Genomic DNA, 70049 nt, shown 5'->3' with positions numbered 1-70049 from the left:
GAGCGTCCTACCTGTCAATGGGGCAACGAGTCCTTCAGTGTGCTGTTAAGCCGAGCAGCCAGATCCGGCGCGAGGGAGGTCACACTTCTCCGACGTCCCAGGAACAATGGGCTGTTTTTTCCTGGATCACTGTTGCATCCTCAGCACTGCACTCCCATTGGTCCGCAGCGACCCACCATTCAGCGAGACAGGAAGCTGTGACAATCAGGACGGACATTTTCAGCCAATCAGGGGCCCCTGGAGCGAGGTGACTCATTTTCAAAATCACTTTCTTTGATGAAATCAGTGTTCTCATCTTTTGGCAGAAAAATGTAATTTCTCACACACACACACACACACACACACACACACACACACACACACACACACACACACACACACACACACACACACACACACACACACACACACACACACACACACACACACACACACACACACACACACACCGGTCTGAACAATGAACTGAGGACTGTTTATGTTATCATGAGTCAGTAGCCCAAATGGAAATTTACTTGGCCTACGTGGCCCACAATGACACACAGTATTCGGTCATCCTCAAAAATGCCACAACATAGAATTTGAGTCACCTAAAAACCTTGTATCTCCAGAGTGCCACCTACAACACAGTACTGTAACACCAATTTGGTGTTAACTTGACAATGACAATGTAGTTTGGACGTCATACCAGGGGTTTATGCAAGCACTTCTCTCGGTGATGATTACCACTCAACTGAACTGAAAACATAAAAATGACCAACACTGGGGTTACAAGGTTTTTAGAGCAGCATAGCACCACCACACAGAGAAGCCATTGGTGGAGGAGTGTCTCAAGATTTCGACAGAGTTTGAATCATTCGCAACCTTAGAAAAAGATGCATGTCTACCACACACGTCCACTCATTACAGAAGAAAGGACAGACAAACACGAGCACCCACACAAACTAAACAGGACCGAGCATAATCAGACTACTGACCACATAAACATCACCATGTGTGCACAGTTTCCCTCCACTCTGATTCACTGCTACAACTCTCCTCCTACACTCTTCGATCAGATCCTTGGACACATGCTACAGTATGTATGCTATGCATGCTGCTCTGACTCATACAGCCCCTATAATGCTGACTCAGACTGATCGTGTCATGTCACCCCTGCTTATGGTGCCTCTACCACCCCCTCTGCCCCTCTTTTCATCCCCCTTAAGCTCTGCCTTTCTCTCTGTTAACCTCTCTCTTCCACTCTATCCCATTACACTGCCCATTGCAATATCGCTGAACACCATCGTCATCCTTTAAAATACAGCGTTTGCCTTTATCCACTCACAGAAACTGGCATTTAGAGTTGCTTTTACACGAATGAAAAAAACACAGATTCATACAAACAAACAAACAAACAAACAAACAAACAAACAAGGGGAGATACACAACAACAGTCACACTAACAATATGAAGCAGAAAATATTAACCAATTAAAAGTGAACACAACGCTACACTCACCCCGTGCAAGCATCAGGATACAAAGCAGCAAGTGACTTTGTCTCCAATCTGTATGCTGCTGAGTGCGTCCGGCTGAGTCTCTGCCTTTGCTTCTGTCTACTTTTTCCTGGCGGGCCCCTGAGCTGTGAGCATGTGCATTTGTGTGTGTGTGTCTGTCTGTCTGTCTATCTGTCATTCCACTCCTCTATCACGTCATGCCGCTCTGCTGCTGCCGCAGTACGCCTGCAGCCATTTCCCCGCCCCTCTCTTCATTTTTTCCTCCTCTCATCACAATCCCTATCTCTCGCTTTCTCTCAGTAATGGACCTGTTGGCTGGCTCCCTCCCTCTCTGAGGTGAAATATAAGCCAAGCAAAAGCAGAGACAGGCTGGTCCATTAGCTGGATGAGTGTGGTTTGTGCGTGTGCGTGTCGGGCGGGAGGGGGGCGTACTCACACATGGCCTGGTCTGTATATTGTGAGTAATACATGGTAATTAAGCAGATGTAGCCACAAATGTGAAAAGCCCGAACCCATCATCCGGCTTTCAAAGTCTAATTGGCGGTCAAGGAAAGCAGGATGAAAAAAGGCAGGAAAAAAAACAGACTATGCTTAAGATAGATCCGCTGAGGACACATGAAAATCTGCACAAACGCACACGATCACACACATACAGTCTATATTCGTGTCTGTGCTCCTCACGCATGTCTGCATGAACAAGGATCCTGAAGGAGGAACAGCCCATCCATCGCTCCTCTAATTTCTCCCACACCTCTAATGAAAGAGGAAGAGACAGACTGAGGAAGAGAAATAAGGGAGATGCAAAAGGGGAGACAGGCTGGATGGAGGAATCAACATGTACACAGTAAACACTCGCGTCGCTCCCCAGCTGACAAATAGCGAGTAATGACATACGCAGTACATCCCAGACCTGACCTTGAACTCAGCTTTTTCTGTGTGTCTGTCTGCCTCCCCATCCTCATAAACCACACACTGTAAAAAAAACTCATCACATGCAGCCAGACCTCGCAAACATCTGATTTAGTGCACAAACACTGGAAAAAATATGGTTTAAGTGTGAGACACACTGCTGAGACCTTCAGCGCTGCTCTGTGTAATGACAGGGTGCCTCACAGATGGAGGTGTGAAACTGACTTGAAAGCTCCAAAGATGTTTCTGATCTGCTATTTTGACTACTGGATAACAGATTTTCCTGTCAATGTGCTTGTTTTGTGTTTAAGACAAAAGAAGCTTTTCCTCTGCGATTTGTTCTTGCGTCTTTTTCAGACCCTCTTCACTCCCTAGACACTTTCTGCCCTTCTCAGTCTCTCAGTCTCTCTCTCCATTTCTCCATCTATCCTCTCGTCTCATATTTCTGCTGTGCTGGCTTACAGTTTGACACACTGACATGAGGGACAGTGCTGAATATTTAATGAAGATTGTGATACACAAAAGGATCAGACCCATAAAATAAGTCTGTAATGGCCCCTTTTCACAGCATACATTTGGCAGTTATTTCAGAAAATGTCAACTTGTTCTCCTCTTCTCTCCTCTTGTGTTCAATCAATCATTGGACTGAACGGTCCGTACGGCTTTTCGCAGTCTTGATCTTGAAGTAAAGTACAGCCTAAGGGCTCTCTGCTTGATCACATATTGATCATGCATTGATTGGCTGTGCTAACACTGGACTTGGTCGGCAAGAGGCACATAAATAATTGAAAATGTGTCCCTCTCAAGCTGCAGTATGCAAATAAATACTGTACATCAACTGATCAACCATCCACATGATGAAGTGATAAATGCTATTAGGATACAGGCATGGCCTAACAAGCACAGCACCTCCCCCACACATACAGAACACATGTCCACTGTACACATACCCCCCCCTTTTTCCAACACACATGCACAGACCGCACAGTATGCCCTTCCTGCTGTAAACCACAGTCACTTCAAAGCTCACCTCCAAATACTCACATGAATGTCAAGGCAGCTCTTCTGTTTTTTCACTTCAACTCCCAACAGCAGATTAAAATGTGTGAAACTCAGACACAGCAAACACTCCAAAATCTGCCACAAGCACAAAACACACTCACATGATCTGTTGCTTTGTCTCACTGGCTCATGAAACGGGAAGTGACTTGTTACAGAGGGATTATGGGTAGGAGTGTGCAAGCGTCTGTGAAGAGTGTGTGTGTGTGTGTCATGGGGCGGGGGGTTAATGTCATAGCTAATCTTCTGATGTCCCTAAGGCCCTTTTCCCTATGAGACAGACCCTGACAGATGCTGCTGCAACAATGGGACACTTGTGTCACTGTCACCCAGAGGGGCATCTGGAGGGATGGAAGGGGGCTCACATATTGGCTGGAACGTGGGGCCTCAGATGTGTAGTTAAAAAAAAAACATACTAATCAACAACAAACAGAAAAACATGACACGCTCATGCAGCTTAGACGACGTTACCAGTCAAAGTTCGCACTAACATCCTGAGTTTGTTTCTATGCATGATGGTACCATGTGACTGCACTGTTAACACTAGATGGCATCAGAGTGTTAAATGTATGTGTGCTATGTACGATTAAAAAAGATATAACATTTGAAAGATTGCATATCACGAGGCCAGAAGTGTCAATGGTGCTGAAAGGAACCAGATGTGCTAAAAAAAATGACGCCATTAAAATTGATATGCGTTAACGCGATATTTTTGACAGCACTACTTTTAAGCATTTCAAATACACGAATATACAAACTCTTAAAGTATTTCTTAAAAATCAAGAGTCTTGGCTGATCACTTGGAATACATAGAGCACTGAACACAGGCACACAATATCACCACCCAGTCACTAAATGATATATATCTCCTGTTTTCAGCCATGCTAGCGGCACAGCTTGAGGGATGGCGATGTTGGTCCACAGTGAAATACACCTGCAACTACTGGATAGACTGCCACGACATTCTGTACATTCATGATCATCAAAGAATCGATCAAAGATCTTCACTTTTACTGTCGCACCACCACATGTTTGGCTACTATTAACTATTGGATGGATTGCCGTTTAAACTGGTACATATCCGGTATGTAAAGACCCCCGACTTCTAGCGCCATCATCAGGTCAAAATCTCAATTTGTCCAATACTTTGGCTTAGGAGACACTCATGTCTCTCATGAGTCATTTCCCTCCATTAATAGGTCATTCTCACTAAGGATGTCATGTTTTTATCAACCAATCACACCTTTTCAAAGTATTTGTAATAACTATTATTTTATTATTTTTGGTTCAGCACAACCTTAAACTGGCTATTTAACATATTAAAATAATTTTCATTTAGAACTAACCAATTGGACTGCATTTATGTAGCACTTTTCTGGTCTGCTGACCACTCAAAGCTCTTTACAAAACATGCCACATTCACCCCTTCACACACCCACTGATCGGTAGCAATTTGGGGTTCACTATGTTGCCCAAGGACACTTTAACATGCAGGCTGGAGGACGCAGGGGTTGAACTAGTTGCAGCCAGTCTGTACACAGGCAGAATCTGTTGACTGTCACCTTTAAAATATACCCTTTGAAAAAATGTAGCTGCCCTAGGCTAACACACACTCTTTCAGCATTTACAATACCTATACTGACAAGTTAAACCAGCTTGGGCGACTGGAAGCTGAAATTCCCACCCCCAACCCAATAACAGCACTGACAGCAACCGCAAGAAACAGAGCAGACTGTCACAGATCTTCACAGGTAAGCACAGCTGCAAGCTCTTTCTGACAATTACTCTTTCTTTTTCCATGTTGTTACTCTCCAGGTCCTGCATGAATCTTTCTCTCTACAGTAAAGTGTTAAGCTAAAGTCATGGTGAAAGTTGTCTTTTTTTCTTTTTTTTAAACTTTACTGTATTTGAATGATTGACTACAAAATGACAGCATAACAGGATGTTTAATGAAGATAACACCTCTTTCATCAGTCCCTGTTCATTTGTTTCTATGCATTATTGACTATGTTTAGCAAGTCTAAATCCTTTTTCTTTAAGTTTACCCTGTAGAAACTGTATTGTCCTACTCCTGGTGCTTGCAGGTTTCTTCTCATTAATCCATCACCTACATTATACAGTTTAACAATAGATTTTACTCAGAAAAAAAAAGAAGTTTACCAATTGAAAGGAACGTTTTTTTTTAAAGTTTAGAATTTTAAGAGAAACAGCATATCTAAATAATCAACCCAATGTTCAACTCAAATCTAATTCATCCATTATCCAAAGTCAAAAGCAGCACCTTGCAGACTGAGAAACACGTTTGCAAGCTAATGGTCAGATCCAGGCATGAGTCTCTGCTCCCTCCTGCCTGAGGGCCACTCACAAGAAAAGCTGCAATCCAGCATACCACTAAAATCGCAGCCCTGCACACAGACATGTTTCGAGTGAAGACTTGTTCGAACACTGGACTCTTACTTACAAACAGCAGATCTGTTTACAGCTTTTCCCATTTGCCCTATACCTCATTATAAGTCATTGTCTCTCAGATCGTCAGAACGGACCCTCCATTACGCTCAAGTCACTTCCTACAGAAATGGAAGAAAAAGAAGAAATTTCAACAAGTACCACAGGCGGTACATGTTTCTTTAATCTAATCTTTTCATTCATGGACAACTTACATTTCAGATAGATCTTACTTCATCTTCATGTTCTGCTCTTTGTGCTGTCTCAGAATGGAGAACAGTGTCAGATCCAAAACAAGCTTGTTGGCTTTTTTCACGAGAGCTTCTCCACAGCAGCAGACATTCAAGGAGTCTATTCCTCAGTGTGGACATCAGACAAGACAAAGAGGAGCAAGATCGAGCTTTAGTCGCATTCTACAAGAGAGACAACGTTCAGTGGACGTCACCGCTTCAATGCAAACTTCGAGGTAGTCACTGGCAAATAAAACTATGATTGAAAGTCACCAAACTGTTCAATTAAGTGATTTATGTAAAAAAACAAAATGTTTCTTCACAGGTGATGTTGCAACAGGAAGCGGGGTCAACCGTCACATGATGTCAACAGTAATTTTCAAGCTTATAAGTGGATTCCACATAAACTTAGGTTAGGCACAACAACATCAGCACAGAACAAAGTTGATTCAGGCTATTTACAGACGTCATGTATCTACAGACCTTCAAGCTACACTATAAAAAAATAAGGAAAAATTACAAGCTAAGCACACAACCCAAAGGTAAATGCCAAGTTATAATAATGATTAATAACAACAATCACTAACACTGCTTATCAGATATGAGGTAAGGTGAGCTGCGAGTGCTCTTATCAATTATTCTATATAACTCATACTAACTAATTCATTTGCATTCTCTGATTTATTTTCTTTTCAGTCATTAGTCTTGTGCTCTTCTCTTCTCTCTTCAACCTAATACCACTGAAGGAAGTACAGCCATCATTAAAATCTTCGAGGGTGAGCCCGATCACCTCATCCCATCAGTGTCAGATGAGCTGCTCGACAATAACATGTTCACGGTCGCAGGCCGGATGATTGGCCACACCTTCCTCCATTGTGGCCCGAGCCTCCCAGGACTTAGCCCAGCCATTATTCACGCTCTCTTTGGAGGTTCGTTGGAGACTACTCCTGTGACAATACAAGACTGCCCTGACCTCGACATCCGTGACACTATGAAAATGGTGAACATGAAAAATACAGAGGCAAATATTTTCTTAGAAAAGGATCAATCTATCATTCAATACAATGGACTCAGCATCATAAACCTGCAAGCAATGGCATTTATTCGATGCATGTGGCACCAGTAAAACATGCTTTTCATTCTGTTTTATTCTAGCTTGATGGAGATGTGGAATTAAAAGAAACGGACTCCATCTATCAGCTCTGCCTGTCATGGGACCAGCCAGCACCAAATGCCACCAACAGGAAATGGCTGTCTGAAAAGCTTCTCTTGCATGCAGTAATGTCAAAGTGTTTCTGTTTACTCTACTTCAGCTCCTCAACTCACGTTAATTTTCTCCACACTAGTACTGTACTGCCCCGTCATTAGATAACATACAATTTCATCATGTCCTTATAGACCTCCTGAAAATCAAACTGAATTACATGATGGCTACGTACATTATGATAATTCTGACTGAAAACTTCACAAGACAATGGGGCTGGTCCTCTTTGGAATCAGTTTCGAGCTCAAACATGAATGGCTAGCAAAAAGAAAACAAGCGTACCTATGTGTGTTTGCTGAACAGGTACGCTGGAGCTGCAGGCGCTGTGGAGGGGTGGGTGGAGACAGAGACGGGGACTGCTTAGATGCGTGCATACGACATGATGGCAAAAGTGTCAAGTGACATATAAACAAATGGGAAAAAAAAAAACTCTGCATGTGTTATTCTGATGAACTGAGATTAGATATTAAAGTTCAACCAATGCCTGAAGAGGAACTTTAAAAAGACAGCCAACAATGTAATGCAAAGGCCATGTTGTCACAGAGATACAGAGCTGAGATCTATCTGTCAGCAATTAAGGGATAAGTCTGTTTCCTTGGCAACTCAAGGAAGAAAAGTTAACAACATAAAAAAACTGCTACAACCCAAAGGGCACTGGTTGTTTTCCAGTTTCCACCCTCTGTTGGCACAACCATCAGACGCCCCTCTGCACTGACATCTGCAGCAGAATCCAACAATAAAACTTTCTCATTCAAAACCTGACTTCATCTGAAGCCAGAGTGTCTTTGAGTTTTTAAACTTTCCAAGCAGCATCACTCAGTAATGTCTCAGATTTTCCAAGAGCTATTTTTTTGGCATTGTAAGATAATGGACACATGAGGACATCTAATGATTGCTGGCGAGGTCCAAACATCTGGCTATGCTAATAACTTTTCCCTGCATCAAATTCATTAATTTCCACTTTAAAGCAACAGAGAGAAGAGATCTGATTAATCACTCTGTGTGTTGTGTTGTGCCTCCTGTGTTGCAGGTTATTGAGCGAACACGGTGTCAAATCGATCACTTCCGAAAAGGCTTACAAGAGACTGGGCTATGGCCACTTCTCGTTCATAGAAGAGATGTAATCCCCATCCTGTTTCCCAGAGTATCAGAAGCACAAGTCACACCTCAGGTACGGCAGTAAAGGCACATCTGACACTAGTCCACTGTTTCTCAATTCCGGTCTTGGGCCTCCCTGCCCTGCATGTTTTAGATGTTTCCCTCGTCCACCACACCTGATTCAAATGATCGGCTCGTCATCAAGCTCTGCAGTGGCCTGATAGCGAGCCACTCATTTGAATCAGGTGTGTTGCAGCAGGAAACATCTAAAACATGCGGGGCAGTGGGGTCCGAGGACTGGAATTGAGAAACACTGCACTAGTCCAATGCTGCAAATAACTGGCTCTAATTCACACTTGTGAGAAAGGACAAATGTACAAAAGAACAAAATAATGTTACCAATGGAATTCACTTTGATGAAACGTACAGTATTATTGGCCTATTCATTTTTTCTTCGCACAAACTTTACATAAGAGTTTACTGTTACTTTTTTAAATTGCACCAATGCCCAACATGATGAGGATCACAGATTATTTTTAACACAGCAGGAGTTACATGTGATTTCAGATGATTTTGGATTGCATCATATGGCCGTCGTCTATAACGGTCATCTTTGAGAGCTATAGAGACGAAGAAAAAGACGAGTCTGACAGCACAGATGTATGCCGAGTATCTGGTTACCTGAAAAGATTTATTGAAACTGGTAAGTAAGAGTATTGTCACTGTTTTTGTTTTTCTGAGCAGATTCTGTGTTGTCTGATCGGCTATTTTTTTAACGCAGCCTCTCCTGCTGAGCTAAAGAGTCTCATTAAGTTCTGGATAGGATGGGAGGTGCCAGCCACAGAGATGACGGTGGAAATAGTGGAGGCCATATTTCCAACAGCTTCAACCTGTTTTGAGAAGTTGAGGCTGCCGAGGCATTACACAGCATACAGCGCGTTTCATCAAGATTTATGTGCATGCATATCGATCAGCTGCAGTGGTTTTGGCTGCGTCTGAAGTGGACTGATGTTTTTACTTTAGATTCAACCTGTGGAACATGTGTGACTGTTAAAAGGTGTAAATAAAAGCTTTTCGACATATTTTTGTTTCTATATCACGTCGAACATTTCTTATTGAAATTCTTGATTTTCACTTGGTGAATTTGCAAAGGCTTTCCGGTCGGTGGAGCATGTGGTCACCAGGGCTGTAGCTAAGAATACACATCTTATTAACAAGGAGTGATAACCGCAATGATTAGACTGTACTTTCTATTGACGATTCACTTATCTACAACACAGAATATGCAGGCTGTTATTATAATCCTTTCTGCTATTATTATTATATCAATTTGTACAAACTAATTTGAATAGAGCTGAAACAGTATTTAAATGGTTAACTGACCATCCACAGATATCGTCTTTCTTATTCATGCAGTCTTCTTCCATTTCAAATTCTGGCAGCTTCACTATCTTTAAAGCTACATCACCACAGACGGTTCAGGCTCAGATTCAGGTGTGTTATGCTGGTAGCTTGAAGCAGATGTGAGTAGCAGGCTGCCATTTTTTTTTCCATTTTCAATCATTTAATCTTCAGCCCCTACCAACGCTGACTCAAGTGACATCACTTAAGGCAATTTATCAGATTTTATGCAGCTCTCTCTGGAGCCAAACAAAGCTTTCTAAAAACCTGTGAATGAACTCTGGTGTCATTTTTAGTCTTCTATGATAGATGACAGAATATTTGGGGTTTTTGACTATTTCCGTGGTAGATGTGTAGGTACATGTATGTGCACATACAAGTCATTATAAGGGGTCGCTATTGTATTGTATTGTATTGCTATTTGTAATTCTGATTCTGATAAAGGAATTCTGATATGCAGGGATTCTAGCTTTTGTACTGGTGACCAGTACCGACAATGACCACATGATGGCAGCAGAAGTCAATCATTGTATCCAGTCCTGCTTTCTCTGTTGGCATTAGCAAGCAGCTCCTCACCCCATTTCTATTAGAGCTTTCTCATCCATTAAGCAGATGAGCGACCTTTACCAGCTAGTCCCTAAAGGTCATTTAAGCTTGTGGTGATAAAGTGCAAAGACTGGAATCACTTTGAGATTGCATCCCGTTTACTGTGTAACAGGGAAAACAGCTGAGTACATTTGACTCTTCAGACTGATTATCTGTTAAAGGTTAAGCTTCAGACAGATAAAAATAAGACAGTGTGACAAATTTACTTGCTCATAAGATAAAACCACCCATAGTCAAACATCAGGAAGAATCTCAAAGGTCATTCGTGATACTTTGTGATGCAGTCACTTGGAAGGTTATGAGTGTGTACACTAGCTTTCATCCCAAAATTATTCTCCCAATATTTCTGTTAACTGTCCTGTTCTCATGTTTTGACAAGCAGGTAAGTTATCCCTCAACAGGAAATTTCAGGAATGGTATGATGCTTTACAGACAAATACACTAAAACTTCCAGTTTCGCAGGGCTGCATATGCATGTTGATTGTCATGTAAACCGGTCTTATTGTCCATATGAGGCTTCTATGACTTCATGTAAAATATAGTCTGCAACCAAAGAGAGACAGTTCAAGTAGAAAAGAGGAGGAAGTGTGTGGAATACCACAGGCATGTTTATATATGAGCCTACTTTTATTATTTTACCATTTAACAGCAGTTGAAATGTGGATGCTGTTGCACCACTCTCTAACTAACTCATACTTTTATTTTTCTGTGCTCACAAAGTGGACTTTGTACGTTTTCACTGTATTTCTGGCTCTAATTCTTAGTGGCTATGGGTACAAAATACTTGAACTGTAACATGGCAATACACAGCTTTTCAATCCAAGTTCCCTCCCCACTCAGTGCACTCTCTCTCTCTCACTAAACCAGGCAGTCACTCTGAAAAGTTTGCACACTGAAGCAGCAACAAAGGAAGCTCCTCCCTTTCAGCATATCTGAAACAGTGGGAGAGCACAGCAGCACATGCCAATAACTCTGTCTGGGTCTTCCTGTATCACTGGACTAACCAGGATTAGATCTTCCTCTTGGATTAGTAAAAGAAACTATTTTTTCCATTAAGACTATTAGTGCAACTCCTCCACAACTTTGGACTGCTGGTTTCCTGAACACACCCCAGTGCTGCACGCCACTCTGATCAGGGAGTCAAACTTCAATCTGTCCATCATCGCGGACTGACTGCACCTACTAACTGCAGGTATGTAATGTCGATATACTGCAGACTGCCTATGCTTCCTGCTTTCTGTTTGCGTCTCATTGTGTTTAACTTCCTACTCTTTCTGCCCATTCATGTCACAATGTAACTTCATTTTCTATTGAGCTCTGGTGCAAGTCAGGCCAGAGGAGACTCCATTGTTTGAACAGCTATCATGCATTAGAGTTTGCAGAGTGGTATCAAAGCATGCAGTTAAACATTAACACCATAATGGAACATTAATGTACAAGAAAATCTAATTCAGTAGGCAAAGATGTTTATGCTCTCTGGTGCGGGCAACAAGTGTAGAAGCTGAGACAGAGTAGTAGACAACTCCGACTGATGTCAATCTCAGCCGACATCACAAGGATGTCACATGGAGTCACATCCACTTCACGACCGGACTTCCAACTTTGTACTTTTGTTTACAGTCCTGAAGTCCTTACCTCACACTCAATCTGCTTGTTTGAGCATTCCTGCATAATTGCATGTCTCTTCATGTCTAAACCACAGACTGTACAAAAAGGAGTGAACGTAGCCTGCGAGTCTCTAAAATGAAGCCAATGCGGAAATGCCTTAAATCTGCATCCTTTATAATTACCAGCAGGGGACAACTCCACAGGTTGCAAAGAGATGACCGATCGTACAGAAGTCTGTGAGAAAATGAACATACGTTTCAATTAATTTATCACCTGAGGAAACATTTTCCTATTGAGTTTAAGGGCTCAATCACCTGTTTCAAGTCTTCTCAATATGATGTTCATTTTGTAAATTATGGTCCCATTAAGAGTAACAGAGACAGTAAAGCAGGGTATACTTTAAGGCATAGCAGAACAGAGGTGAAATAATGTGCACCCATGGCACTGTGCACATTTAAATAACAATTAACATGTTTTTGGGTGTTGTCCTTGTTTTTGTTCACTTAGCCTTCGCTATACCAGTATAGCTGGATGCACATAGTGTCTTCAGGTTCTCAGTCAGATCCACCCCTCGCTCCTCCCTCTTGTCCACATATGGTCACTTCTGAATCCAAAAAACTAAGAACTAAAATGCCAAACTTGAGGCTTCAAATCGGTTGTTCATAAACCAGTGGGAGACATCACCGTGGACAGGTCCACTTCTTTTACACTCTGTGGTCTAAACTTACAGAGCCACCTCGTGTGAATACTCCTTGCTATTTACATTCCTCACTGTGGCCACACTGACGACTGTCAAATCTGTCGGTCTTGTCACGACCTGTCTGTCCTGTCAGACTCAGAGCAGGCCTGCACATGCGTGTCTGTACAAATCGAAATAAATATTCATTACCTTAACCAAAATGCTTCATCATATTCCTCACCTTCTGCTTCACATACATGGTCCAGGAGCTGGGAGTTGGAGTCATCTTCACCTCATGACACTGAGCTCATGTATAAGCTTCTGTCCTCTTTTTCTGCTCCTCACTGTTTGTCTTAGCTCCAGAATTGCTGTAAAATGACATTAAAGAGTAAGAAAGTTATTTGAGACTTGTGATTTACCACTTCAAGTCATATTTTCCACGCTGGGCTGCTAGAAAGTTGAAAATAATATTTATTATATTTTTCTACCAATGCCTGGTACAAAAATATTCATTTCTGCTTTTACTGGCACTCTTGTGGTTTCCAGGACTGCAGAATATACACACTGCGCACCTTTACATGAAAATAACCCTGAAAATGCCTCTTGGTGTCTCTGTGGCGGCTAATATGAATTCTTTCCAGCTGAACATTAATAATCAAGGCCTTTCACTTTCCTCACATGCTATACTTCTCCTGCTGTTTCCTTGAGCTTCAGCTCAGTCTTCTGTGGTTGTGCTGGTCTTTCATGTTACATTTTTGTCATGTTTTGACGGTTGACATCTGTTGGAGTGCTTAGAAATAAAGCCATAGACTCAACGATTCAGTAAAAACAACCAACTGATGTTAGTTTAACTGGCTTTACACTAAATAGCTTGCCTGGGTAGTATAACTTTTTATGTAATAGACAATGTGCAATATACATGAATACATCAGCTCTTATTGTATAATATAAATGATTCATATAAAACTCTAACATATACAGTATGTAAACTGAATGTACATCTCCAAGTATGATATTTTCCATCCATTCTAGTTAGATCCTGGAAAACATTTAGAGAAAACTGCAGAACTTTTCCTTCACAGTCAATTATTCCCACATTTCTTTTAAGATTTCACTGTCTGGCCTTTGAATAACCCCCAGAAATTTCAGTCAATGCCTATAATGACGGAAAGTCAAATGGCAGCAGGAGCCAGACACAAACCGCCCCACCCATTACTTCACTGTGAGCTAATGCGGGATTTAATATTACTCAGTGAGCTCATATTCACATTAAGCAAGATTCTGGTGGCTGCAGTAAAGAAGTTATGTTTAATTTTGTGGTGTTGTATTTAAAGAAAGTGAGAGAGACTTCTGGTAAGGCCAGGCTTCTGTGAGTGACTCACATGATAAAACATTTCATTTCCTATTTTGATTTCCTTAAAAAACAAAGTGTGTGCGAGGGTGATAAGAAACGGCTAAACAGCTCCATCCTCTGATCATGAGAAAAAGCAGCTGACCCAGGTGGCATTTAGGCTGCTTCTTCAACATATTTCCTGCAGAGTAGAACAAACCTACAACTCAGATTAAGACACACAGTCTGCAGAAGTGATGCAGACAGACAGGGAGGGAGTAGATGGTGTGAGTCAGGGGCAGTGAGGTGGGAGGGTTTACACAGTCAGGAATGTGGATGTGGATACGCCAGAATTAACTGGGAGGGTCAAGCTGTGAAACACACTGGGTAGAAACAGGCAAGGTGCCAGAGTCTTTCACATCCCACCAACTTAAACTCCTCAGAAAGTTACTTTTTCACATTACTTCCATGCTAGTTGTCTCAGGTTTTCCAGAAAACTTTCATCTGGAGCAGATTAACAAAAAAGAGAAAGCACTCTTGTATTTTCTGGCTTGCTGGTCCTTTACAGAAGCCACACAGAACTGGCAGGAGTGAAATTGCACTCTCTGGGCCTGGCCTGGAATGACAAAGCCAAAATTACAGGCAGCTAAATATAAATCTTTAAAACACATTTCTTACAACACAAACGCTTGTAAATGTGTTTGCATGACGGTTGTGTGAAGGAATTTATTAGTTCTTTGATCCATTTGTTTTTCCAAATTACAGGCCTTTAAAGCAGGTCAGGAAAATAACGTTTAACGTGCATTCCCTTCTCGTCATGGCCTCTGTCTCTCCTAGATTTTTCCTATTTTCTGTATTCTAATTCATCGTTAGTTATTTCTCTCTGAAACATAGACACTCACTCTCTCTGGGTCTTTGTTAACATGCTGTATCTTTGCTTCTGGAGAATTGAGTTGTGGGGAACAAAAATAAAAAGCTGAAAGTTCTTTATATATCACAGTCACCACAGTCTGTGTGTATCTGTGTTCATGCTGAATGCATGCTATAGGATGCCATTAGGAGGAGGAAACAAGTGTGGCCGCTGTCTGAAGACGGTTTACTTTGCAGAAGAGGTACTTTGTGATGGGCGGAGCTTCCACAAGTCCTGTTTCCTGTGCAGTGAGTAAACTCTTTGCTGCTTCCTTTCATTGTCAGTGTGGAAAACACGGAACTTCTGACCAATGTCACTTGTCCCTCAACAACAACTTCCTGTTTCATGGTGAAACATCAAAATTCATTGCACCACCACGGCAACGCTGTTCAATGACAACAAGCGTCACATCATCAGGGTCTTAAGGCCTCTCAGACCAGAATTCAGGTGGATCTGGTCAACCTGTTAGTGGGAACACACCAATGTATCAAACATGTAATTTCGTGTTGCTGGTAGGTGATCTGGTACATTTTCTAGGAGGACTTGGTTACAGTCCGACATCTGCAAATGGCAAAAACTGCACAAATATTGGCACAATCAATCAAAAATAGCTAAATTCCTGTTTACGTTTAGGGTGTGGCTCGAAGAGGCTTTTTTTGTACGGCTGGACATAATACATGTGCCTACCAAATCTGATATATCTAGGTGAAACGTACCACAAGGGCTACTTTGTGGAAACTTTGTAGAGCATCCACATCCATGTGCAAGACCCAGAACATATCAACATTTTTTTTACATTTGTGCAGTGTTTCGTACATTTTCAAGCACCTTTAGCACTGACTGGTGCAAGGACACCATTGTTGCATTTCAAATGCTATAATGTTTATAAGCATGAAAACTTATATCTTTTTGTTGATTTGCTACGGATCCATAGCATCACATCACATGTTCTATATTTGGCAGTTACCCTTGGACATGACAAAAGTACACCAGCAATACAACATAATCTACCTACACGTACATCAGTGTGAGGGTAGACATTTTTTCTGTACATCCTGAAATCATAAACAAGCATCATAGCTGTTAAAAATAAATAGCAAAGAAATTCATTGAAAAAATAAATGAACAAAGTCTTTCTCTTCCTCAACTTGAAAAATATGGTTCATGGAGTTCTGAGTTATTTGTGTTCCTGTGTTGTAATCAAACATTCCTGTAATGGAATTTAGATGAGAACATTTTTCTTCAATAGAACTGTTCCATAAAAGGAAACAGTCAGGAGCCTATCTAAACACATGAACGTGTTCAAAAACATGTGCAGATATGCAAAACAATAATATATATTGTATGTGTGTGTGTTTGTGTGTGAATGTGTCTGTGCAGTGGTGTGTAGGAAGAACTTGGACAGCACAACAGTTGCTGTTCATACGGATGAAATTTACTGCAAGGCGTGCTACAGCAAGAAGTATGGACCAAAAGGCTACGGTTATGGGCAGGGGGCAGGGACCCTGAGCATGGACAAGGGAGAGTCCCTGGGTATTACACATGAAGAGTGAGTAGCACACAAACACACACATTCGGGTCTCTTTTCAAAGCCCTATATCCACATTTTCTGATTCTCTCCATCAGACCTGCTCCTCATCGTCCCACCAGCAACCCACACCCATCCAAGCTGGCTCAGAGGTTTGGAGGGTCAGACACATGCCCTCGCTGTGGCAAGGCTGTCTATGCTGCTGAGAAAGTGATTGGAGCTGGAAGTGTAAGAAAAAACACACGCATGCACACATGCACATGCTTGCAAAAGCACACCCCTTTTCAAATGGATCTCCTGTTTATTTACAGGCATGGCATAAGAATGGATGCTTCACCTGTGCCACATGTAAGAAGAGCCTTGAGTCAACCACACTAGCAGACAAGGATGGAGAAATCTACTGCAAGGGTAAACCACTGTCCTCACTTCCCATAGAAGACTGAGTTCAAACTCAGTCGTTATACAGTCACACAGAAACCTTCACAAGCCTTCTTCAACACATATTAATCTGTTCATACCAGACTGCTGTCACGGGGTAATGTCTGGTTATAACAATCAAGAAGACAGGTCTGCGACTATTATTCCATACAAACCCCCTAAACCATATAAATATACCACCCCTAATATAATCACAGTTTCTTAAGCAAACAGTTCATTGCTTTAATTTATGATCAGGAGGCTTCAGTGTTGTGGCCAAAAAGATATCAATTATAAGGTACTAGTTATCCTGTAGTAGTTTTAGTGTACAGCAGTCTTGTGTCAGGAGGTAGAGTGGGTTGACTGCTGATCGCAGGTTTGGCAGTTTGATCCCCACCTGTCCTTAGGCAGGACAATGAGTTCCAGGTTACTGGCCAACCACTGGGGATGCACAACTCAAAACATTCCTAATTGCCCATACCAAGCCTGGACAAATGGGAAGGGTTGTGTCAGAAAATCAGATATTCACGCTGGGTTGGGCTGGACCCAGTTTGCCAGCTACATGAAAACAGATGATCCAATGTGTCAAAGGGAAGCTGAAAGGAGAAGTAGTCTTGTGTCAGACCTGTTTTAACGTGGGTCCAGAGTGGTGAAGCCAGGCAGGACGACCCGCATTAATCCATACAGGCTGCATTTGTCTAAAAGAGATATGATAACGGTGATGCATCATACAGAAGTAACACAATGTACACACAAGACAGCAAGAGCAAATTGCACATCATTAATTGGGGGAAAATGATCAGATATAAAATCCAAATTTCCAGTTTTAAATACTGTATTTTGTTAGTGGCCTTTAAGTGGATGACTGAGTTGTAATAGACACAAGAATGCAGCAGAGGGCTCCCTAACACACAGAAAGACATCAAGAAACACAACACAATTGTCAGGAACAAATCAAGTTTGTTATGATTGTTCAACTCTATCCTTTAGAGTTTTTGTATATACTGAATAGCCAACATGCTGATTGTTTTTCTTAACGCTCCACAGACCAGAATGACCTAACATTGCTAAGGTATTCACAGAGCATGCAGCTCTGCTACTATCTGACAATAACAGCAGTTCTGTTAAATGTTTAGCATTTTATCAGGGGCCTTTGACCATCTTGCAGAAGTGCCATAGGCAGTAACAAAATCTTAACACAAGTGGACAGCTGGACACCTTGGACAAATATATGATAGACAAGGGTGTGAATGGCAACGTGTCTTGGCTGTCCACTTGTGATCGGATCACCCCAGACGCATGTTAATGGCAGGTGTGAACAGGGTCTGGGACACTTCAGGGAGCCCTCATTAGTGGTATTATTTACACCTGTCCTTTCCTGCTTTAACAAATCACAATTTCTGCTGTGGAAAGGGTCTATTACCTTCCCAGAATGATAAAAAGTCTCCAAATCCCAATATTTCTACAGACTCTTCTCCTTTGCTGGAAGTACACTAAGCTAACCATACATCAAGAAGAGGCCGTGACATCCACACAATACCTTCACAGACTGTGAAAATACTGGATTTAAATGTTAGTTTTGCCACAGGCAAGTATGTTAACTTTAAAGTAGACAATGGACATCTGAGTAATGTCAGAAATACCCTTAAAGGTGCAACCTGTAACAGCTCACATAGTGATGTCCTGTGGTGACAAAGGGGAAAGTGTACCAGCACACATTACAAACAATGACTGCTGCTAGCAATGTGAATGACAGACCCAGTTTTTGCCTGTCTGTTTTATCATTATACTTGAGTAAAGACATTTTTGACATGTCAATGCATGAAAAGCACAGGTGTAATAAATAACATAAATACTGGCTACACTCCATTTAGCCTAAAGGTAAGCTAGTTCCAGGGTTAGCACTGCATATACTGGAGAGGCTTCCTGGGGGACTTAATGGACCCATAGTTAATGTTCGTAGTAACACTACCACCTGTGCTTTTCCTGCTCCAAGTCAAAATGTCTGCTGTGAAAGGGTCTTTCTTTAATTCAAGAATCCTCAAAGGTCCTTCTGTCAAAGTTTTGTCATTGTGGAAAAATGAATATGCGTTAGCTAACACGTTTCCCATATTGTATCTTTCAAGGAAGTAAAGATAGCCAACTTAGCTAACATTAGCCTGTGTCACAGAGTTCACAACATTCATATAAATTTATATATCTTTTTAAAATTAGCATCCTGCAGCAAGCTATATCTTATAATACATTCATGGTTATACAGATGTCTTCTGCCTAACGTTGCCCTGAAAGACAAAAAGTTTGCAAAGGGAGTAGACAAACTTTCAAGTGCAAAGTTATGTTAGCGTGATGTTTAAGTCACGTATTAGAAGAGGCCACCAGAGGAGAGCAGCACCATGTGTGAAAATAATGGGTTTCAAATGTTGTTTTACCCTGGGTAGACATTTTAGCATTCTGGTCAGAAACTAGATACTTTTAAGACTCTGGTCATAACTTTATAACCTGCTGCTACATAACGGGTATTAAAAAATGTCTGCTAACGTCCCATACGGGGCTAACGTTGATACTTTTAGCTAGCATAGCTTTGACTCGAATGCTAAGACATGTGAAGCTCAAAATGTGGTTATCTGCGGGATATCATGGTGGTACCTTAACGTGTTTTTTTTTTTTTTTTTGACAATACCTTTCTTTCCAACAGGTTGTTACGGCAAACACTTTGGTCCCAAGGGATTTGGGTATGGACTTGGTGCCGGGGCGCTGGCGCACACTCAGTAAAGACCACTGATCTCGTCATCAACAGGTTTCCAGAATGCTGCACTACTGTGTTCATCCTGCAGGGGGCAGACTGCTGCCAGTAAACGTGCAGACACACATAAACTGCACAGTGGATATATTAACACCACCAATTACATATAGGTCAAAAGTGATTACTAGTGCTGTTATTAAATCTTGATACATAACCCACACTTAGTACTGAAACATTACCTATCTGTTTAATGCTGCATTGCTCATTTGCACTTTGCTGAATTTTATCACCCTCCCCTTGAGGCTGTTGACTGAAGTCTCAGAAATAGTCTATACAATAGAGTAAATGCTGCTTGTTTGTATGTTGTGCTTTCCAACAGCATGATAATAAATGAAATGGAAAGATAATGATTTCAGTGCCAGTTTTTCTTGTTTGCTGCAAAAATTATATACCGTAAGAACCTGCGAGTGAAACTGTGTGTGTGTCTGTGTGTAAGGAATAGGGAAGTGAAACAGTTCGGAGGGTGACGTTCTGTGTTTAAGTATCAAGAAATGACACATGTTCATTGTATCCATTCCTCTCATAACATTACAGTGACACATCCCAGTGCTGAGATGATAAGTCCAGTAGCCTAGCTTCACTACGCCCACAAAACTCATCTGTCACATTAGACCCATGTTCCCATCAAGGATGAGAAGAATGACAAAAAAATATTTTTTTTTTAACTGCCATAATTAAGCTTCCCCTCCTGAGTGTAATTACAGTACAGTGACATGAATCCTCAGAGGAAGCAGCAGAGCTTTGAAGTTTGTTATGAAAATCTAACCAGTTCCTCCGCTTAATTTTACTGTAGGCCTGATCATTACATTCAGTTGGCTTTCACTGGTTCCAGACACACCTACTATTATTTCAGGATGCTTGTAGTAAATATTGTGTAAATACAGTATAACGTCTATAATGTATAAAATAAATATATCAGAAGTGGGATTGCTCCAGCACTACCATGCAACTAGAATAAAATTGAAATTATTTCTTTAAAAAAAAAAGTAATTGATTGATTAGGTATCACTTTGTATCTGCTCAATAAAAACATTTCTTTTTTGCACTTTGTCTCACACACTTACACATTACATTTCACGTCTTTATCCACCCTTTGCCTCACACTCACATTCCAGCTCTCACAGAGAGACAAGAAACAGCAGTTTGTTATAAACACTTTTTGGAACTTCAAAGTGCGGCTAAACTTAATTTAACTCAGTAATATTTAACACTGACAAGTACGCTGCAGGTTTTTCTAAATAACTGCACTGTGACCTAAGTGGGAGGTGGCTAAACCCACCTACCTGTATTTCTGTTAACAGAGACTACAGTGGGTGACTACTGTAAAATCCAACTGTCTACTTACACTCACTGACTCAGATACTTCTCTCTCTCTCTCTCTCTCTCTCTCTCTCTCTCTCTCTCTCTCTCTCTCTCTCTCTCTCTCTCTCTCTCTCTCTCACTCACACACACACACACACACACACACACACACACACACACACACACACACACACACACACACACACACTGGCAGGGAATCTCATAAACAACGCGGATCTCCTCCTGCCGTCAAGAGGAGGCGGGGTGCCGGAGGAGGAGAAGGTTCACAGAGCAGTCGGGCATGTTCAAACATATCCAGGCAGACCAGCCTACCAACATCCACGACGTGCTGTCATTACGCACGGACTGGATTTATACACAGACTGTATGAGAGTTTTGCATTAGCTATTTATTACTAGTGTCATAGCTCAAACCGATATGTTTTCCTGAGGGACACTTGACACCGTTATAGTAGTCTAACATAATGCTTATTTAATGGATATATACTAAGACGCACAACTGCTGGAGACTTTCAAAGCTTCGGCTCTGTCTGAAGACTTGGGCTCAGCGTGGCCATGTCTCTGCCGGCCAAAGTGATGAGAGATGGGCTGCTGGAGAAGCGCAGCAGTGGGCTCCTCCAGCTGTGGAAGAAGAAGCGCTGCGTGCTTACAGAGGAAGGGCTGCGCTTGCACAACTGCAAAGGCGGCGGCGGGGATGCTCCGAGCCCGGCGTGGAGCTCCAAAGCCAAGGAGCTCCGCTTTGAGCGCATGGCCACGGTGGACTGCGTGGAGTACAAGCGAGGGCTGGTGTACTTCACCGTGGTCATGGCTACGGGGAAGGAGATTGACTTTCGGTGTCCGCAGGACGGCACGGCGTGGAACGCGGAGATCGCTTTGGCACTGGTGCGCTTTAAGAACCTGCAGGCCGTGCAGACGGGGCGGAAGAGGCACCTGTCCAGTTCACACCTGGGCAGCACTGGGGAGGATGAGGAGCTCTGACATAGAAAAGGTAAGCCTTCCCCAGTTGGAGGTGAAATAGACCGGGGCCAGTACATCTGAGAGGGTTCTTGGGTTTATTATCTAAGCTTAAATGTTAACTTATTTTGGGTTCGTGGACAGTGTGGCACCGCATTCGCGTGTCAGCCTCTACTAATGCCAACGTTGTGTCACAGTCAAAACATCACATTAACACCTCAAGGGTAAAGATATACATGCCATAAATTGCCGTCTTTTCCCCCTCACAGCCAGAGCTTCTCAATCATTTGCCATCAAAGCTCCAAAAAGTCCAACCAGAGCAGCCGCTGACTCAACTGTTAATCTCCCCCTCTGTGGTTGATGGAGTGCTAATTCTAACAAACTGGTGCTTTGATTGGATGGAATGAAAACATCCAGACTCATGGGGATGAGGTGGCACATGGCTGGGAAGCACTTAAGCCTCAAGCTGAGCTCGTGCTAAAGGTTATTTACAAGTACCACTTCAGTGTTTGGATGTTCCACTGTGGAGTGAAAGTCATGTCAGTTTTTCCTCACTGTGGTCATCGGCCTTGAATGCACCACAGTCTCCTTAGAACACAAACCCACTCTCACTTGAGGACATAATTACGATGCAATGTGAGCCTCCAAAATAACATCTGCCTGCCTGCCTCTCCCTCACTCGGCAGCCAAGTATTTTTAAACACACACACACACACACACACACACACACACACACACACACACACACACACACACACACACACACACACACATACAGCCTTCTCTTATGTTTTAAACTGACATAAAGACATTTGGGGTGACCAGAGTCTCACATCGTTCCAGCTTGTCCACACTCAGGACATAATCAGTTCCATCACATGACGACAGTGTCATTTACTGAAACTGGTCACTGAAATCTCAAATGTTCATGAACTGAGTCTGTAAGTCTGAACTATGAGCTCACAGTCCAGGAATCCACAGCGATGCTTCCTTAAGAGAGCGGTAGTCAAGTGCCCAAATTAACTTAGCAGCCGTGGTAACAGTGTAATGTAACTCACTACAAATGCACGTTGTGGAACACCATCAGCTGCCCCAGTAACAACTGAATATTAAAAATCTGCTTTTCTTTTTCCAGTATTTCTACTTCTTGGTGGGTGAACCAGTCAGAGTGGAGGGGCACCAGATCCAGCAGCTTGATTCTGTGGTGCACAGCATAGTGGGATGTACAGAACAGCCATCAATGACTATTAAAGGGGATTAAAGGACTGAGAGCAAGCGTCACAGACACACTTCTTGTCTTCCTGCATGAGTTTATTCACGCTGTCATACAAAGCCAAGGAATCTGATATGGGCCTACTGTAAGCATGGATGGAAGTGTTTTCTTTGTCCTGACCTCATTGCTTGAGGTCACTGAGGAGACCACTGCATAAGGAAAAGACGGCATTGTATGGACTGAAACTGAGGAGCTTGGACCCTGTTTACTCTCCTTGTGCCTTGATGTTTCAAAAATGTCCTATATTCTGGACCTAATTTTACAATGTTTTCTTAATGTGCTGACACAGGCGACACTTTGTCTCTTCTTGCTTTGATGGAAACACATGGCTGTTTAACTGGCTTTGAAAATGTTTGTCATAGACTGCAGAGATCTGCACGTTTTTCTATAGCTGAAGATGAAGAATACTATTTTGCTCATATTCATTGCACTTTGTACTCTACTGTATATAGCTGACTGTATTTGCTGAAACTATGTACAGTATTAAACTCTTAAAAAGATGAAATAAATTTTTGTCAGGAATCCTGAAGTGCTGAAATATTTCACTTGAGTTTCTGTTTTTGAAATATGCTTAAGTTCTCTACACTGGAATAGATCATGTCTCTTGGAGCAAAACAGTCAGCTGCAATTTATTTTAGGTTCAGACCATTAATTGCTAAGCTCATCTGTTTCCAGTTGTGGTGTAACCTTACTGTTATAGCCTCTGGAAAACATACACACAGCCCAGACACACACACACACACACACACACACACACACACACACACACACACTGTGGCATTGCTCTCTTGCTCTTGCGTGTATGCTGAAGTTGGGACACCTTTTGTTCTCAGTAGTGTGGAGGACTAATGAGAAGCACAGTGAGCCTGAGGCATGTGCACACAAACATCCACCCACACATAAGAACTGACAGAAGCGTATGTGCACACCCAGCATTCAGCGATGCCTCAGCATCAGCAGACTCTTGTTAGTGAGGCCTAGAATATATTGTTCATTCAAGCATCTTCTGTGTGTGTGTGTGTGTGTGTGTGTGTGTGTGTGTGTGTGTGTGTGTGTGTGTGTGTGTGTGTGTGTGTGTGTGTGTGTGTGTGTGTGTGTGTGTGTGTGTGTGCGCGCGCACGTGTATTACTTGTGTGTTGGGGACATTAATCTGTTTAAACAGTCTCATTGTGGGGACTAGTCTTCCTTATGGGAGCAGAATGCAAGTCCCCATAATGTAAATCAGTAAATTCTAAGGTGAGGACTTGGGTTAGGTTTAGGCACGTAGTGGGTGGTAGGTTATGGTTAGGGTAAGTTTCAAGGACATTAGTGTAAGTGTATGTAATGTTCCCAGAAGTGATGGAAACATGACTCTGTGTGTATGCGTGTGCGTGTGTGAAGAATATAGCAGTCTGTGTGTGAGCAGTGTGCGGCTGTGGGGCTCAGTGCAGGTCAGGAATAAAGGGCTGATTGTGTAGCGACTTCTCTCGTTACTGTGGAAAACCCCCGAGCTACTCACACCGCATGAGTCAGCAAGGGACCAGGAGCACTGCAAGGAGTGGAGACACCCAGTGATGGATCATTGGTCTAAACAGTGTGTGTATGTATGTGTGTGGGCAGGTGTAAATTCACAATAAAATGTGTGAAAGAGATGAAGTGCGAGTATCTGTGTTTGGTGGTGGTTATGTGCAATACATCCAGGCCCTTCAGAGTGTGTGTGCTCACACCACTCAGTGGAATGCCCTGTCTAAACATCATAACCTCTGTTCAGGGTGTCTGGTTTTCCCAGCAGACAAACAGACACATACAACACCCTGCAATTTCATAAACCAAGCCCCAGAACAGGGACTGGTCTGCAGTTGAATGAATGTTAGCCAGACCAGTGTTTGTCTTATGTTGACGCCGATGTTATGGCAAATACTACAATCATCTGATTAGTTTATCAGTGCTTGCGGAAAGATAAGGCGTGTATGTACATACATCTTTGACAAGAACTCAAGATTACTCAAAATGTTATACAAGTCACATTTTTCTTCCTCAGCTGGAGCTGCTCTCTGTAGGATGAGTGTTGCACCACTAGAGGTCTGTCTCTCTCTCTCTCCATTGGTTTGCTCTGTGTGTGTGTGTGTGTGTGTGTGTGTGTGTGTGTGTGTGTGTGTGTGTGTGTGTGTGTGTGTGTGTGTGTGTGTGTGTGTGTATGTTAGGCTTGAAAGTTTATGGCAAGTCTTCATTTTGTATAGACTCCAGTAAAAATACTGAATAAAACAACCCCTATCAATAATTGTATGGAAACTTACTTTACAGCATCAGAACTGTAATTTAGTTGAACTTTATATAAACTGCTTCAGGAGCTACATTTCAAAACAATAAGTGATTGCATTTTTTTTTTTCTCCCCATGGGTCAGTTGTGCACATCTGCAGTTAACTTGGAAGTATAAGCAAGTTTCATTTTGTTTGTGAAGTCAGTGTGTCTGGGAGGCTTAATTCGAGGCAAAAATGTCCCAAGGGCCACCCTGCCGCCTGTGGGCATGTCCAGCATTTTGATCTGCCCTTCGAGGTTTAGGTGTGCATAAACAAGAGTCTATAGCCATGCCAGCAGCTCTGTGAGGCCGTACTTGGGGACAGCAATGCTAATGTCAGCATGCTAACATGCTCACATGACAATTATTGTTATAACGTTTGCTATGTTAACCATCTTACTTTAGCTTGTTAGCGTGCTAACATCTGCTAATCAGCACTGAACACAAAGTGAACAGCTGAGGCTGATGGGAATGTCATTGGTTTTAGCTGTGACACAGGAACCTTCTGTGGTGTGTCTTCAGTTTTACAGGTATTTTGTCATAAAATTAAAATTTTGGCCTGAGGACTGTGCTTGGGGCTGCACGGTGGCGCAGCAGGTAGTGCGCGTGCCTCACAGCAAGAAGGTTGCCGGTTCGATCCCCGGGTCAGGCGGGGCCTTTCTGTGTGAAGTTTGCATGTTCTTCCCGTGCATGCGTGGGTTCTCTCCGGGTACTCCGGCTTCCTCCCACAGACCAAAAACATGCTCATTAGGTTAATCGATGACTCTAAATTGTCCGTAGGTGTGAGTGTGAGTGTGAATGGTTGTTTGTCCTTTCATGTGGCCCTGCAATCGGCTGGCGACCGGCTCAGGGTGTACCCCGCCTCTCGCCCATTGTAGCTGGGATAGGCTCCAGCCCCCCGCAACCCCGAAAGGGATAGGCGGTATAGATAATGGATGGATGGATGGACTGTGCTTGAGAAAAAGTCAGGTGTTCATCAAATTCCTTAGGATTCATTGTTTGGCCTGCACGAATGTCTGCACAAAACCTCATGGTGGTGCTACAGGAAAAGTCATGGGATCGCAAAACTTTGGGATTCATATTCTGACGATCACCAACGTTTCTACGGATTTCCTGGCATTCCATCGAATAGTTGTTATTTCAGTCTGGATCAAAGCAGTAGACCGACCCGAGAGCCACACCACTAGTGCGGCTACAAACACTGTATAACAACACTGTTGTCTTTCTCCCATTTCAATTTTGTTTCAATTCCCTTTCCTTTCAGTCTTTGAGTGGCATTAACATAGAAACTCCTGCCTATAGTTCATCCTCTGAGTTGCCTTCATCCTTCTGTATCGTGCAAGGCCAAATCTCCAGGCTCTAACTGCTGGCCCCTGGTTTATGTTGAAGCTGCGACAGACAAATGGAGCAAGATTAGGCAGTAAGAGAGATGGGGTTGACTAATAATAGCCTCCACTAACAAAAGAGAAAGAGCGAGCGAGACAATTGGGGGTGCAGTTAAATAGAGGGACACCAAATCCTTGGCTCCATCTCTGATTTGTCCATCCTGCTCTGCTGCTGTCGCATCTCTCCTGCTTCTAACACTGGTAAGGCTCCTTCATGGTGTGCTGTGTAAAGATATTCAGGTGTGATGTTAAGCCTGTTTCTTCCCTCTGTGCATATATGGTAGTCAAACTGAATGGATGGCGGTTTGAATAGCTATAGATTTGTCTCATGCAGCCATTTATTTATTGAAAAATGGGATTATAGACTTTGTTCAAATTTTCAAACAAGTCTGGATCCAATGGTTTATATGGTGGAAATGTAGCTGCCTTCAGACAGATCTAGCACAAGTGCTGATTTTATGTTTTTGAGGGGGGTCAGTGTATTCAGTATATAATGTCAGTCCAAAAACCAGGGATATTTGTCGAGATGTAAAGGGCAATATGTGTAAGTGTTAATGCCATTTTGTTGAGCCCGGTTTCATCCTTGGGGCTCTGGTTGCACCTAAACTATCAGTGCTTTTGCACTCTGCAGGATGATTAATTGAAAAAATACAAACTAGTTGGTTTAAATCTGGAGCCAAAGCAGCTCTGTTCAAATCCCAGGCTGACGTGAACTTTCCAAAGCACCTTGGGCTGTTTTTTGAATTGCCGAGTTGGCTGCGTCACAGAGGCTCATAAGCATCCATGAGTTACTGGCGGTAAAACCTTGATCCAGGCTGGGCACCTAAGAGCACAATCACCCTCCACAGCTGTTTATCAGATGTCCCCTGGTCTATTTGGGGAGACAGACCACTCTAAATTCCTCTCCCTAAGATAATCCAGAGGAGAAAGATGGGGATGAAAGACGGCAGAGATGGCTATCAGTCTGGAATTTTCCTAATCCGCTGGAGCAGCTTGTAACCCCATCATGATGGGAGGTTCTTAGGTGGTGTCATTCTCAACTGGAACCAAATAATAAAATGGGATAGGGACATTAAGAGAGACAGAGGGTGCGATGAGGAGAGACTGATAGCTGTAAATCACTCGTGATTTGATAAAGGGCAGAAGGCCACAACTGAGGTAGAGGTCAGATCATGTGACAGCCGAAGAGAAAACAATATTTTATGAGCTGGCAAGGTGAGTTAAGTAACTTAAACCACATTTTCTCCTTAAGCCCTGTTAAATGTGTCACAGTTGTCATGATATTTTACTTTTGGTAATACTTTCCAATCAAAACTGCCTACAGTGAGGGAGAAAAGGGAGATTTCTGATGCAAACCACAAAGTTAAATTCCACCATCACTGTACAGGTCTGCAAGTCTCAACAGCAGAAAAACCTGAATGCTACTCTGGATTCACAGTTGCTTTGACCAGTGGCAACCTTTTTGTCCAGTGTCCCCCAACAGCTCTGTCAGATGCATCATCACCCCCAGCTATTGAACGACTTTGTACTTCAACCATTTATCCTTTACTTTTACCTAATTATTTCAATATTTATGCACTTTTTACATAGGCCTATTTTAATGACTTTTGACTAATGACTTGATGACCTCAAGCTAGCACGTTTCATCTATTACTTTTAGCTAATGTTATCTATTTTAACCATGTATCCATTGCAAGTAGACCACAGCTGGTTGGGGAATCATTTAGACGTCCTCAGAAGCTGGAATGTGTGATTTAAGTGAACTGACCCCCTTTGTTTTTGTCTGGAATGCATTTTGGAAGTGTTGAAGTAGAAAAAAGTAGAGTCCATGGCTCCATAAAGTATGACAATCAAGTGTCAAGATAGTGTCAACAAGCAGGATGGCAGGGGCTCCATGGTAGCCTACCTGGTAGAGTGCATGCCATGTGTCAGGGTTCAGAGTCCTTACCTGAGCAGCTGATTCCACCCCTTTGCTGCACATCATTCCCTCTCTCTCTCTCTCTCTCTCTCTCTCTCTCTCTCTCTCTCTCTCTCTCTCTCGGTTCCTCTGTCTCCAGCTGTCACCATCTAAATAAAGCAAAAATGCATGAAAAAGTCAGTGTAGTGGTTTGTATGATGTCATAGTCCCCTTTAATCATGGAAAGATGATCCAGCCTTCTAAAAGCTGATGAACAAACATGGACAACTGTTCAGAGTTTGTGTGTCTAATCTCATCTCTCTCCTCCAGCCTCATCTCACCAGCAGGATGCCTGAGCATGTGTGAGTGACCAGGCTTAGCGTTCTTAATATAGACCATTTACTCATTTACACATATTTATGAGCTTTGTTTATGAATAATCTTTGGTCTTTCCTTTTCTTAAAATCTTTTCCATTTTTCTTTTACAGGCAAGAGGTAAGACATTTTTTTTAATTGCTGATCTTTAAATGTTTCCTAAAATTTTCCACAGAAACAATTCAGATGGTATTCTAAGATGTAACTGAAGTACTAGCATTTGAATTATGTTGTCCATGCAGAGGAAACCAAAGATCTCAGCTTCACGGAAGCTGATGCTCAAGGTAAGAAAACCTTATCTTTCTGACAAACGATTGTGTAATACATGTGTTTGACCACAGGAGAGCAGCAGAGGTCATGCAGTGAGTATTACACTGTCCTGTCCTGTCCTGTACTGTAACCTATAAGGCAGATAAACGAGAACGCCTACAGACTGTAATGTGAGACCTGGAAGTTTCACCTTGTATGTAAAAAAAAAAACAAAAAAACATCTAAGCATTATTGTATTGTGTCCATACACATTTGTGCAGAGTCTGATGGTGGCAAAGGCCAAGGAGGAATTGGAACAAGAAATCCTGGTTAAAGAGGAGGAGAAACAGAAGTATCTGGCAGAGAGAGCTCCTCCTCTGAACACCAGCGGCATGAGCCTTGCACAGCTACAGGTAACTGGTCCAAATTCCCTGAATTCTCCCACGTCCTTCCCGTTCTTCACTCCCTCCACTGGCTTCTCAGTAGTTTAAAACCCCTAAAAGCTGCTAAAGAAGCTGCATTTTCCTTTTACGACAGGAAATTGCTGTGGATCCAGGCTGAAAACATCCTTTTTTTTTTTAACCTGGAACTTTTTGTGAATTTTGTCACACTCAACTCAAATTAAGGGAAATCAGGGTACTATAGATTGCTTCTTAGGATGATGCCCTGAAACTGGAACTTTTCCAGACGCTCACTTTCATAAAATACACATTTTTACATTCATGTTTATGTGTTTTATGTGTATCTATGTGCAGGATCTCTGCAGAGAGCTCCACATCAAGGTAGATGTGGTAGATGAGGAGCGATATGACATTGAAGCCAAAGTCATGCTTAACACACGTGAGGTATGCATTACTTCCTCAGCCTATTTCCATGTGCTACGGGCAGAACTGTCCCCATGAGACAATCCTGCAGCATTAATGGTAATTGCTGTTCAATTCTTTATCCCCGGTCCAGATTAAAGACCTGAACATAAAGGTGCTGGACCTCAGGGGGAAATTCAAGAGGCCTAATCTCCGACGTGTTCGTGTGTCTGCTGACGCCATCCTTCGCTCGTTGCTGGGCTCCAAACACAAAGTCTCCATGGACCTCCGGGCCAACCTCAAGTCTGTCAAAAAAGAAGACACTGAGAAGGTTTGTGCAGAAGGAAAAATAAGATACAGACACACACAGAACACAATCAATCCAAGCCAAGCGAGATGTGTACTTTCAGGCAAGGTAACTACTGTGAAGTTTCAGATACCCAGATGACGCCAGCACAATTGAACATCTGCAAAGTGTGTTCATGTGTGTGATTATGGGTGTGTTTGAGACACTGAGCAGTAGGCCAGTGCAGGGCGGTGACCATGCCTGTGTGAGAGGAGAAACGCACAGGACAATGATACCATTGTACACAGAAGAGAAGCTTTTGTCACCGGTCCTGCTCACTGGTCAGTGTGTATGTGTGCGTATACAGGTTAGCAGGTGCTGGTGTGTATCTGTGTGTGCTTGTATGCGTGTGTCACTGAGTGAATTAGACAGTGTAAACCAGTTATACCAGTATGCTTACACAGTATTCTCACAGGGGATTCCCAGGTGAAATCATAGGTCTCAAAGGCTTAGACACAATGATAGTAAGATTTTGTCGACCTGTTCTACTTCACCTGTTCTCACTCTTTCACACCATCTCTTACACCACCTAATTATCTGCTGTATCTGCAGAAGAGGCCAGTTGAAGACAGTGACTGGAGGAAGAATGTGGAGGCCATGTCAGGGATGGAGGGAAGGAAGAAGATGTTCGATGCTGCTAAGGGTCCTGCCCAGTGAACCCAGAGGGTGACGGGCTGGTGTCATGTGAGCAACACCACTGCTCCTCCATCTCAATCGCTCTATTGCAGCCTCTGCACGTCAGTCGAATGCCGTCATTCTTTTGTATGCTCCTGCATCGGAGGTGTGGAGACACTCCCTGACTTTCATTCAGAACTGATTTGCTTGCTGTTAAAAATGATTTTATCTTTGTGTCATGTGTTATTATATTACTCTCATAAATGATACCGCACTTGAAGCCAAGAGAGTTTGGCTTATATTTGTCCAGCAATGTCAAAAAAAAAAAAAGAGAGAGATTTGTATCTCTAGAAGACTAATGTGGATTGTGAGTTAATATTCTAGCTAACAATAACATGACCTGGTCCATTAAACTGCATCTTGTATTCTTGCTTGCTCTGAGCATGATCTGTGTTTTTATGAATTGAAACAAAATGTCTTGCGCTTCATCAGCTGAATTTTTATGGAAACTGTCACAATAAAACACAAAATAAAAGTAATTTCTTCGTAGGTTTTTTTAAATGTACAAATGTGTGCTCAATGAAGAATGGCTTTTTGAAATAACAGGAAACCTTTTCCCACAAGGATAATAATCTTATCGATCTTCCCTTTATAGCATTAGAGGAAAGATATCAGTGCTCCACTTTGTAGGTAATGATTTATGATTTCTGTGGATTCCATTGGCAAGAGGACTAAGCACTAATTCAAACATGATTCCTTTTTTCCAGCCAGTGATCAAAGGGGACTTTGCTCACTCGTAGCTGTAAAAACACCTCAAATAATTTTTGGTTGCACAGCCTCTTGTGTTTTTAGCCATGCTAGCAGCGAGGCCTCAGGAATGGAAATGTCAGTCTTATGTGCAGATGAAAATATCTCAACCACTGCTGAATGGATTGCCAAGAAATTTTGCAGACATTTTTATCCCCCTCAGGATTAGATGTGATCTCTTTGTGGATTCCCTGACTTCTCTTCGAGCACCATCAGCAGGTCAAAATTTCAATTTGTCCAATTGGTTTATGACCAAATACTTGTTTAACTAATGACCTTCTCATCAGTCTCAGCTGTGCTGTGTTTGGTGGACTCTCGTTCTTTTGTATTTGTGGAATCTAAAAGGAACATGTAGACAAAAATAAACCGAAACTCCGAAAAAATGCTCCTCTCACAGAGAAACTTCTGCAAGAGAGCACATTTCTGCTGATACGCTCCTGTCTGCCAGCTGTCCACTGCAGCATCCTGTCCACAGCTGTTAAACAGCCTTTTTCCTTAGCTGCTGCCTGTTTTGCATGCTCATAAAGCACGCTCTGAAGTTTTTATGTAATGGTGCTTTTATCATTATCACCCAATCAGGTGGATGCAAAGAGCCTGCAGCAGTCACCAAATACAGCTTTCCTTCATGGTACAGTAACACATAAGAAATGACACTGAACAAATGAACAAAACTCAAAAGCTTCCAATGACAGAGCACTGGTACTCTTCAGCCAGAGAGTAACATGCAAATTAGTTCCAAAAGATAGCATCTTAATGGGACTACCTTTAATCCAGCCTTCTCCAAATATGAGTGAAGCATGTTAGTTCAAGGATCTGGAAGAGCAAGTGCCACACTTTTATCTGTATTCATAATAGCAGGTCACCCTGTTTATTGTGGCCTCATGGTCGGCACAGAATATAGCCTAGATGGCAGGGGTGTGGTGTAAAGCCAGGTGAGGTGGAGGGTGTATGTGTTTTGGACTGAGACTGGGTCAGAGTCCGACACACTGGAGAAAGGTGTGGCCTCAGGGCAAACAGTCTGACTCACAGTGTAAAGAGACTCACTGCCCAGTGCAACAAGGCATCAAAACCCACATGCACAAAAGCAAAGTTACATACAGTTTCTATTTCACTATAAGACAATTATGATGGTTTCTTAAAAACTTATTTTCACTGACCTGTTTTTTTTTCCCCTCTATTTTGTTTGATCTTCATTTCTATTTCAACTATTTTTGTTCTTCTTGTGCCTGTTATTCCTGTCACTTTGACATTTTGTGGTTATTTAGCATCTGCCTTTTCTAAAGTGTTCAGAGGGCAACTGTTTTCTGCTTTAATTTCACTTTTAATTAACAAGTAATTGCTGATGACAACTGCTTCACTTCACTTGTATTGCAGCAGCTTGTCATGGCCACAAAAGAGTGATTACACCGCTATCATAACTGCCACATTTCCACCATACATGGAGAGGCGCTCTCTCTCTCTCTCTCTCTCTCTCTCTCTCTCTCTCTCTCTCTCTCTCTCTCTCTCTCTCTCTCTCTCTCTCTCTCTCTCTCGCTCTCTCTCTCTCAGGTGGGTTGCTTACCTTTGTGGTCACGTGACACCTCAGTGAGCTGCACAGGGGTAAAGGTGGACTGCTTTGTGCTGCACAGTCTGTAATTTTAACTGCCGCCTCAGACAGCCAGTCAGTCGACTCTTCACTGCCTGTGGAGGAAGCGCACCTGGAAACTTTACATTTATTCACCCAATATGTCCATCAGTCGGAAGAACTGGTCAGCTTTGTCCCGGTAAGATCAAATCTGGAGTTGTCTAAAGAGAATATGACACCTGTGGTTGAGAGCACCATCAGCAGCTGCTGCCGTTTGAGATCAGATGTTACAGAGTTTCACTTTATTCACTGAACCAGCATAAAAAGGCAGCTCTCTGGCTCCTTGCAACCGAGCAGCCAATCTCAAGCAAAAATGACTTTACAATATGTATTTAGGGACTTTATCACATCTGCAGTCAGCAGCCTACTGAGCCCACAGTAGCCTTATGAGACAGTGTGCTGTTTCCTGTCTTGTTTGATGGCATTATTATTTTTACAGACCTTTGCTGTGATGTTTGAATAATATTCTATAAAATCACCACTGGCTCTTTCCAGGTTAAAGTGTAGAGATAACTGAAAAACCTGTCTTTTTCCTGAATAAATGGAACTGTCTGTCTGAATTTGAAGCTGCTCAGACAAGAAACCAACTGTAACTCTTCTCATAAAGAGCCGACGAACAAGTAAAGCAGGTTCTCTGTAACCGTTATAACTACAATATCTTTTCCCCAGCAACCAAAACAAGCAGTGAACTGAATTCATTTCTGTAGATTTCAAAAAAGCTTCACTCTCTAGTTGACTTTTGGACCCCATTTTGCAAATCTTCTGCTAGGCCCTGTCTCTGCCTCGGATTTATTCTGTTTTGCGTCCATGTTCCACATTATGACTGTCCGCAGACTAGCGCGCCAGTGGACGAGGGAGGACGAAGAGGAGGTGGAGAGGGAGAAGAGGAGGAGGGTGAAGAGCGCCGGTGAACCCGATGTTGACTTTAGCTCAACACCCGGAGAGACGCCCACTGAGGATAGCACCTCAGGGACAGACTCCACACGTGAGATGTCCCAGGGGCTCAGCAGGTTATTCTCATGATTTAGTAAAACAGTAAAACAGCACTCGCCAAAGCTTGATTTACAGACTCTGAACATGATTCTGTTCCTGTAGTCGTGAGCTCTCTGCTTGTTTACACACTTCCTCTTCTTCTTCTGTCTTTCATACTCTCCATCTTTCTTCTTCCCTTTGTTTCTTGTGCGTAAGAAGGCCATAGGGATGCCAGTATGTCAGAGTCCATCTTCTTTGATGGTGCACCTTTTTAGTGGATGGATTTCAGAATGGAGGGGATTATTACACGTTTGCCCCATGGGAAGCGTGTCATCTGTATACTTTTCAAATGCATGAAAACACCTGATACCAAGCATGGAAGGCATGAAAAGCTGTTATAAAAACATCAGCAGCTGATAACCTGGAGGAGAAGCAGTCTTCAAAGAGAAAGGGGAACTGTAGAGCCTTTCATTAGAGAAACCTGATCAGACACAGGACTGACCTTTCGCCCCTCACTAGAGACTATCTGTCATAAAGTATGTCAGGCATTGACGTGCGTGTACACTATTTATTTTCAGTGTGGAGCAGATACAGCTGGATTTTGTGGAGATGCTGCGCGTCCGTGATGAAAAGCGGAGGATGAGGCACGTGGAGACGCTGAGGCAACAGAAGGAGGCAGAGAAGGATGCAGCAGAGGCCTGTGGAGAAGGAGGAGCCAGGGTGGAGCTACTGGGGGACTTGGATGAGGACCAGGGTGGTGTGTTCCCCTCTGTGAAAGCCACATCCAAACCACAACCACCCCCCAAGAGAGCCAGTCCCATCAACAGCAGCAGGAACAGCAGCAGCAGCAGCAGCACTGATATCACAAACAGACAAGTAAGGAGTCACTCCTTAGCTTTCAGCAAAAGCGAAAGAAATATTTTGACTCATCATATCATCATCATCATGACAGTATGGCTGAGAGACTACAGCAATGCTGACAGCTGCATGATGCTGTAGCCTACGTAGGCACTGCATGCTTTGAGCTAAATGCTAACATTGTCACAATGACAAAGCTAACATATTAAGCCGGTGTAATGTTTACCATGTTCACCATCTTAGTATAGCATCGTAGCATGCTCACAATGCCAATGCTAATTAGCACAAAACATTACAGCATTGGATTTCCAAGTATTAAGCAATAACCCGAAGTATTAAACAACATCTATGCAGATGATGCTGAGATATTTCAGGGGTAAAGTGAAAACATTGATCTGCTGGTGCTGCTAAAGCAAAAGTCAGGGAACCACCAAAATCATTAAGGTTCATCTTCTGGGGATCATGAAAGTCTGTTCAGGCTGTCATGACAGCCCACCTTGTAGTTGTTGAGCTGCTTTCACAAATCCTTTAACAAGACAGGTAAACAAACTTTCACTGACATCCAAACTATCAATGCTTCACTCAGTCATAACAGTTCCTCCAGTAGTGCCACCCTGCAGTGTCGTTAATCACAGTTAATTGTTACCACACACAGAGGAAGAGTAGTGTTAATCATTTTCTAGATTGTGTAACAACTCAACATTTTTTTTTACCCTCAAGCAACAGTATTACATGTTCTGTAAAGACAGAAAGACTCAGCGTACATTATTAACAATATTTAGGTGATCAAAGCCAGATATAAAGAGAGAATATGTAATAATCAATCATAGAAGTTGAGGAAATTGTGGAAAATACTGTGTGGATCATCTGTCTTTTTACTGGACTTTCCCTGTGAAGTGACCATGCAAATCATCTATGAAACTTTGATAAGGCGTACTTAAGGTCATAATTTGAACTTTATCTTTTATTACACTTGCAGGCGCCTTTAATTCTGTGCATCTGCAAATGAGGCCATAACTGTGCAGTGTTGAGTAATGCAAGGCGTGTCTCAGGTGGCTCTGTACAAAAGCTTGTGTGCCCTGTGCTCATGTTGATTGTCTGTCCTGTTTGTTTTTTTGTCAGCACGAAAATGGAGAATCATCGGGCAAAAACCCTGAACCCAAGCCAACGTCCAACCCGGCTCGCAAGTTTGTCAGGTTGAAAGCAATTGTTGTCCATTGTGGTTTTTGTAGGGTTGGGAAGGATCATATACTGTCCAGATCAAACATTTTTTTTTAAGATTAGATAAAGATTATTGATTTCACACAAGGAAATTAAAGTGCAGCAGAGGAGAAGAATAGAGTAGTTGAGATATTCCCTAAGTGAAACTAATTATAACCAGTTTATTATTCAAATGATCAAACAAGTGAGGACAACCGTATGTGCTTACAAACCGGCCTTTGAGAGACACATTTAATTAGATCTACAGGACATATAGCATTAGGAAACATGACGTGTACCTGAATATCATTCCAGTATATAGACAGGCCTCTGATTAATCAGCTGGGGAAAATATTGTCTAAAAAGTCTGGATAACAAGGCATGGAAGAAGCCTGGTTTTCTGTTTGGATACATATATTTTTAACATGGTTTGATGATGTTGCCAGCTGGTCTTTCCAAAAAGATCAAAATGTTATTATCTGTTCAAGAAGGTTTTTATATGGTAGACCAACTTTATTATCCCTGGAAGGCTGCGCACAGATTGGAGAAAACAATATTTCAGAAGGAGCTCGGTGAACAGGGAGCAGCAAAGACTTTAATGCTCTGCAGCTTTACTGTGAGCTGGATCACTGGTTGCTTTCTCATGCACATCTTCCACTGACCTTTCAGTTCACTTGTGTTTCTTGTGTTGCAGTTCTGTCTCCATCTCACTCGACAACAGCGCCTCCACCAGCAGGTGCACAACTCCCATGAGCCCTCGCTCTCCGTTGGCACCCTTGTCCCCTCGAGAACACTGGCCCTCGCCTTGCCAGAGTCCCTCTCCGAGGGGACCTCAAAGCCCCATTCAGAATGGACACACGCAGGAGGTATTTTAACACAAACAGTGTGTCTGATGATATAATTGAGAGACATAACTGTGTGTGCTTCATGTTTTGCTTGTCTCATGCAGTCTGGCTGCTTGCTAAGTGCTAATGCCTGCTCATGAATCTAATGAAGCAACGGCACCCTCTAGTGTTAAAAAGTAGAAATGACAGCATTTGTGCCAATAAAATCAAGTAATTGCCTCCTCAGATGTACAAAATAATAAACAGCCTTGAAAGAATGCTCACTGGAGCTCATCTTCATCTGACTGGAGGTAGTTTAATCCTCTGATCTTATGTAGCAATAAATCATTTTACTTTACCTCAGTCCAGTGTGAATGGCTCTCCCTCCAACAACGGCAACTTTGAACAGACGACCAAACCTGCGTTCATCAAACACAGCTCCAGGACTGTATCTTTCAGGGTAAACACATCCAACCGCCTCTCCCGACACAAGCACATGCATGCACACACGCAAACACACACACATGCATGCATATATCTCCCTGGTAAATGCCAGCATTAACTTTTGCCTATTTGACTGTTAAAGTGAGATTTAATCTCGCAGCAGCTGTTAGACTATCAGTTCTGGGTAATTTGCTTGTGCCACTCAAGCTTCGGGCTTATGCTAATAGCTGAAGCAATATTTACCAGAATTTTACTGCTGACTGGTTGCTTTGTTAACACCTTGATACATCATGAGAGACCAGGCGACTGTGCTGGTCATTGACTGCTAATGTTTGGACGACCGCAAGGCCTGCTAACACACATATGCTTGGTTTTCCACAGATGATTAGGAAGAAAGAGGAGGAGAGTACGTCGCTGCAGAGGAGGTAAGGAAACATTTTTGTGCTTATTTTGAGTCTCTTTGTGTCTGTCTACCTCAGTTTGATTGCCTACTGTGTTATTCTGTTGTAGTGCGAGTATGAGAATGGGCTCTGGGAAGTTTGACTCCAATACAGTAAGCTAATAGTTCACTTTTACCTGATGTATAATAGCGAATCTGAGAATACTGTGACCAAGTTTGCTTGTATAGTACTACATAACTATAGTGATCAGTAAACTGGATTTCTTGGGCTGAGTGAAAAGATCACAGATGTTGACTTCGATCATGGATCATAGGAGAGCAACATGTTATTGAAAGTAAAGTGTTGTAACATAGACAATTTAAAGTGCGTGTGATGTTAATTATTCTTGGGTTTGGACCAGGACCCAAATGAAGATGAAGACAAGGCATCATCTTTCCAGAGAAAGTGAGTTTTTACAGTCAAATGTTTTTTTTGTCATTTTGTTCTTCTTCTGAAAGTTTTAATTATCATTTTAATAAAAGTGCATGTTTAGAGCTGGGCCTGTGAATATGTGCATTTTGCTTTTCCAGCTCTAGGCAGAGGACTTCATCAAGGTCCATCCAGGAGAAGATGGAGAGACTGGCTCATGCTGCACAGGTCAGCAAGATAGAATAACTCACAACACAACAAAATACAGAGTACATGTAACAATCATTTTGTTACACTAGTCTATATCAGTACTCAGTAGTCTTGATTTTGCCTCCTGTATGTATGTAGAAGTCTGAGGTGACACGATCTACAGATGTGACCCAGAGGACCCTGTTTCTGCTGGACGAGGTGTCCAGGAAGCGAGGCCTCTTTGAGAAGGAGCAGCCGGCGGCGTGCCCTACCAGCCCGGGAGTTTCCAGACAGGTACAGTACGTTCATGCAACAACGCATGCACTGATATCATGAGCATGTACTAATTATTTCACATCTCATTGTCAGGAATTTAGGAGCTTCACATCAGGAATGTCAGACCGGATCAGCCGCTGGCTCAACAAGACCAACCAGTCTGGGTCTTCACACAGTCCTGCTGTAAGGCCACTCACATTGATACATGACTGCTAAAGCTGCATCATATCAGACGATGTGGAGGTGTGGCATCTGGCAGCTAGGGGGCAGTAGTGCTCTTTTAAATATACTGTATGTGTCAGTGTCCTGATAGGCGTTAAGGTTCCTGCTGCTTACCTGTGATTAGATTTGCATTTTAGGGTTATTATATATGTCATTATGTAAAAAAGCTCTTGTTTATTGTGCTCAGGGATAAAAGACAGTAAGTCCTGACCAAACCAGTTTGGTTATGTTTCTTGTTTTTAACAATAGGTCTCCTCTAGTTCCTGCTACTATTATTATTAATGTTTTAAATTGACATAAAACATAAGTTTTTTAATCTGAATGAACATCCTGGGAGAAATGTATCTGACACACATCAGTAAATATATGGAAAATATCTCATTCTTTTTCTCTTTGTTGTACTGAGGGTTGTAGAAATAAGTGTGATCACTTTTCCACTTTCTATTTATAGGACTTGAGACATGTGGACATCACCAGTAAGAAGAGCCTGTTTGAGAGCATTGGGGGAGAAACCAAAAACAGCCCTGGAAAAATCTACAAGTGAAGGATGCCCCTTTGAGATGGCCAACAGGTACAAATACTGTCCAACACTTCATGCAGCGATTGTTATTTGTCTGGTAATTTTGAGGCTGCCAACAACTTTAATACAACTTACTATTTAAATACGGGAAAAAATGTATCTCTTCAGTCATCATTTCCTGCCTTTCTGTGCCTTTGTTTGCATGATTTAGAAGACGACGAGAGGAGCAGGAAACTAGAAGATTAATGGATGCCACGACTGACTGATTCTTTCTTAAAGCTTTTTATGTTGTTTTTTTATTCGCTGCCAAAGCACAGGGGAGGAACAGATATGCAAAAGTGAAAAAAGTTAGATGAGTTTTATCTTTAGAGGAAGGAAAAGAAGGATACTGCTTTTAAAGTTTGGAGGCTTCAATCATACACTTTAACATTGCTTCTTGAGGAGAAATATGTCTTATTTCAAACATTGGGACATGAGACATTTGCTTTGAAACATCAGCCATTTGCTTTAACTTTGTGTAATTATGAACAGCACTTTAAACAGGTGAGGGTCTTTAGGCTAATGATAGTTTATTTTATTGAATTACACTAGTAGGAATTCTGGAGTTGCAATTTTTGTTTTTGTCTAATCGGCCAAAATATATTTTTTGTTTTGTGTCACTGTCGGCAGGATGCTGCCTGTCTAAGGAATAAAATGTTTTATTGCCACTAATGTGTGTCATAAATCTCTTTTAAATGCTCACTTACACACTGCATAAATAGAGTCTAGTCTTAAATGAATAAATACTCTTCAACAGCACTTATCTCAGTGGAGGGTGGCTGCAGATAAGAGGTGCACGCCTGTGTTTCGTCAGTGGCAGGTTGCCATAAAAGGCTGAGAAAGTGTGTACATGGTGTGTATGCAATGGCGGAACGTAACAAAATACATTTACGCAATCAAATTTATGGTTCTTGTACTTCACTTCCATTTTCTGCAACTTTATACTTCTAGGCCACTACATCTCTCAGACAAATATGGTACTTTTTGCTCTGTTACATTTGCTTGAGCACTTTAGTTTCTAGTTACTTTTCAGATACAATTCTTTCTATTATTCATGTCCAGAGAAAACCAAGATGGAAGGAGAAGATGATGCATCGCTGTAGATTAAACTACACAACAACAATTTCTCTGTCGACACTTAACATACTTTTACTTAAGTGAGGTTTCACTTGTAGTGGAGTATTTTCAGTGTGGTATTTGTACTTAAATAAAGGATCTGAATACTTCTTCTACCACTGTGTGTATGCATCACTTTGTGTGTGTGTGTGTGTGTGTGTGTGTGTGTGTGTGTGTGTGTGTGTGTGTGTGTGTGTGTGTGTGTGTGTGTGTGTGAATCATTGTCTGTGAGCAACTGTCTGGGTCTTTTTGTCACTGCAATCCACGCTCGTGCACACAGCGGCCTTTTTTGGGAATGGTGATAATGGAAAGTACATGCTATCTGAAAAGGTTATTAATAACACAACAAGGGCTCCTAAAGCCTCCTCGACACTGGGCAGTGTGAGACTTTACCCTCACGCCTCACGCTCCTGTCAGTGGAAGCAGGGACTGAATCTCTCCATCAGCTCTTTCTTCATCGCTCCATCTGATCCTCAGGTAGGTTTAACTAATTACAACATCACTTGTATGTGTGCAACCACAACACGGCATTTCGGCTGTTAACTGTTGATATGAAGCTATAAATTAAACGATGTGTGACTGGGATGATTTGTAGGTGAATTTATTGACTCTGTCTAATGCTCAGATTCACGGGTGGACGCCTGAACACTCCCTGCCATGTCTGACAACGAGGAGGTGGTGGAGGAGTATGAGGAGTACGTTGAAGCTTGTTTTCCTTTAGCTCCTAACTTTGCTCAACACACATGTTTCTAATGTGTCTGCTTGAATACACTGAGCATGTGTCGTGCACATCTAAAAATACAGCTGCATATAGACAGAAATGTGGTTTCTTTACATTTAATGTAATGATAGCTGTGTGTCACTATAATGACAAATTGCTGGTGCTTTTGTTTCAGAATAATAATGTACATGTATGTTTGCTTTCTGCAGGGAGGTGGAAGGTAAGAACTCTCATAATGACTCACCTTAGTCTGCACAGCACTGACAGATGTCTCCCACGGTTTCAACTAAAGCTACCTTGTTTTGACAGGTGTTCTCTCTGGGTTATCCAGTCACCTTAATATAGTAAACTTCTCACTACTACCTAACAGTATGACATGGATTTCAAAGAAGGGGAAAGACATTATTATAGCTGTGTCTCCACTGTGATTGCCTCAACCTGCTCTACTTTTGCTTGTAATTAGCTGAAGCATGAGAGCAAAAGTAGCTGTGTGTGTTTAGCTAGTGGAACTATAAATCACAGTTTGCATTTCTCATTATGTGATTACATTTGTATAATCCTCCTCCTGTGTGTTTTGCTGGCTGCATGATTCAGAAGAGGAGGCTGCTGAAGGTATGGGACTACAGATTTAGTCTTTCTTTCTATCTTTCTCTTGCTCTCTGTTTGTATGTTGCTGCCTGCTTTGCTGGCTGGCTGGCTGGCTGGCTTTACTAACCACCTCTGTGCTTCTGCTCTGCAGGGGAGCAGGGGGTAGAAGAGGAGGAGGTGGAGGAGGAGGCAGAGGAAGGTATTGCTTGCGCTTTGAGCTGAAAGCATTTTTTATAAGATACTCCATAGACTGTGCTTTTTGTGGATGTGGTACCAGTAACAGGAGTAACAACTTGACCCTCCATGAACATTTTAACAAAAAAGTGAATTTTGAGTATTAAATGAAACGTTCCAGCTATCCTCGGCTCAAGCTCCATAAAAGTATAGCTGAGAAATATTACATTTACAATTTGTCAAGCAATGTCAGCAAATAGACTGGTATGTATAGACAAAGCAAATGATGAAATATAAATAAATTCTGGTAGAACTAAAAGATAATAAATTCATAAATGAAAAGATCTATTTCTGTATTTCTACTAACATTTAGTTATGCATTTCTCCATCTTCACTTTCATTTATTTATGGATTTCTACATTTCCTTATGTACTCCTGTCATCACTCATAAAGCCTCAGTGAGGGAGGTGGTTCTAAATTCAGGCAAAACTAATACAGCCAATTCGATCACACTCCAGCGACCAATCCTGCTTTAGAGTGAGGTTAGTACCGCCTCCCACATTAGCATACAGAAAATATGTAGAAAGTATGAAGGTAGAAAAACGAAAAACAAATAGACAGAAATATACAGAAATGAAGATGATCTTAAATTACCAACATGTATTTATTTATTTATGTATTATCTAATCATTTATTCAGATTTCTTTATTCTGTTTCTTATTTATTCCATATTTATGCATTTATTTCGTATGACTGTCCCCGATGTGACGTTTCTGGATTAGCAGCGTAATCTATGAAATAGTCTGGTTCACTAATTTAGTCTCCTTTTGCTGTCAGTAATGGAGACATTTGACAAAGTGTCACCCTGACTAAACCGCTCATGAAGCAGATGTTTTTAGATCCCAAGTCAGAGTTGAGAAGGTGTGGTGTCCTCACTTCTATCTGAACACACACACACACACACACACACACACACACACACACACACACACACACACACACACACACACACACACACACACACACACACACACACACACACACACACACACACACACACACACACACTCCACTTCATCAGCTCTCAAGCTTTAAATACCAGAAGTGGGTAGCTCATCCTGAACTCATGGCTTGTTATCTCTCTGCAAGGCGTTCCATGATGTCTACTTAACCTGGCTCAGCAGCTGTTTTCTCATGTCTTTCCTTCCACAATGAACAAGCTGTCATTATGAAAAGAACAGGTTCCTGAAAAGGGAGAGTGGCTGTTCGAATAAGGCAGTGAGTCAATATCACACCCTGTGAGCATCGAGATGTCTCACAGATATGTCAGTATTTGCTGCACCACTTCCTTCTCTCGCCAGAGGCCGTGCAGGAAGAGGACAAACCTGCTGCAGAGGAGGAGACCAAGGGAGAACAAGGTGAGGGGTTTCGGAGTGGAAAACATTGTACGTCTTGTCAGTGTCGTGGTTACCAAGCGAGACCACAACAAAGTGTGTTGTAGGGGATGTGTTGACAACCAAGCTATGATGATTATGCCAGTCTGTCTGCAACCGTCAGTCAGAGCCAGACGGGGAAATGATCTGTTATTTCAGTCACCCTTCATTTTGGTATGTGACAGTCTGCAGGTACTTGATTCGAACCTCTGGGTCTCTCTCTTAGTCACAACAGACACAGTCACTGGGTGAGTAATCCCCAGGCCTCCCCGTCCCTCCCAGCCCACAGGCTCTTGCTTGTTAGTCAGATCTAGGTATTAGCTGTTCTACTTAATCAGCAATATTTAGGTGTTTCTCTCTCTTGTCGCCAGTCAGACATGGGAGGGATGTTAGTCGGATTCAATCTCATCTTTCCATCTCATCTGTGCCTTTGAATCAGTAAACGCCCAATGAAACTCCTGTAAACTGTCACCTGATGTGTCACACAGACTGGACAGGTGACTTTATGGCTTGCCAGATTTTTTTTTTTTTTTTTGTGAAATCACCAGAGCAGTTTTTATTAGCCAGGGAGGGCGTTGTCACTCAGTCAGACATTCATGGTGCCCAGAGGTTGAATCCTGGTGACTTAAGTGATCCTCTGCCTTTTCATTTTTTTCATTCAAATTTCAGGTTGTCCAATACTTTGGTTTATGACCAAACACCTGCAAAACCAACGACAGCCCCCTCACCCTCAGCTGGACTTTGTGTTTAGCTCTAATTAGCAAACACTAGCACGCTGACAGATCGAATTAATATGGTGAGAACAGTAAATCTCATGCAACGCACATGCTAAACATCAACATGCTGACGTTGTCATTGTGAGCATGTTAGCATTGCTGCTCAAATCACCACTACTCCTAAGGCCTCACACAGCTGCTAGCATGGCTTTAGCCGACGCTTGTTAAAATGAAAAGACCCAGTTTGAAACTTTCTTCCATAGCAGACGTGGGAAACCTTTTCTTATCAAGAGACATTTCAATTTTTGTAACATCCTTCAAGGATCATAGTCAATTACTGAACACATATATCACACTAACCTGTGATGTGATGATGGCCGGAGCTGCTTCTCTCTGGCGAGGTGTCTGATGTTAGATGGTAGTGATGATGATGATGATGATGATGCTTGTCGCAGCTGGTTTTCCAGGTTCGCGTCAGTCAGTGTTGTCAGTCGTCGACTATTATGTATTATTTTCTTTTATTGTAGAAGAAAACAATACTGTCTAAGAATGTTTTTTGTGTTTCTGAATTACTTTTTCATTTTTAAGAATGGCCTCACGGCGCGGATGAAATGGTCTCCTGGACCGCAGACGGCCCAGAGGCTACGAGCTTTAATGTTTTTATGGTCTTTGTTTAAAAGTTTTGCTTGAGCTGTGTCATTCAGAGGTCACAGATGCCATACCTTCTTTGGCGAGAGACTGCTTATTATCAAGACAACCTCTCTCACCTCCCCATTGCTATTTATGACACACGACTCATGCAACACTTGCAAGACACACACACACACACACACACACACACACACACACACACACACACACACACACACACACACACACACACACACACACACACACAGATAAGCAAACTGTGCCTGACTTTCTCAGTACTCTATCTTGGTCTTTATTTTCTTTTGATGTTCTCTGGTACATCATATTGTCTGTCAACACTCCCAAAAACTACAATTTACTGTCTCCTAAAGCGCACTCTTTTGACAGATCCTCACACACACACAGACACTCACTTATTCTCCTTTTACTTTGGTTTCAGATGGAGACGGGGAAGCAGAGGAGGGAGAAGGTAACACTGTTTATCTAAACTACTTCAGCGTTGGCACTGCTTACACATTGTGAATCTGTTATTCTTGGATGTACTCAGCCTTAAACTGAGTCACGCCATGATTACAATCACATGAACATTCGGATCAATAGCATTTCCAGCTATTATGAGCACATACAAGGTTCAAGTGTCGTGTATTTTTTATTCTATAATACAGGATTGTTCAGCAACATGCATGCTTTGTTTTTTTATGCTACACAAAACAAAAAAACACAGCCTGAGGAAAGAAGCTGCCCTGTAGTCGGGTGGTACGGCAGTGGCCGTGCTTGGCAAGCGACTCAGCAACCAGTTACTCTAGATTAAATGAAGCTTCATTAAACTGAAACTCTGAGAACAGAGCAACATTGCAAAAGTAGTTTACAACATTGAAGCTTTTTTTTTTTTAATTAATTTATTTTTTTTGCACTGAACCAACTTAATTCCAAGTCAGTGTTGTCTTAGGAATCAATTTAGCCAGGCAAAACATGTTAAATAAGCTCTCTGCTCTAACTGTGCCAAAACCAGTATGGCAACAAAAACAAACAAAAATTGTTAACTCAAAATTGAATGAGTCAAACCACTGTCAGTCCTCACCCTCTGTCATAGGTCCATCAAGCTGCATTTGCAGCAGAGACGTTGCAGGGATCAGACCAAGGATCAGTATGTGGTGTCACCACAGTCTATTGGCTGCACGTTCATGTCCGGTTATGGCGGTGGCATCACTTACTGATCCTCAGCAGACTGCAGCACAAAGCTCCACTGTGTTTGAGCCTCAGAAATACTTGGGAAAAGTGTATTGCCCTTTGGGATCCTTTGAGCTCTGTGCAGGCTCCACACCTCACTGATATCACTGATGCTGGTAGATAGGTATCATGTTCTTGTAATCATCTGCTGCAGAGGCCTTCGGTCCTGGCCTGTGCACACTCCATGCCAATTAGTAAGGTTCAGGATCTTATCTATTGCTCCTTAACAGGAACTTGGCATGGTGGCATGGAGTTTTTCTTTTCTTTAGAATTACAGTGAGCGTAGCCTGACTACATTGTCATAACTTGCTTTAAAAATGTCTTTTCTTTGTCAACAGAGGAGGAGGCCAAACCAAAATTCAAGTGAGTAACACCCACTAATGTAGATGTAGACACACACACACGCACGCACGCACACACACAGAAGCTTATCCTTTTACAGTACTGTTGTGGAAATCAAATATTTGTTGTAGAGCTAATTCTTCCTCCTATACATACAAACTGACAGTTAGGGAAAGACTATTGCCTTTGTTACAGTTATGATTGATATCACTCTCATTGTAAGGTAATCTATAATGCTGCTTAGCTTTTCACAGTTTAACACAAAGACTGGACGCAGACAGAAGCAGCTCTTCTAGCTCTGTCCAAAGGCAACAAAATGCTCCTGCAGTCACCTGGAAAGCTCATGACTAACACTTGATATCTTGTTTGTTTAATCTCTACAATGTCACTGCACTCAGCCAGGAAATAATCTGGTTCATACATTGTTGTTTGACACTGATTGAACAAATAAGATATAACATGTTCATTGTGCTTTTTGACAGAACCAAGCCAGCTGTTTGAGGCTGTTTGAGGCTATTTGTGTCAAAAATCATACTCCTCAGAGTCATATTTTAGCCAAACCTGAACACTCAAACAGAGATGTGATGTAACACTGAGGATTACATTATGTCCAATACCAATCTATCCATAAATCTTCTTAGAAATCATTTAGAAAACACTCCTTGTTGCCTGAGAATAATCACTTCAGCGTCAAAGTAATCCAGTGACAGTCATCTGTACATGTCCACACTGCAAACAGGAACTGCTAATAGTTAATACCGAATACCGAAGCATTATGGGAAGCATAATGGCAGTTTCAGAGCTCAGAGCATGAGTATCCTCCAAATAAAAGAGAGACTAAGAATAAGAGGTGTGCTAATATACATCAATAATGACTTTTTGCACAATAATTATTTTTTGACATGAGTCAGTATGTCCCATTGATTTTGTCCCAAAACTGAAAACAAAACCTAAAAATAACCCATAATCAACCCCCCCCCCCCAAAAAAAGTATTTTCTGTTTTTCTGCTATATCTGCAGCATAAAGACCAGCAGCTGATCACCCTTTGCCCTGTCATTCAAAAATGGGAGTTTTCTGTTAATTTATGGTTTATCTACAGTACAGACATCCAGAATGTTCTGGATGTCAGAATGACTTATTCATTCTGCAACACTGTGGAATAAATTAAATAAAATCTATGCCAAAGCCAAGAATCGCCTACAGCAAAAACTAGACATGAAGAAGCCGTTCTAAACATTTATGACCTGCACATGCATCGACATGTATGAATTCACTGAAGAGACATTTGTGTGGCCTGTTGAACCTGCTCCATCCGCAGTGACGGTGACTAATGATTATTTTCCGTTTTCAGTTTTCTTCATATTTCTTCCTTTCTCCTGTAACTCTTTTTTTTTTTTTTTTTTTTTTAAATCCCCAGGCCATTTATCATGCCCAACCTCATCCCCCCTAAAATCCCAGATGGAGAGAAGGTGGATTTTGATGTGAGTTACAGACAGGGAATCAGAGTTTAATAGTCTGCATATGTTTCTGCCTAATGGTGCATAAAGTCATTTTAAACATTATGTTATGTAGGAATTATGTTTTCCAGGTGTCTCTTTAATTTGAGACAATAACAAATATGTGTGTCATGTCTTTCTGTAACATGGAAACGAGTGAAACATCAACCCATACCATTAAGCACAAGAAGCACTAAACATCCGTTTCTGCAGGATATACATCGTAAAAGGATGGAGAAGGACCTGATGGAGCTTCAGACTTTGATTGAAGTTCACTTTGAGAGCAGAAAGAAGGAAGAAGAAGAGCTCATTAATCTTAAGGAGAGGATTGTGAGAGCACACTACAGCTAATCAAATGCAAACGTATTCACACGGACTTAACTTTAAAGATCTGCTCCAAGATCTAAGGTGTGATCTTTTGTGCAGGAGAAACGCCGTTCAGAGCGAGCAGAGCAGCACAGAATCCGCAGCGAGAGAGAGAAAGAGCGACAGAAACGTCTCGAGGTATAGTCACGTTCAACCTGCTGTGATGTGATTTATACGTCCACTGAATCAGAAACTTCCTCTCATGTCGTCTTTCTCTTTGCATGTTTCTTTAGGATGAGAGAGCTCGCAAGGAGGAGGAGGAGGCAAAGAGGAGAGCAGAGGATGATGCCAAGAAGAAGAAAACCCTCACCAGCCTCCACTTTGGAGGCTACATGCAGAAGTTGGTGAGCAGGTGGAGGGTTCATAGTGGGGTTTTTCCAAGAGGTTAAAATGTGAAGGACGTAGACCAGAGCGATGTTTCACTTCACTTTCCCACAGACAGAAAAACGGAGCGGTAAGAGGCAGACTGAGCGAGAGAAGAAGAAGAAGATCCTGAGTGAAAGACGCAAATCTCTGGATATTGAGAACTTGAACCAGGACAGACTCAAGTAGGTGGACAGATGTTGTGTCAATGTACCACAAGAAAGATAAAGTGCTTTCTTTTTTTTGTTAGGGATCACACTGTCCCATTTTTTTCCTGTATCTGTGTCTGACAGGGACAAAGCTAAAGAGCTGTGGGAGTGGATGTACCAGCTGGAGGCAGAGAAGTTTGAACTGCAGAATCAGTTCACCAAACAGAAATATGAGGTGTGTGTGCTGCAGCGTACAGCACGCATCGTTCCAGTAAGGCATGATCCATCTAGCAGACCTCATTAGGGTAACATTTGCTTCTTTGTTCCAGATCAATGTGCTGAGAAACCGTGTCAGCGACCATCAGAAAACGTGAGAAACAAACTCTGAAAATCAGTTTCAGTCACTTTTCAGTCACATTAGATAGAGCAGAAGTTAAGACCTCCTGACTTCCAGTCGAGCACCAGAACCACTGATCCAACACTTCCCATGATGTAACTTAAGAGTTTTGATTAGACCCTTCCTTTCTGGTAAATTTCGATGTTTGTAATGCAGGTTTTTTCTTAAAAAAGATGTCGATATTTGAAAGCTCCCTCGAGTGCTACAGAAGACATTAGACAACACTAGCTACAACACATGAATACGGGAACCTGGCCAACCTGAAGACCCTCTCTAAAAGCATCCGTCAAGGCCAATGAGACTGACAGAGCTAGGGCCAGAAGAGAGCCTGTTCACACTGACTCTGCTTGCCATTAAACTGTCCAAAAGGAAGTGAGCTAGCTCCCTAGCCAAAGTGTTGCTATAGAGGCTTGCACCTGTACTGTATAGCTTGCTAACACTAGTTGCATGCTGTTTAGCCCTGCAAATAGACCCTTGTGTTGCCATGCTAACAAACAGTTTTGCACTAATTTGCAAAGTGAAATAGCTTGTTTCCCTCTTTTGGGGAGCATAACCTGCAGCACAGAGGCTGACTGTCGATGGTGAGTGAATTAAGCAAAAGTGTGTGTTAAGGGTCCCTTTCAGGTTAGTTAGGCCACCAAAACAGTTGGTTTGTGAAGTTTGCTCTTGGGCCTAAACCCAGGTTGCCAAATGCCCCTCAGTGCCTATTGCTCAGATTTAAGAGAACCTAGACGCCCGATTCACAAATATCAGCCATTAGGTCTTGTATTTCAAGTTCTAGGAACACAAATTGGGCCCTTTTGCAGTGTGACTGGAAAAACTTAAAAGAACTATGACTAAATAATTCGATAATTAGAATAACAGTCACACTGACACGTACTCAAGTCGCAGACACATTTGTCAAGAGTTATAATTGCACTATAATTAATGTAAATGAAAGGTTAAGAGAAGACCATCAGGTGCTTGCGGGCATCCCATAGTGGATATATAGCAGCTTTTTGAGATCTCATCACTCACTGAACGCACCTCTCAAATGTTCATAAGACCCTCAAGGCTCTGTTCCTCTGAGTGAGAGAGCTGGCTGTAAGGTTGGGTGTGGCAGGCATGTCAGCTGTCACACCTGTCACAGACAGGAGATGGCTTGAATGTCTGAGCATGTCTCACACCGTGTGCTGATTGCTGTGATATTTTTGGAATGGATGACAGGACTCTGCAGCCGTGTAATGGCGGCTGAATGTGCATTCTCGGTGCTTTTTGTGGACAAACAAGTTATGCCTGAGACTTTCTTTGCTTTCAACAGATCCAAGAGGACCAAAAGAGGCCTTAGGAAATAGACGCTGGCGTGCTGAGTGTAATCATCAGCCCCATTTTGCAGCTACCGCCTCAAACCAAGCCCTGGCTTTCCTGCCACACCCCTGTCCTAGGTTTCCTTCATACCATCACCTACAATGCCAATCTTATCCAGTTTTCAAGCTCCATCTCACTCTGTTGTTTCCCTCTTTAAAATAGCCCCCTGTGGTTAAGGGTGTAAATAAAACTTATTTCAATCAATGGCTTCTTTCATTTTCCTACCTGTGAGCGTGGGTGCATGAGTTCGTTTACTGGCAATCAAAACTCAACAGAGAGTAAAATGACTCTGCAGTGCATTGAAGCCTGAAGCAAAGACGGGAAGAGACACCTTCCTGCTCAGAGACAGGCTCTGACATGATGCTCTTTGGGCCTACACCCAGAGCTCCACCCAAACACACACAAACATACATATGATCCAGGTGGGAAAATCCTCTTTATGAAAAAAGATCTACCCGTAACTGCTGTCAGGTTTTTTTTAATTCATCTCAAAGTGAATGTACATGACAACACTCTTTTTGATCAGAGATGAAAAACTGCAGATGTGGGTCTCATGTGGCCCCAGATATGATGGGGAGGTTACAGCTTGTTATGAAACCAGCATTCCACTCCACTCCATGATTTATGAATTTGTGGCCAGTTTTTACTAAACTTACCTCAATTAATTAAAAGCACACACACATATGCATAAAAAAAGACAACGTGATAACTTGCTAATCTTTTTTGACATATACTCGATTGGAAACAGCACAAACACAACTCATCACTGACAGCTGTACATATATGCTTATTCTCTATGCAGTCCACCACTCAGGAGAGGGACAGTAGGAATCCTACTACAGAACATTTCTGGTTCAAAGTGCTTATTTTCCATGGAAATATACAAAAATAAGACCTTTCTCTTTGAAAAATGGAATGCATCATTGAGAATTTCTTTGTGCCTGCAGCATGACTTATAATTAGTCCAGCATACCATGGAGACAGTGACAAACGAGTGAGAAAACTGCATCTGCTCTTTTTTCAGACAGCCGCTGACAGTGATTTGGCGGGATCTATAGGAAGATAAGAGTGTTGTTCCTGAAGGAATAGAAGGGATGACGAAAAATCAACAAATAAAATCTGATGATTTATTCTGTCACGGTGGAACAAATGCAACGGTCTGGTCAACCAGTCAGCTTGAGCAAAAAGGGATCATGCAGAACACAGCAAATCACTTGTGAAGCAGGAAGGCTTCTCATTTTGTTTTCGTAGTTGTCCTCTGAGAACGGTATGCAACACTCACGCCACAAAAACCCTGCTGGAATGAGAACTTGGAGCTTAATCAGTTCAAGAGATCTACACTCTGATTCCAAAAAAACTGGGGCACCGACATGAAAAGTAAATAAAAACAGAAAGCTATCATTTGCAATCAAGCTGTGTTTACAGACAACCGGTTTCCAAAGTGTTTCTGAGCTCATGCAGTAATATCCATTATGCAAAATGTAAACCATTAAATATATTGTCTCAAAAAGGATTAGAAAATGATCACATTCTGTTTTATTTCTGATTCACACAGCGTCCCAACTTTTATGGAATCTGGGCTGTAAAAGAAATGATGAGCGGTGTCTTCCAGCTTGGCTCATATCATGGAATCATCCAACATGCACATAATGTGTATCTTCTGTTAGCAAGAAAAGACCACCACTTACAATGCTGTCTTCATATTTGCTATTTATTCTAGGTACAGACTGAGTGACAGGGAAAGCTCCTAATTCTATGCCACACACATTTCTCCAAAAATACATTCAAACAATACTGACATCAATACTCCCCGAGGCAAACGAAGCCCTGGGAAATCCCCACAGATGCCAAGCATCTCATCTCTTCGCAAGAGCATTTAAGTGATTTGGTCATCAAAAAGAATTTGACTTTGAGAAGAATGTAAACCTGTTTTAAGTTAACAAGACTCTAGTTTGGACGTGACAACGGACACCCTGTAACAAACCCTTACAACTTTAGAGGTTAAGTAGAAAACATGACATCTAAAAGTTTTAAATGAATAACCACATGTCTGTTTTAAATAAAAACACTGAAACACTGTATATTTGAATGTGCAGCCTGAGGTGGCACACACAGATCATAATTCATTGGACTCACTGTATGTTCGAGGGCACAGCCCCTTCATCAGCTCCTCAGTGTGCTCTGTTGAATGAGGTCAAAGAACACTTCAAGACTCTCAGTGTGCAGCCAGCAGCTAACACTGACTGTGCCAGGTTATGTCAACGATTGGTCCATTTCAAACTGGACTTCTATGGCTTTTGTGAGGAATGACAGACTCTAATTTCTATACATAGTTAATCAAAATGAATGGGCACCAGCTGAGGCATGCTGTTACATGTTCACGACTACATTCCAACCCTTCTGTCTCCAAATCCTCACCTTTTCCAAGAAAACAAACAATAGAGAAAAACAAGCAAACAAATGAAATATAACACACAATTTGTAAATTTCAACAGGTGAATTTTTGACGAAGTAACAGAGAATAATAAGGCTGTTGGTGCTGGAATAGTTAGATACTTTAGGAAACACCTTTTTCACTTTACTGTTGGAGGAGTTAGATGACAGGATCAGTACCACTCTCATATCTGTCCAATAAATATGATGCTACTCCCGGTCAGCTTGAATTAGCACTGGGAAGCCTGGCTCCGTCCAGCGGTGACATATTTTAGCTCCACATTGTGGGTTTCCGGGTCCTATAAACCCTGTAAAACCACAACATGTTGTTTTAACACTGCTGTTTTTGTATGAATTGAACAAAAATTTAGCTTCAGAGTTGCAGGTAGGTGGATTTTGTGACCTTTGGACTGATCCAGGCTGCCTGTTTCTGGCTGTTTCCTGTCTTTATGCTAAACTAAGCTAACTGGCTTCTGACTGTAGCTCCATGTTTAACGTACAGACATGAGAGTGGTGTCGATCTTCTCATTACTTCTCGGCAAGACAAGTATATTTCCCAAAATGTGGAGGTCTTTCTTAAGGCACTGGTGTTCAAAGCTATTTCTGTTATTATTATTATCATTATTATTTTTTTTTTTTTTACAAAATAACACAATGAAACAGATGACAGAACAATGTAACAAAAAATCCACCCAATTGCATTTAACATTAGAAATGTGACATTTCTTTGCTTTCGCGTGGGAATGCTTGAAAATCCAAGAGTCTTACCTGAACTGAGAGTTTGCTCAGTCCTTTGCATAAATCCTTTATATACTGTTTGCACTTGAAACATAATCTAGGAACTTCAAGGAAGCTTAGTAAAAAACATTTAAAAAACTGTTATTATCATGCTTTATACTTATGGCACACTTAGACGTAGACTCTCTGAATCTGAGAGCAAACACATTTTTTTTTTTTCCTTTTTAGCCTTTCATATATTTTTCTCATTGTTTTTACTTTTTGCTGCTCAGTCCTCAAGGCCATAACAGATATTTCAGTTTTTAGCCACTGTAGCCAATATTGTCGATCCACACTGTCTGGTGTATTGTGGCTTTCAGGCTGTAAGAACTGACTTTCAGCATACACACACACACTTAACCTCCCGAAAACACACTCACCCACCTATAGACACAGACAAAAGCATATCCAAATTAAATACATAGAACACCGCAGGATTATTCATGAAAAAGCTAGTCTTTTCTCTAAAATATGTACAATACGTGATTGACTCTTAATTGATGGTACCTCTCAACAAGGTTATCATGTGAAGAATGTGATTTGACTCTGGTAGTTGTAAGGGTGGGGCCACAGCAGTGTCTAAACATGCTGGCTTCCATCTGCAAGCACACACACAAGCAAACCATACAGAGAAAAGAGACACACAGGGAGAAAGTTTTAGACCTTGTGATATGAATTTTGCTAATTTTGGCTGCAGCGAGCCTTCAAATCTGAATCCAAGCGGATCCAGAAGCCAACCGTACCTCTCAGACTCCGTGGTGCCGTTCCGCTCGTCCCCCGCGCTCACTCGATAACTTGCACTGACCTGTGCGCTGCTGTGGTGTTGTCGTTGATGAAAAGTGATTTGCTGATCCCCAGCTGTGGATCAAGAGTTTAAAAGAAATCAGTTGAGGGTGTTGCGTGGATCCAAACACACACACACACACACACACACACACACAACACACCCTTGCACTAATTTGTGAGAGGAAATTTACTGTGTCAGCAACTTAAAGGAGCCTCATGTGTGTCATGGCAGTGTTTTCCCTCTCCTGCCACCTCTCCTTTCTGTCACTTCTTCACTTCACAGTGTAGATAAGCATTGCAACTGTTCATATCAACAAGCAAACATTTCCAGAAAATCTCTCATTACTCTGTCTGTCCTCCACTCTGTCCACCTCTGACTCTTTCTGTCTTCACCTCTTCTTCATCTCGCATCTATTTTGCATGTTTTGCTTATCCCATAATAGACAGTGAGTGCTGAAAACCAGTCTGCCAGGATTCCAATGTGACTGTTTCTGTATTCACTGAATTCTTGGGTGGGGCAGGAGGGAAGGGAAAGTGAGTGGGTGAGCCAGAGGAGTAATAATAAACCTATTTCAGCAGGGCCCTCCCACTGCTCATGCGAGGCGGGGCTATGCACTCAGCTTTAATGTGAGACATGGACACGACAGGCTCGTGCTGCGTCTGCCTTCACTCACACTGTTTGTATTTCAGCTTTGCCTAGTTTACCTTTTTCACAACACCTTGCAAATTCTTGTCATTCCATAAGCTGTAGAGCAGCAGGGAAGCTGCTTTGCTGCCTTTGGGGAAAGACCTGGGACAGAAGGGCAGAGGTCATTAAGGACAAGCAAACATGAGCAGGCAGCCGCAAAATGAGCCAAACCACACACCAGCATGAAAGGATTGTGAGAAAAAGAAGCAATTTAGACACTGAACATGTCACCTGCACGACTGGTATTGCAGCTGCTTTGACAGCAGAAGACAAAAGAGGCAGTTCCTGTGTTATAAATAACCTTTTGACAACAAGCTGCAGCAGCAACTGCAGCGTTGAGTGTAGATTAAAAACCACCTTAATATGAATATTTTTGTGTTTAACTGCATGTTGTTTCAAGTGGTACAAAAGGGATGGACCACCCAAAAAATAAAATAAAATCTCCCTTTCTCATTACTCAGTGATAGAGATACATTTGCTTTTGGTCACATGTGTTTTCATATTTCCATGTCTGAGATTTCTGTTGTCACATCAGCACAAGAAAGGTGAAAGCAATTATGCACGTAGAGCTCCCAATGCTTAAAGAAAAAGACATGGTTTTTGATGCAGTTTCCTTATTGCTCGACATAATCCACAGAACATGCTGACATCCAGAGTAACAGGAAGCTTGTTTCTGGAGGGACGTGCTCCTGTTGACATTTTAAATATTTTTTTCTTCAGTGGTGTGTGCACCACAAACAATAGTCCATTGATCGCAAAAATAACAATGCTGGCTCCCAAGAGGTGAGCGTAGATGCTGCTACAGCAGTTACTTCAGAATTGACGAACATCTCTTCACTGAAAGAAGAGCAAAAAACGGCACTGACGGCTGTTCGTCATGAAGAACATGTTTTTGCTCTTCTCCCGACCGAGAGCTTCACTCTCCTACTGCGTCATATGGTTGGATGATCTGCTGCGATAGACCGTGACAGAGAGACATGCGGATAGAATTCCCAGATTGTTGTGTGTAAGCATGCAAAACAAAACATGTGCAGGTAAATCTCATAATGCTCTGCATGGCTAAAGACCACAACAAAAGGGGGAAAACAAAAGGCAACGGGAGGTGAGTTTATTTGTGTATCACCTTTCAAACACAGTCAAGCAAATGCTTGAAGTTTGTCACAGCTGTGACATCTGAATCTCTCAACCAGAGATGAGTAAATTAGAACTCACCCATTCTCGCTCAGGTCCGCCAGTGATGATACCAGTTCGCCCTTAAGGACCTTCTTACTGATCTCAGTGTCGGCCAACATCAGAGACCGCACTGTGCTGCAAGCTGTTGCTATAGTCTCGTCAGAGTTTCCCATCTCACGGGGGTTAGAGAGGAGGCTGGTGAGCTCGGGCAACATCTGCTTTGCTGCAGAGAAGGCGTGGGAAACAGATGGTACATCAGTTTTAGGTGGACTAACTCTACATGTATGTTGACATGCCATGCCGTCCCTTACCCATGGAGGTCTGCAAGCTGCTGTTCCGAGACATGTTACCCAGCAGGGACATGGCAGTCTTCTGCAGGCTGCGGTTAGGAGACTTTAAAAGAGGGGTCATGTGCACCAGAGCCCCCAACTTTTGAACCAGAATCTGGCTCATGACACTAGACGCCTGGACGAGACACAAACACAATAATATTGTACCACATTTGCACTGTGATACCAAATTCACTTCTAAAAACCGTTGAATCACTGGAGATAAAACTCCACCCCTTCTCACAAAAGCAGTGAGTTCTTTGTTTAAATTGTGCTGTTGAGTCATTATTCTTATTGCCTCGCTGCCTCTCTTGATTTTCTTGTTTCTTAAATCAACCTGAGATCATCCATTACTGCCACACAACAGTGGTAAGCTCGATAATTATCTTCGTTGCGCTCACCGGGCCCTTGCTGGCAGTGAGGTTCTGCAGGGCACCACAGGAGGCTTCCAGGGTGGCATCTTTCTGGGATGAGCCCAGCAGAGACAGGTAGGTCTGCATAGCTGTGGGGTGGCACAACCAATTCACACCAGATGGGACACTGTTCTCTAGTATTCCCTGAGCCCTGTCAAATGAAAACTGAGGAGAGACGATGAGAAAGAGATGAGGGGCTTCAGTGAAATGCCTGTCATGATTCAGCCAACAAACAGTGGTGGAGATGTTTGACGCCCACCTGCTTTTGAGCCTTGTTGCTCTTGGGGCTGAAACATCCAATTGTGGGGCTTTTCTTATTCCCATTCTGACTGTCCGTCTTTGGTTGGAACATGCTGAAGCACTGAGGGTACTCGGTCTCCAGCTGGTAGGTCAAGTTGTGGAGGATGCATGTGCAGTTCTCCACAGACTAGAGAAGAGCAGAGGATATCAACTGCAGTACATTGAATATCTTACAACCCCAATTCCCAAAAAGTAGCTGTTTAAAACATTAATAAAAACAATGTAGGACCTTGAACATGCTGATTAAAATAAACAAGTTTAAGAAAATTCAGTTTGGTTTAGTTAATGAGGCTCAAGTAAGATTAAAATTCTCCTTAAACAACCTCATACATGCAATGTATAACCATAATTACAGCATCAGCATGCAGAGAGCACATCAACTGCCTTCCAGTTGTAGTTCACTACAAGAAGATAACTGACACAAAATACACTCTCCCTCTGTCTGTCACACACACACACACACACACACAACCAAACGACACCAGTCATACTCCACCACTTCATTAAAAGAGCACAGACATGGAATTAAGCACACGTCCACACCCAAAACTTCCACAAATGACTGGGTAGTTACACAACCTGCTAAATATATAAACATGCTGACTCCGCCTGCAGCGTTTACCTGCTTATACATGTGTGTGCTTATGTGTGTGTGTGTGTGTGTGTGTGTGTGTGTGTGTGTGTGTGTGTGTGTGTGTGTGTGCATGCCTGCCTGCCTGCCAATGTGCATACCTACATTCAGGGGGTGTGTAAGTTTATGTGCATTTTTATTGATTGAGTGAGTGTCTGTTCATGTGCTTAAGGATATACTTAGCATCAGACTGAACACACTTTGTGAAAGTGTTCTAAGTGTTCTACGGGAACTATGAGTGAACTCGAGTACGTCACCACACACAGCAGAGCTGTTCTCGCCGCACACACATCCACAGTTCAGTGTCAGAGCGACAGTGTGGAAAGAAAAAACATGCTGTGCTGTGTGCTCATGCTGTGAGACACAAAAACAATGTGTTGCCAGCGAAAATAACGAAGCTTTAACTTTCAAAGTCTCTCTTTTAGCACTGCAGCGATAGAAATCAACACTGCAATTCATACCAATTCCTCTTTGTAGGCCCGACCATAGGGCTGCAGGCAAATATGGTTTCCTTGATTAAGTGTACTATAAGATATCTGAAAGTAGTGAAAAATGCTTGTCACAATTTCCTTATGCCCAAGAGGAAACTGCTTTTTTTGTCCAATTGAGATAATAAAGAGGAAATAAGTAAATCTAAACTGAATATGGAACCGATAAATTCATGTTATTCTTATGAAAAAACCCCCCAGCAATTAATTAATTAATCTACTGATCAACTCAGGCAGTCTGATGTGCAGTTTACAAACACAAGCTGTGGACGGGAAAAGGTCCTGCTGATAGAGATGAGACAGTTTACTTTGTCATCAGGGTTTTCCTCTGCCACACAGGACTGGATGTAACTCATGAGGGAGTCGATGAGGCCGCGGCACTCTCTCATCGCCTGCCTCTCCTTCTGTTGGGTGCAGCTCAGGTTCCTGCGCACAATTCATTCATTCATTCATTTAAATCCATGTGGAAACACCAACGTGTCTCAAATGTGATAAAAGACACAGAACTGTGAAAGCCTCCATGTGGAGCTTGCACAAACACACCCTGTTAACAAACTTGGTCGCGGTGATTAGGCACGAGGTTGGAATGATAACCATTATTTAATGCACATTTATATTAAAGCCAACTAAAAGAAGACCCAAGGACTATTTCTCTTAGATGATAATCTCAACGAGGATGTAATCCTTCAGTTTTGGTGAAAATTTGAATGTGAAGCATGCAAATCAGAGCGGCAGAAAGAAGACAACTGCGTGAAGCAGATGCATTGATCTGAATGAAATGTCCTCACCGCAGACACCCTGTGGCGCTGTAGAAGACATCAGGGTGTATGTTGTTGTTGGCGCTGCTGTCTGACCAGCAGGTGAATGGCACCACCACATTCTCAGTCAGGGCGGGCAGTGCTGTAGCTATAAGCTCCCCCTTCAGCTCATCGGCGGAGGACAGGTTCCATAGCAGGCCTTTATAATCGTGAAAAGTTAGAAGCATTAGGGTTGGGGACTAGATGTGTGCTACCCAATATTTTGAAGTCCTGTTTCTATAAAATGGTCCTACCAGTGATTTGTTTCTGGGTCTCAGTAGAGTCTGTCTCCTTTAGTAGCTGCAGGGCTTTTGCTATACCGCCACAGTGCTGAACCTCCAGCTTGTTGTCCTGGTGCTTGAACACCAGGTTCCTCAGAGCCCCAGCAGCAGCCTGGCTCACCCCGGGGTTGGGGCTCCGCAGCAGGCTCACCAAAGTGGGGATACCTCCTAGCCGGAACACCTGTGACACACACGTTGCAGGAACAGGTGTTGAGGGTTTAAAGGCGTGGCAATGGATTGACTCCGCTATAAGTAGTTACAAACAGCAGCCAAGAGCGATGATACGCCTAGATGAACGCCCTCTCCTCCCTTTCCCTCAAGGCAGGTTACACAAAGGTCTTCACAGAGCGCTCTGACAAACAACCAGTAAACAACACTGCAGTGCATGAGTGTCATGTTTGGAGGGTGTCTCTGTACATGTTAAGAAGAAGCATGTATTGGTGAGCTCTGACCTCCTGCTTGGAATGCTCCTCTTTGAAGGTGGTGTGCTGGATGAAGGTGGCTCCACACTGCTGGTAATTCTCTTCAGGGTGAGACAGGTACTCTAGAGCCTCCTTTAGGGTCAAGTCTGGAGTGGTCACCGCGCTGTTCACCGCACTGTTCACCCTGCAGTAACATGCACAGGAATGTGAGGCAGGGATGCAAAGGAGTAACGATTCCAGGAGTTCAGTGAACACTGGAATTACCATAAAAATGAAGAGCAGGGAAAAGCTGACTTTTACCAAATACTGGGTGACATAAATATGGCTGTAAAATGTAACCCATTACAGATGCCATCCTTATCCCGCACAAGTCTAATACTGCCCATGTCAGCCCCTTCTTACTGCCTGAGAATGTCAGTGAAAGGCAGGGAGCCTGGTGAACTCACGCTGATTGATGCTCTGTCTTGGATATTTTGATGGTACCCATCCTGCCATCAGTTTGAGACTGGGCAGAGGGCGGCCCGATCATGCGTGTCTGGCTGTTGGTCATCACAGAGCCGTTGGTCATGGAATAGACACTCTGTCTATTCACTCGACTCTGCAGGCTCTGCTGGCTTTGGACAGTCTGCCCTCTGGCTCTCTAAAAAGCAGTTAACAAACAGTGTGGTACTGTGGAGCACTTTGGTGCCTTAAAAAACACACGAAAATGTTCAAGTAGTTCAATGATGCTGCAATTTAACATGAAAATAACTGATCACCATAATAGTTGCAGGCGCAGGTGGAGGAGAAAACGGAGCAGCCAAGGCGGGGTCACTGCGACTGGGTTTCAGCCCACTGGGACTCTTGGGCCAGGTGGAAGCGTTGATTTGAGATTCCCACACGCCCGAGGTGCTGACATGTCTTCCTCCTGTGGTTCTACTGGATAGAGTGCGACTCTTCTGACTAAAAAACTAGAAGGAAAGAAACGATGGATCAGGAGAGTTACAGCACCTGCACAGCATTTCATGCTAGATTGAAAAGCACACACAGGATACATGATAAGAAGTCCACACTAGCCAGTTGGGGAAAACTGTGGCTAAGCTAAGCTAAGCTAAGCAGTGAGAAAATGGCAAAACCGAAAACAGGAACACCATTATCTGCCCAACCACTGCATCGCCTTGAGGCTTCTCTCTGCAGCAACAGTCCAGGTCTCATAAAAGAAAGTAGGGAACTGACTTTCCACAGGAACAGTTTTCAAAGAAAGCTCCTGTAAACCAAGACAGAGGAATGTGACCTGACACAAAACCAGCATACCTCCTCTTTCCCCCCTTTTCTTCCGTTTGTGTTGAAGGCAACAGAGTGCACCAAACAATCACACAAACCGGAGTAACACAATATCTGTCACTAGACACCAACTCAAGCACTGCTGGTACAGTCGAGCAGTTTCTCACAGAGGAGCTGTGTTGTGTGTTGCAAATCCGACACGGCACCCGTTAAACCTGTCTTCACAATCCCGATGTCAAGAAATCGCTTAATCTCACGCAATTACGTACTGTTTATGCATCGATTCATTCGGATTATTTGGCTTTGTCTGTGTGTGTTCTTCGCTGTGTGTGTACAAAACACATTCAGCCACAAAGAAACCATGGACGAAACTTGTCATAGCCTGAGCAAAATGACAGAACATGTCTCGCACGTGCTTTAACGATAAGTCATCCTCACAATTCAACCTTTGTCTTCTCTCATTGGCCTGTTTGAAAAATGACAGTGGAGGAACGCTACCGTCCGTCTGCAGCGCTGGAATGTAACTCAGTACATTTACTCAAGTACTGTGCTTAAGTACAAATTCAAGGTGCTTGTATTTTACTTGAGTAAATATCATAAAAATTAAATATATCTATTTTATGTTACCTTATATGTCTACTCCTCTGAACTACTTTAACAGGTTCAACAGGAGCTCATGATAAGTTGACTGTTTAGACCTACGTGGCTCTCACAGTACAGCGACACAACAAACACACAATGATCTTACAGAATATGATGCATTGGTGTAGATAAACTACACAACAGCATGTAACATAGTTAAAATGAGCTCAACCTTAAACATCTACAGCAGTAAAGTGCAACATACACATGAATGCAGCAGTAATGTCAATCCAAAAATGCGTACTTTTACTTTTTGTACCTTGAATAAATTCTGCTGATAATAAATACTTTCACTTCAGTGTAAAATCTGAATACTTGTTCAACCCCCGCGTGTCTCACTGAGCGCTAGCGAGGAGGGACGTGTGCACTGCTGAGACAACAAAAAGAAAGAGTTTCACTTTCTTGTCACCTGAAGATCATAAACATCAGAACTCGCAACAGTTTTCTCACAATTAATCACGACAGCTGACATGTTGACGTTTTGATCTGGGGAATTTCTCAGGGATCCTGGCTGATGGGGAAGCAGGTGACACACACACACAAACACAAATAAACAATGCAGGTCCTGTGTATCGACTTGGTTTCCTGTTTCAAACCGGACTGGCTGCTCAGTTACCTGCTGTATGTCAACTCTTCTGCTTAAAGCATGATGCAGGAGAGATCTGTCAACAACGCGTTTGATAAGAACCGACAGTGTGTTTGCTCCTGAGCTGCTGCACGCTGCCTTCATTTGGGACTGAGCCACCGGGGCCGTCCTTAATGTCTGAGGCAGGAGGGTCAGATGCCTCTCTGTCTTAATGGGGAACATAAATGAAGTAAAAAGTACTAAAACTTTACCCTATTCAATGTTATTGCTGTTATTTAGATGTAAACATGAATGAGAGCAGGATATTTATCTTGATGAAGAAATGCAAGCTAACGTATGATCAGCAACATGTGTGGATCGCTCAGTGTTTGGTTTATGTTTCGGATTTTTGGTTTGTATTTCCAGTGATGTGGCTCTGCTGCTCTACTGGCCAAATAAACTGTCTTCTGCCTGGGAATCCGAATTCAGGGAAAATAAGCCCATGCCACTGATGTGATGTAAACAGCTTTCACGGTCTATGGAGCGTCTCCAAGCTGAAGCTTTCACAGTTTGCTCATTGAATTTTCTGGTTGTTTCACTCCATTGTGCACAATGTTGCATAAGAATGAGCAGGACAGTTTCACAGTATTATGGTATTTACTGGAATTTGTGGAATTAGTAACCTAATGCCACAAACTGGAACATTTACTGTAAAACAATGTATCAGTATTGCAGTGTTAAGTGGCCACTGCCCTTGCCAGGAGGCATTCATGACCAACAGCACATCAACAAAAACCAAAAGCCAAGACATATAACGACTTTTGTTTTTACCTCTCAGTGAAATCCTGTGTTAAAAGTTGAGTTTTAGTTCTGGGTTTCTGTTGTTTGTGTTCCTTTGCTTATATATATTTAAAAAAGCTAGAGTTAATGCTTTCATTCAGTACAGCAGTATACAGTATACTGAGACAGAAATTGCGGTGACGAGCTCCACAAGGCGTCTTTTACCAGGCGACTAGAAATGATTATGATTGTGGAATTTTGATAAGGTGTCCGTTAGGTCAACCACAGAATCAGAAACAAAAAAATCAATAAATAGATAAGGTGACAGAGCTGTATTTCATGATGTGGGGTATTATGAACTTTCATCAACCAGAACACATCAACACACTCCTGAGACATGCCTCACCTCACTGTCAGTGACTCAGGTCACACACACACACACACACACACACACACACACACACACACACACACACACACACACACACACACACTGATGAAGTCAACATTACTCCTCTGTGGAATGTGAATTAGTCCGGTATTGCCAATGAGTTGAACTCACGCTGACTCTGAGAACAACATTCAGCATTTATCCATTTCCAAAATCAGGAAATCACACACACACCCTGCTGCTCGATGCAAAAGGGCGTTTTTATTAATTGTTGATTATACTCAGTGAAACAAAACATGATTTCATGTTACCCCCCACACAGCACTCCCTTGGATGTAATTAAAGGTAATTAAATATAACCATCGAACTGGTTCAGGTTGGTGCTGTGTCAGGACACCAGCCTAGTCAGTGTGGTTACAGGAATTAAACACTGATTGCATCACTGGTAAAGCTACGTGGCTACGACAGGCATTCATACTGAGACGTCCCTGGAGCTGATGCGTTTTCTTGCTTAGTTAGATAAGACGATCAATGCCACTCTCATGTCTGTCCTCTTAATATGAAGCTGGAGCCAGCAGACGGTTAGCTTAGCATAGCTCTGTTGAAGCTCTGCCTGCAGCAGCTCTGGGTTATGTGCCAGGCTGCAGGACAGAGCCACGCTAGTGCTTACCCTGTTTTCAATCTACAACTACAGCTCATTATTCCCTTAAAATCTTCTTTATTCATTACTTTATTGCTGTCAAAGTAATTTTATCTGAATGCATTTCTTAGTTTCATTAACTGGATTACCACATAACAGCATCTGAATGCAGGTATGTTCTGTGATAGATTACTGCAAACACGCTTCATTTCAAACTGTCAGAAAGTCCGTTGAAACAAATGGCTGCATAGAAGAAAACCTAAAACCCAAACACAGCCGTAATCTAGCCTGTGGAGGGGAATAATGGTTTGTTCTCTGAACATCTATGCAACAACAAAAAGTGCTGTTAATGAAAGAAACAATTACCGATTTGTTGTAGCCTGCTGACATTGTGGAGCTGACACGGCTTAAGGTGCCATTTACTTTGGATGGAGCAAACTTGAAGGATCCAAAGTCATATGTTGTCAGAGTCTTGGGGATCAGGCCTGTTGAAAGAGGAGACATAAGAACTTAAGTAAATGGAGAGAAGAAGGCAAAAGAGCCAGCCAGACAGAACAAATCCAGGGATGACTTTTTTTTTACCCTCGAGATGTTGCAAGGACAGAATTACAAATACAAAGAAATCTGAAACACACCTCGACACCATTATGTGAATCAAAATTTAAAAAGACTATACAAACAAAGATTTGGAAATCAATCACAGTATCCACAGATAAAGTTACTTCTACAGGCATATAAGTATATAAAAGTGAAATTAAAAGGTGGATTTTTTTCAGTTTGCAATTTGATTAATCAATCATTACTCTATCATTATTTATTCTTTCATTTCCAGGCCGTGTTTGGCAAAATTTTCGTAAATCTGCAGAGCCCTAAGCAGTCCCTTAAACTAACAGCATGCACAAGCGTTTCTTCGTTTATTTATTAAAACACAGTTTGATTTACCAGCGGATCCATTTCAGATTTTGTGAAATGTTTGATTAAGCGTGTGTATAATCTCTCATGAGATATCAGTGACTGAGATGGTTAATAACTTAAGCTTTGTTGTACATAGCATCATTGACTTGTGAAGTATCTTATCAGTCCTTGTGTCGTTGTTCAATTAATTAAGTAATGAATGGATAATAATCCTTCAAGAGACAGACATGACATGCATTACACTCAGCCTTTACACCTGACCAGCATGTTTGATCACGTTTGTCTGTCTGTCTTGGATGATTAACTGACTGACTGTGACTGTGAAAATTATCAGACTACGGTTGTCTAAACAATGGAATACTCATCAATAACATATGAGAAGTCAAGCAAGAGAGATTTCTTCCAAAGTGACTAAAGGACCATCTCGACGAACAGAAACACCTTAAAGGGTCCGTCCCCCGAAACGACAAAAACTCACTGAGCCTACTGCTTCAATCTAACCAAGCAGACTGTTTTAATTGCACGTGGTTTCATGTTTCAAAAAACTCTGACTGTGGACAGTTTAAACAGTCGATTTCTGCAGAAAGCAGTTCCAGGCGAACCATACGTGCATTTCATCCCCTCGTATTTGACAGAGAAATGGACAGATCTGCTCTTGTAGGCCTACTTGCTAGATTTTTTTTGCCTCCACCTTTATTTCTTTGAGCGCCACAAACCAAAATCCCATCACCTCCAATGTGGCGGGGCAGCAGCAGAGGCGTCACAGGCCAGTATCTCAAAACCTCGGCACATAAAATCAAAGCTATCGGCATGACAGAAACTTTAATACTGCTGTACTGTATGTGTCTCATGGGTAGCAGCAGACAGACTGATGGGTGCACCATCCTGCATCAGCCATTGAAAAACCCCTATCGGTTGACCACTGCTTATCAGCGCTGATAAACTTCTATTACAAATTTGGCCCCAGTATGAAGGTTAAGCAGCCCGGTGGCCTCAGGGTTGTGTGCAACTCTAAACTTCTGGTTGTATTTCTTACCATTCAGTGTTTGTCTGCTGCTAAATGTGTTTTATAGATATTTGTCCTGAGCAAAGTTTTCACTGTCAGGTCTTCATCTAACTCTTTCTTTTGAGATCACAGACTTTGTCTTAAATAGCGACTACGGAGGACTTAAAGTTTTCATTGTTAGGAGTGAGTTTGTAATCAGTGTTTCTTGATTTGGCTGTGTGCCTCTCATCCTGCATTGTATTATAAATTACAATTATTTGATGAAGGCCAACTTTTAACAGTGCTGAGGTGTCTTTATCACCACAGTTTCACAATCACTTGAAGCTTGAATATGTCAGCAAAACAGGATAAAGATATGATAGCCTACTTCACAGATTATTAACCAATTCTACTGACATGTTCTTCTGTTTGCACATGCGAACCATCTCTACTACACAGGACCACCTGCACACATTTCACAAGACACAAACATTTGGTTTCTCAGCATTGGTGGATCTTTATAATGCCTCTTGCAGTAAAGGCAAACAGCAGAGTTGTTTTGAAAGACTAAAATGTAATTTTCTAAATGTGTGTGTGGGCTTGTGCAAGCCCTTGGGCTACATTCCTGACTCACAGAGCAAAATAGAAACAGCTGTGGGGCAAAATTCACTTTACGTTCAACTCTGACTCTTAAATTCTGACAAAAATCTATTTCACTTGCCTACACCTGCTGCTCTCACCTTAAAGGCGGAAAAATCATTATCATTACATAACTCCCCACCCCCCAGTCGGTTTTAAGGTCTCACATCACACTAGTTTTGGCGGCACAAAGGTGTATTCCCACTTTCAGCCTAAGAAATCAATGAGCGGTCTGATTTCCGTTGGCCCCAAACGCACCACAAAAACAAGCATCACTTCTGTGGAAAGGTGTGCGACGTTTGGTTCCCAGGACACACAAAAAGTTAAATGTTAAGATGCCTGAAACGCAACATGGCAAATAACATTAGAGCATGTTTGCTTCCGCGGTGTTACTCTTAACACTGTGAGGTGGAAGAAAGCCTTTTTGCGTACTTGTCGGTGACGGAGACAGGGAGCCGCTCTTGCCGTGTTTCGACTTGCTCCTCTTGATGGTGTGCACCTGATCGAGCACGCGCTGCTGTCCCGAGCGCAGCTTGTCGTCGGAGGGCAGCGCGAGCGACGTGTCGTCGGCGCCGATGCTTGTCATCGCGGATTTCAGCGGCTCTGGAGCCATCATCTTCCCTGCTCGGTGCCCTTCTTGAACGGATCGATAGAACCAATGTCCAAAAACAACAACGCCAACGAGAAAAAACAAAAACAAAGTGCAGGCGCGGAGGAGAAGTGCGGCTCGACTGAGCGCAGCAGAAGCGGCCGACGTGCCAAGTACGTTGAAAGGCTTAATGTTCCCGGATAAGCGGCGGTGAACTCCACCCTCGGGACCGCGCCCCGTCGAGGTGGGATCGAAGAGGGTTCAAGTACAGGTGCGGAACGCAGGGAGGGACCGAGGAAGACACGCAGAAAGGCCGAAAGCGCGTACGCTTACGTGACAGCTTGTAGTTTCAGCTGTGATGCAAACTTTTCTCTTTCAGGGAAATATTCCACGTCAAAACTTCAGTTTCAGAGTCAGTGTTGCTCCTCGACAGTGATGGAATGAAACTAAGTACATTTACTCCCAGAGGCACTTTACTTGAGTTTTTTTTATGCAGCTTTATACTAAAATAATGATCATAGATGAAGATTCTAAACTCAGACCATTCAGTATGATGAGATCAGAAAATATGGAAAAATTCTAATGTTAGCCTAATCCAATAATATAATACATAATACCTAACAGCTGCATTACTCTTCAGATGAACACTTTGCATACAAATCTTATAACAGGCTTGTAAAAGTAACGCGTGGCTAGTCTGTACACGTGTTCAGCAGCTTTACCTTAAAAGTCAGCAGCTTAATACTCAAATGACAACTTTTACTTTTGACTGGCCTTCTGAAGGGCTCTTTGCATCTACAGCACTCTGAAATTGATTCGTCGCCTTAAGACGGGTTGATAGAGAGTAATCCTTTAAGTAGAAGTAATTATATTTAGAATAACATTTCGGCTTACGCTACATGTGTGTGCATGATGGATTCAGTGTCAGACAACAGCAGAATTATCCTTGTTTTGACAGGCAGCCTCTTCAATGCTTATGTGTAACTCTTAATGAGGCTTAAACTGAGATAGGCTAATAAAATACACATAATGCACCTATAGTTGTAGTTGAAAAGCCATCGAATGAGATCACCATGAAGCCTCCTTCCCTTCACATCAGCAGTTTTTTTTTTTTTTTTTTTAAATCAACAAAAGCGTAACGTCTAAACTGCCTCTGGGTTTAGACTAGGCTGGACTGCTTTCTATTGTGCGATGTGTATCTATGCAAATTGTTGAGGGCAGAGGTGAGACAGGCCAGGGCATGAGCATGCAAAAGTCAAGCTGAAGAGAGAGCAAAGAAACAGGCAAGAATCAGAGAGAGAGAGAGATGGCCGAGATGAAGGAGAGACAGGGGAGAAGGAGATAATAAGAGGACATGCTTTCTGCATAACCGGATTGTTTTGGCTAAGTTTCTGCAGGTAACATTTTCCCACCACACCCTTCGCTTCAGTGCTGCCAAGGTATTAAATGAACGTGTGTGTGTGTGTGTGTGTGTGTGTGTGTGTGTGTGTGTGTGTGTGTGTGTGTGTGTGTGTGTGTGTGTGTGTGTGTGTGTGTTCATGACAATCAATGTGGCTGCAGAGAAACAGCCCCGATTGGTATATCCCAACCAGAGCTATTATCTAAGAGAGGGCGTCAGGAGGAGTCAGACACTTGTTTAATCTACTGAGTGTAAATTCATCCCAGCAGATTATGGGATCAGGACGAGGCAGTATTGTTTGATTAGCCTCGATGGCTGAAGGCCAGAATGAAAAAATGATCGATCAAATGCGGTTTTTAAGCGGGGCTTGATGAGGATTTGAAAGTGATTGGCATGTGAAACTGTACCTCTATCTCTGTCCGTCCACGATTCAAAATGAAATACACCGATGAGCAATCTGTAAAGTATGTTGGCCATCTTCTCGCACTGCTGCGATGCTGGCAGGCTTATGTTGCGAGTACCACACCCAGCCTGAGGGCTTTGTGGGTGTCAATGCTCCACTTGCAG

General features: G+C 42.4%; 7 protein-coding genes across 8 annotated transcripts in view; 5 read left to right on the top strand and 2 right to left on the bottom strand.

Moving 5' to 3' along the window:
- Positions 1-126, bottom strand: part of nav1a (neuron navigator 1a) — an 85013-nt gene extending 84887 nt beyond the window's left edge. The window contains exon 1 of the mRNA XM_070967737.1: positions 12-126. The gene's annotated coding sequence lies outside the window, so the exon portion shown is untranslated. The remainder of the gene's footprint in view (positions 1-11) is intronic.
- An 11319-nt stretch (positions 127-11445) lies between these two features.
- On the top strand, positions 11446-20123 carry csrp1a (cysteine and glycine-rich protein 1a). Its single transcript, XM_070968289.1, has 6 exons — positions 11446-11701; positions 15175-15284; positions 16417-16585; positions 16663-16792; positions 16876-16972; positions 19677-20123. Exons 2-6 carry the CDS (start codon positions 15176-15178, stop codon positions 19751-19753), a joined length of 582 nt encoding a protein of 193 aa, XP_070824390.1. The 5' UTR covers positions 11446-11701; position 15175; the 3' UTR covers positions 19754-20123.
- Positions 20124-21397: 1274 nt separating this feature from the next.
- Positions 21398-23860, top strand: phlda3 (pleckstrin homology-like domain, family A, member 3). Its single transcript, XM_070968290.1, has 2 exons — positions 21398-22094; positions 23196-23860. The coding sequence occupies exon 1, from the start codon at positions 21662-21664 to the stop codon at positions 22082-22084; it is 423 nt and encodes a 140-aa protein (XP_070824391.1). The 5' UTR covers positions 21398-21661; the 3' UTR covers positions 22085-22094; positions 23196-23860.
- A 5636-nt stretch (positions 23861-29496) lies between these two features.
- On the top strand, positions 29497-31598 carry tnni1a (troponin I type 1a (skeletal, slow)). The gene is made up of 5 exons (XM_070968300.1): positions 29497-29553; positions 29800-29931; positions 30274-30363; positions 30476-30652; positions 31220-31598. The coding sequence occupies exons 1-5, from the start codon at positions 29497-29499 to the stop codon at positions 31322-31324; spliced, it is 561 nt and encodes a 186-aa protein (XP_070824401.1). The 3' UTR covers positions 31325-31598.
- Positions 31599-34529: 2931 nt separating this feature from the next.
- lad1 (ladinin) lies at positions 34530-40308 on the top strand. Its single transcript, XM_070969219.1, has 13 exons — positions 34530-34723; positions 35264-35561; positions 36666-36739; positions 37438-37609; positions 37932-38027; positions 38393-38436; positions 38522-38564; positions 38813-38856; positions 38982-39048; positions 39169-39303; positions 39379-39468; positions 39959-40078; positions 40239-40308. Exons 1-12 carry the CDS (start codon positions 34533-34535, stop codon positions 40049-40051), a joined length of 1347 nt encoding a protein of 448 aa, XP_070825320.1. The 5' UTR covers positions 34530-34532; the 3' UTR covers positions 40052-40078; positions 40239-40308.
- A 1125-nt stretch (positions 40309-41433) lies between these two features.
- tnnt2a (troponin T type 2a (cardiac)) lies at positions 41434-51358 on the top strand. 2 transcript variants are annotated; one of them, XM_070968181.1, is made up of 15 exons: positions 41434-41659; positions 41808-41877; positions 42113-42123; positions 42498-42515; positions 44027-44083; positions 45905-45934; positions 47034-47058; positions 48456-48519; positions 48748-48864; positions 48961-49038; positions 49134-49244; positions 49339-49448; positions 49557-49647; positions 49742-49782; positions 51110-51215. In XM_070968181.1, the coding sequence occupies exons 2-15, from the start codon at positions 41840-41842 to the stop codon at positions 51141-51143; spliced, it is 825 nt and encodes a 274-aa protein (XP_070824282.1). In that variant the 5' UTR covers positions 41434-41659; positions 41808-41839; the 3' UTR covers positions 51144-51215. The 2 variants fall into 2 exon arrangements, with proteins under 2 accessions (XP_070824282.1, XP_070824281.1); XM_070968180.1 differs by lacking the exons at positions 41434-41659; positions 41808-41877; positions 42113-42123; positions 42498-42515 and adding an exon at positions 42649-42690 and having other exon boundaries at positions 51110-51358.
- A 1490-nt stretch (positions 51359-52848) lies between these two features.
- LOC139334880 (plakophilin-1) lies at positions 52849-68241 on the bottom strand. The gene is made up of 15 exons (XM_070968123.1): positions 67927-68241; positions 65322-65440; positions 61433-61624; positions 61121-61314; positions 60705-60858; positions 60226-60433; positions 59963-60131; positions 59483-59600; positions 58015-58182; positions 57744-57920; positions 57325-57478; positions 57053-57236; positions 55858-55942; positions 55110-55224; positions 52849-54965 (listed from the first exon to the last, which is right to left on the bottom strand). The coding sequence occupies exons 1-14, from the start codon at positions 68108-68110 to the stop codon at positions 55150-55152; spliced, it is 2181 nt and encodes a 726-aa protein (XP_070824224.1). The 5' UTR covers positions 68111-68241; the 3' UTR covers positions 52849-54965; positions 55110-55149.
- Positions 68242-70049: the final 1808 nt, after the last annotated feature.

Source organism: Chaetodon trifascialis, chromosome 8 (assembly GCF_039877785.1).
Source record: "Chaetodon trifascialis isolate fChaTrf1 chromosome 8, fChaTrf1.hap1, whole genome shotgun sequence".
Classification (NCBI taxonomy): Eukaryota; Metazoa; Chordata; class Actinopteri; order Chaetodontiformes; family Chaetodontidae; genus Chaetodon; species Chaetodon trifascialis.
The sequence above is the reverse complement of the archived record's forward strand: the minus strand, read 5'-3'. Positions and strand labels throughout refer to the sequence as shown.

Coding starts and splice junctions, on each gene's coding strand:
- csrp1a (XM_070968289.1), top strand. CDS start 15,176: ATGCCATTAGGAGGAGGAAACAAGTGTGGCCGCTGTCTGAAGACGGTT. Junction 16,586..16,662: donor CTGGGTATTACACATGAAGA/GTGAGTAGCACA, acceptor TCTCTCCATCAG/ACCTGCTCCTCATCGTCCCA. Junction 16,793..16,875: donor AAGTGATTGGAGCTGGAAGT/GTAAGAAAAAAC, acceptor GTTTATTTACAG/GCATGGCATAAGAATGGATG.
- phlda3 (XM_070968290.1), top strand. CDS start 21,662: ATGTCTCTGCCGGCCAAAGTGATGAGAGATGGGCTGCTGGAGAAGCGC.
- tnni1a (XM_070968300.1), top strand. CDS start 29,497: ATGTTGTCCATGCAGAGGAAACCAAAGATCTCAGCTTCACGGAAGCTG. Junction 30,364..30,475: donor TCATGCTTAACACACGTGAG/GTATGCATTACT, acceptor TCCCCGGTCCAG/ATTAAAGACCTGAACATAAA. Junction 30,653..31,219: donor AAAAAGAAGACACTGAGAAG/GTTTGTGCAGAA, acceptor CTGTATCTGCAG/AAGAGGCCAGTTGAAGACAG.
- lad1 (XM_070969219.1), top strand. CDS start 34,533: ATGACTGTCCGCAGACTAGCGCGCCAGTGGACGAGGGAGGACGAAGAG. Junction 38,028..38,392: donor CCAGGACTGTATCTTTCAGG/GTAAACACATCC, acceptor GGTTTTCCACAG/ATGATTAGGAAGAAAGAGGA. Junction 38,857..38,981: donor GCATCATCTTTCCAGAGAAA/GTGAGTTTTTAC, acceptor TTGCTTTTCCAG/CTCTAGGCAGAGGACTTCAT.
- tnnt2a (XM_070968181.1), top strand. CDS start 41,840: ATGTCTGACAACGAGGAGGTGGTGGAGGAGTATGAGGA. Junction 48,520..48,747: donor GAGAGAAGGTGGATTTTGAT/GTGAGTTACAGA, acceptor CCGTTTCTGCAG/GATATACATCGTAAAAGGAT. Junction 49,783..51,109: donor GTCAGCGACCATCAGAAAAC/GTGAGAAACAAA, acceptor TGCTTTCAACAG/ATCCAAGAGGACCAAAAGAG.
- LOC139334880 (XM_070968123.1), bottom strand. CDS start 68,110: ATGATGGCTCCAGAGCCGCTGAAATCCGCGATGACAAGCATCGGCGCC. Junction 61,625..65,321: donor CAGCAGGCTACAACAAATCG/GTAATTGTTTCT, acceptor CTTTCCTTCTAG/TTTTTTAGTCAGAAGAGTCG. Junction 55,943..57,052: donor GCGGACCTGAGCGAGAATGG/GTGAGTTCTAAT, acceptor CTTCTGTCCCAG/GTCTTTCCCCAAAGGCAGCA.